The 56,583-nt window shown below is 34.5% G+C and overlaps 8 protein-coding genes and 1 pseudogene across 10 annotated transcripts in view; 7 read left to right on the top strand and 2 right to left on the bottom strand.

The window, feature by feature from the left end:
• The window catches only part of LOC149384153 (protein STRICTOSIDINE SYNTHASE-LIKE 12-like), a 2,174-nt gene extending 1,754 nt beyond the window's left edge, over nt 1-420 (top strand). Inside the window, exon 3 of the mRNA XM_089627992.1 lies at nt 1-420. This exon is cut by the window's left edge and continues 166 nt beyond it. Coding sequence (XP_089484118.1) covers nt 1-306 — 306 coding nt within the window. The 3' untranslated portion in view covers nt 307-420.
• Nucleotides 421-2,337: 1,917 nt separating this feature from the next.
• LOC149384152 (protein STRICTOSIDINE SYNTHASE-LIKE 12 pseudogene) lies at nt 2,338-5,558 on the top strand (annotated as a pseudogene). The gene is made up of 3 exons (XR_016301591.1): nt 2,338-2,570; nt 4,072-4,344; nt 4,898-5,558. The product of XR_016301591.1 is annotated as a protein STRICTOSIDINE SYNTHASE-LIKE 12 pseudogene (transcript).
• A 3,259-nt stretch (nt 5,559-8,817) lies between these two features.
• LOC149384151 (protein STRICTOSIDINE SYNTHASE-LIKE 11-like) lies at nt 8,818-13,519 on the top strand. The gene is made up of 4 exons (XM_089627991.1): nt 8,818-8,930; nt 11,234-11,392; nt 11,524-11,796; nt 13,007-13,519. The coding sequence occupies exons 1-4, from the start codon at nt 8,818-8,820 to the stop codon at nt 13,476-13,478; spliced, it is 1,017 nt and encodes a 338-aa protein (XP_089484117.1). The 3' UTR covers nt 13,479-13,519.
• A 9,385-nt stretch (nt 13,520-22,904) lies between these two features.
• Nucleotides 22,905-25,954, top strand: LOC149384150 (protein COBRA-like). 2 transcript variants are annotated; one of them, XM_089628077.1, is made up of 5 exons: nt 22,905-23,192; nt 23,564-23,634; nt 24,904-25,342; nt 25,670-25,724; nt 25,758-25,954. In XM_089628077.1, exons 1-4 carry the CDS (start codon nt 23,087-23,089, stop codon nt 25,708-25,710), a joined length of 657 nt encoding a protein of 218 aa, XP_089484203.1. In that variant the 5' UTR covers nt 22,905-23,086; the 3' UTR covers nt 25,711-25,724; nt 25,758-25,954. The 2 variants fall into 2 exon arrangements, with proteins under 2 accessions (XP_089484203.1, XP_089484202.1); XM_089628076.1 differs by having other exon boundaries at nt 22,907-23,192; nt 25,670-25,954.
• Nucleotides 25,955-27,233: 1,279 nt separating this feature from the next.
• On the top strand, nt 27,234-29,192 carry LOC149384149 (uncharacterized). Its single transcript, XM_089629627.1, has 4 exons — nt 27,234-27,626; nt 27,707-27,823; nt 27,908-28,057; nt 28,870-29,192. Exons 1-4 carry the CDS (start codon nt 27,342-27,344, stop codon nt 29,062-29,064), a joined length of 747 nt encoding a protein of 248 aa, XP_089485753.1. The 5' UTR covers nt 27,234-27,341; the 3' UTR covers nt 29,065-29,192.
• Nucleotides 29,193-31,141: 1,949 nt separating this feature from the next.
• Nucleotides 31,142-34,503, top strand: LOC149384148 (ceramide synthase 1 LOH3-like). The gene is made up of 6 exons (XM_089628496.1): nt 31,142-31,618; nt 32,260-32,489; nt 33,070-33,225; nt 33,308-33,493; nt 33,622-33,806; nt 34,280-34,503. The coding sequence occupies exons 1-6, from the start codon at nt 31,481-31,483 to the stop codon at nt 34,309-34,311; spliced, it is 927 nt and encodes a 308-aa protein (XP_089484622.1). The 5' UTR covers nt 31,142-31,480; the 3' UTR covers nt 34,312-34,503.
• A 23-nt stretch (nt 34,504-34,526) lies between these two features.
• On the bottom strand, nt 34,527-37,688 carry PK3 (serine/threonine protein kinase 3). Its single transcript, XM_089628495.1, has 6 exons — nt 37,275-37,688; nt 36,700-36,842; nt 36,053-36,196; nt 35,643-35,828; nt 35,152-35,276; nt 34,527-35,060 (listed from the first exon to the last, which is right to left on the bottom strand). Exons 1-6 carry the CDS (start codon nt 37,486-37,488, stop codon nt 34,829-34,831), a joined length of 1,044 nt encoding a protein of 347 aa, XP_089484621.1. The 5' UTR covers nt 37,489-37,688; the 3' UTR covers nt 34,527-34,828.
• A 2,177-nt stretch (nt 37,689-39,865) lies between these two features.
• On the bottom strand, nt 39,866-44,223 carry EMB1873 (porphyromonas-type peptidyl-arginine deiminase family protein). The gene is made up of 10 exons (XM_089629104.1): nt 43,977-44,223; nt 43,787-43,900; nt 43,594-43,683; nt 42,726-42,801; nt 42,579-42,634; nt 42,368-42,446; nt 41,954-42,088; nt 41,630-41,862; nt 41,127-41,288; nt 39,866-40,280 (listed from the first exon to the last, which is right to left on the bottom strand). Exons 1-10 carry the CDS (start codon nt 44,061-44,063, stop codon nt 40,191-40,193), a joined length of 1,122 nt encoding a protein of 373 aa, XP_089485230.1. The 5' UTR covers nt 44,064-44,223; the 3' UTR covers nt 39,866-40,190.
• A 2,956-nt stretch (nt 44,224-47,179) lies between these two features.
• EMB175 (Pentatricopeptide repeat (PPR) superfamily protein) lies at nt 47,180-50,105 on the top strand. The gene has a single exon (XM_089627990.1). The coding sequence runs from the start codon at nt 47,180-47,182 to the stop codon at nt 49,874-49,876; it is 2,697 nt and encodes an 898-aa protein (XP_089484116.1). The 3' UTR covers nt 49,877-50,105.
• The last annotated feature ends 6,478 nt before the right edge of the window (nt 50,106-56,583 follow it).

The raw sequence follows: 56,583 nt of genomic DNA, 5'->3' as shown, positions 1-56,583 counted from the left end.
AGACTCATAAAATATTTCCTGAGGGGTCCGAGAGCTTCCACGTCACAAGTAATTGCCACGTTTCAAGGAATACCTGACAAAATTAAGAGAACTCCTGTCGGGGATTTCTGGGTGGCCGTGACCGAAAGAAGCCCTGCTGGGATCGCTCTTCCAAAAGCAATACGGATCAACGGCAATGGAAGGATCGTTAACACTGTGGATCTGAGTAGTTTTTACAACAATACGAGTATCGGTAGCTTCCAAGGCCGTGGAATACGTTACTATATTGGATCCCTCGACGCCGATTTTTTTGGCATAATAAACTAAACTATATTTATAGATCCTATAGTCATATATACTATATGATGTTTAATGGAATACGTATAAGTATGAGAAAATAAGGTACCAATACCACTTTCTATATATAATCACCTCGTTCCTATGAACACGAAATATATATATATATATATATATATATATATATATATATATATATATTTGATATGTAATGGTTTGTGATTTATGAATATTATCACGGTTGGATCTTTTGTAGCATGGTTTAGTTTTGACAAAATAATTTTGTTAAAGTTGTTCAAGACCCGGGTCACTCAAAGTCACTTTCCACCTACTCGAATAAAATTGGAAATATCATGTTACCAATTTAAAAGATTGTGAAAGATATTCTCTGATATTTGGTTTCCGAAAATAACAGATTTGCAAGAGATTTGGTGTTAACCTAATAAAGCTCTTCTAGGGTTGATTAGGTTTATAACTTTTATGTTTGATCAATTCATCGGACCTTAGCCTTGAACCAGTCTCTATGTTTTGGAGATCTTCATCGACAATTGATTCTAGGTACTCGCTATTGATGTACTTTATTTTTGCAGAGTTTATGAGTGTGTGTTTTGCATTGGCGTGTTGTGTCAATCTTTGGGAGAAGATTGCGTGGAAAAATGAGAGAGTCTTTGATCAAAAGGGAGCTTAGATTCCTTCTCCCCGGTTTGGACGTTTTTCCTCTCATCCCGATTCCCGAGAGTGAGAAATTCGTTCATACCACTTCCCAAAGAGGAAAGAAAGAAATCCGACTTTCCTTCATGGAATCGTGGGAGCGCAAAGGCCTGAAATAGACCAAAGATCGATCATGCCAATCTCGAAGACTCTGAAGAGCTTTTGGTGCATATTGACGTTAATGGGAATTAATTATCATTTTTATTCCATTTCCATCTTTAGAATTATTTGATGAATTTAATTTCGGTTAGTTTCCTTTTACTTTGACGTGACTTTCAAATTTTGATAAATTAAAAAACTCGAACTTCGCTGGAATAAAGACTTCGTTTTTTATACATTAAAAAACTCGAATTTTGCTTGAACCATCCCTTCTTCCTCTCTTTCCTATTCCCACTCTACATCATATAGGAAGTTTAAAAAAAGCAGGAGCAAGAAATCAGAGAATAGAATACCGTTAGCTCAATCTAAGGTGACGTGCCTAACTATTGACTTTTTTTTATAACCCATCTCGATAAATCAACGAGAAGATAAAAATGTTCATAACTTATTCGTATCATAATTTATAATATAATATGTGGAACAGGCCTATAGATACTACATATAGTGTGTAGCTACCCATGCAACGTAACTAACTAACTAACTAACTAATTCTCTCTCTCTCATAATTTATAAGTATGGAACTTCAATATTGATTTAATAAGAAATTAAAATGTGTGTATGTAACGGACAAGTTCTTCTATAAATACGAGCCGGATTTGTTCTTCTATGCCTCATCACTTAAAAAGTCACAACTTTTATTACCAGATAAAATAATATGAAGATCAAGTTATCGGGTTCTTGTACTTTTTAACAACATCAATAATATAAATTACTACGAATTCATTATTTGCAGTGCTATGGGTTTGAGAATTTCTCAAAGATTAATTGGGTTAGAAGATATCCAGTGCAAGTAACTTTAATATAGAATTAAAGTTTCAAAAAACAAGACCAAGAAATTAAAGAACAGAATACCCCGTTAGCCTAATCTAAAGTGAGGTGCCTAACTATTAACTATTTTCATAACACATCTCTATAAATCAACGATAAGATATAAGACGTTCCCAATTTATAATATAATATGTAGAAGACGCCTATAAACACTATGTAGCTACCCATGCAACGTAACTAACTCTCTCTCTCTCTCTCTCTCTCTCTCTCCATTTATAAGTATGGAACTTTAATTTCGATATAATAAAAAAAATTAAAATCAGTGTATGTAGCGACAATTCCTTCTATAAATACTAGCTGGATTTGTTCTCTTATACCTCATCACTTAAAAGTCACAACTTTCATTTTACCAAGTAATATAATATGAAGACCAAGCTTATTATTTTTCTATGCTTAAGTTTTCCTTTCATCGCTCATTCTCAAATCCCAATATTAAGTTTTCAAAGGCTTGATCTACCAAGCACTGCGAAAGGTCCAGAAGACACAGCTTTTGATTCTCGCGGTAGACTCTTTACGGGAATTTCTGATGGCCGAATCGTCAGATATGACAGCCGGTCATCAAGCTTTTTAGATGCTTACATAACTTCACCAAATAGGTATTACTAATTATTATTCTATAAATTTAGAATAAACAAAGACCAAAAAAGGCTCTAAAGGTATTGCTGCTTCTTAGTTGTGATTACTTGAGCTGAAGAACTAATGGCTCTTCACTTTACCATCATATTGAGAAATGTTTATACATAATATTCGAAATAAATTTAAAATATTCATAAATTATTTTAAAAATTATTTATTATTTTTTTCTCCCGATTTTTTAGTGGGGTCACGTGCCCCAGTGACCCCACTGTGATCCGTGCATGCTTTCATTGTCTTAATTCAAAAATATAATAGACGTTTCTTTATTTGACTTTTTAGAATTTTTTTGATTATTTTTATTTGTCTTTTAGTTCCTTAATTGGATTTTATTTGACTTTTTGGACTTCATTCGCTACAAATACAGAGGTTGGAGCCCTAATTCTAATTGTTTGTAGTGGCAAGTAATTATTTTTCAGTATCCAGTCTCTCTCTCTCTCTCATGCTGTTCTTCTTTCCATGTTCTTCTTAAAATCCTCATATTAAAAAATAATTGAAATTTTGTAGCACATTTTATTTGTTTTTTTTTTGTAGCACATTTTATTTGTTTATCAATGTTTATAACGATTTATATCATAGCTATTCACTACGAAATGAAAAGACCCCCTCATAAAATTCAAACTACATAATTGAATGAGGATACACATTTTTGAATTATAATAGCTAATTTTAAAGGAGGGGACAAAAATATACATTACTTTCTATTTTGAACACAGCCGATTATTTGTTTAATTTATTTTTTCTTCCAGACGCTGTCTATATACTGGTTTCTATTTTGCAGCAATAGGGTATATTATTGGTATAGAATATATAGTTTAATTTCCATTTATACATACTTGGTTATTTATTTGAAAATCTCCAAATGTTGACGTTTAAAAAGGTGTAGTGATGTAACTCTTTTCTTACGTTTTTGAGTTGACATTTGTTCAACTTTCATTTTTGGGTACTATAAATTTTAAGTAAATAGTTATTATGTGTGATGTGATATTCTTTAAATATTTTTAGCATTCTATTTATGTCTTTGCAATCTAATGATTATTTATAATTTTTTTTTTTTTTTTGCTTTGTTAATAAAATGACGTAGATATTTACTTAAATTTTACCAAAAATTGGTTATATGGTAAAAATTGAGTTCTCGTATAACTATATGGGTAATTTAGCAAAATAGCCAATTTAAACATGGAGAATTGCTAAATAGCCAAAGTTTGGTAAATATCAGGTAAATAGCCAATTTTATATATTTACAAACGTAAATATTAAGTAAATAACCACTGTCATATTAAGACACGTCATCATTTATGACTATTTACCTAATATTTACCAAACCTTGACTATTTAGCAATATCAAACGTTTAAGTTGACTATTTTTCTAATTTTTTGTAACTATATATTATATACTTAAAGAAGCATGACTTTAAGGGGCAGTGATATAAAAATAATATATTTTATGATTATTATTTCCAGGACCAGTTTGGTATGTGATGGAACCGACGATCCAGCTACTCTAGGGCCTATTTGTGGGAGGCCAACAGGTCTAGGGTTTTATTACAGACAGAACAAGCTGTATGTTGCAGATGCTTTTAGAGGTCTTCTTGTGGTTAGAGCTCAAGACAGGCTCGCACTTCCGGTCATCTCCAACGACACTTCAGACGGAGTCAAGTTTGCTGACGGATTGGACGTTGACCAGCGAACCGGAAACGTTTACTACACAATTGCCAGTACTAGGTTCACTCTCAGGTATATATATCTATATACAGATATATTTAACATACAAATTATAATTTGGTCTTTGATTTTGTCTTCTTACCAAAGGCACTTTCAGCTCCTCTAAAAATTGTAATTTTTATTTTCAACAAAAATAAAAATACTGCACCTTTTAAACGGATACTTAATTCTAATACGTAGCGATACCAGTATTATTATTTCATCAATAAATATTTTATTGAAAATAATGATATAGATAAAATTATGTTTGAATAATTTATATTTTTCGTTGTACAGTCATGAAACAATAAGCGATCTGATAAAAATAAGATATTAAATATATGCGCCATTTTGATTGAAAATATCATAAACAAATTTATAGATTAATTAAAATAAAAAATGAAAAAATTTCACGTAGGGGTGATCACCAAAATTGGACTCTCTAGCAAGATAAATATAAAAATTTAATTATTGTTTTTATAATATTAGTCAAAAGGTTAATATTGTTTTTACGCGGTAAATAATGAGTTTCTGTCTTCAATTACAAGACTTCTAATTTTATAAAATAATTAATACTCTCTTTCAGCCAAATACTGATGGCGGTCCTGACCAATGACGCAACAGGAAAGCTAATTAAATACAACCCTAATACCAATCAAGTGACAACGCTTCTTAATAATCTCAGCGGCCCAGCCGGGGTTGCCTTGAGTTTAGACCGCTCTTATGCTCTCGTGACTGAGTTCATATCCAAAAGAATCATAAAATATTGGTTGACTGGTCCGAGGGCTTCCACGTCACAAGTGATCGCCACGCTTCAAGGAAGACCAGACAACATTAAGAGGACCGTCGTCGGAGATAATTTCTGGGTGGCCGTGACAGAGATGAGTCCCGACGGAATTAGTCTTCCGAAAGCTATACGAGTCAACGGTAATGGAAGGATATTGAATACTGTAGATCTGAGCAGACTTTATTTCAATACCACACTTACTAACTTCCAACAGCGTGGCTTGCGTTACTACATCGGATCTCTCGACGCTGAAAGTCTTGGTGTTATAAACTGATCAATATATGAGAATATAAATTATTGTATTATGTATCAATGTATTACGTATGAAAATTAGGTGATAAGGTATTGCATTGTAACGGCATGTCATCATGAGTTAAAATATGCACTCTATGGTATGGAAAACTGTTCCAGCCATCTCGTTGTAATGCGTACATATCAATCTTAATATTTTATGTGTTTATTGTTATTGCTGTGACGTACTTTTTTTCCAGCTTAAGATTGCTTCACCGAATATCTTGTATAAAGATACATCCATGTATTGAAACACTATAAAATAGATCTTGTGCCCTTAATGTTATTCTCTACACATTATTTGTTTTCAAGCATTTAGTGCGAGAGTCAAGAAAATGCTCTATATGTGTTCTTCCTTGTTCTTTACAATTTTTTGTGAGTGATCAGGTTTGTAAATTGTGATTGTGTAGTCACGTATCGTTATTACGAGCGACAAACACTTGGTGAGTGTAAGTGAATAAATATCCAGTGCAATCTACGATGAGATAAGTAAATGCGTTGAGAGTTTATTATATAATATATAGAAGATAACAACCACGTCGGCCTTTCAGCGGCGGCGTAGCCGGTGTGACGACCCGGCTTTTCGGACCGTCATACTAAACTTAATTCTTTTAATTAAGAGAAATACTTAATTCGGAATTCAAAATCAAAGTAGATGGTTGGAATACTCAACGGAAATAAAATCAGAAAAATTCAACTTTAGTTTTGCAAAACTAATTAAATTTGAAAAATATCTTAAGCATAAAAATTTCAAACCGAGTGTTTAGAAATTTGCGTAGCGGAGGTCTTTTAAATGAACGAGCGGAACTACAACACCACCCCTTAGCCATCGAACGCCGCTGATCCACCTTCTTCACTTGTTCATATGTTGATTACCTACAACACGAACGAATACACATGAAATGAGCTAACGCTCAGCGAGAATAACTATAACTCACAAAAAGATGAGAAATGCAATGCATGAATCGATTATTAATGTTTTAGTATTAATTAACGGTGACATAGACTTTCCTAATTTATTTCTAACATATTTTAGATTGGGGTGCCCCTAGAGTAGTCGTACCAATTTCAGTGTATATTTTGGAAACGAACTATGAGATTGCGACCTCCCATAGTTCACACCATCTCATAAACATATATCATATGAGAAAACTCTATTTTTGAGACCATAAGTCGGCTAGCGAGATTTCTCTTAATATCTCCTTAGTTCGAGGTGGGTACGACTCTCTTACCTATCTTATCACTTGATTATTTGCGTTGCATACAATGATGACATATGACATAATCATAAATTATAAAATGACTAAGAAAAGAAGATGTTATGAAAAACTAACAAAACTCATACAATAGCTCATGATAACAACACAAATCATAATCACAACAATTCACTCAATAATACATAAACACACATATATATAAAATGTCAAACTAACAGTCACATAACACATAATAATCAATTTCAGATCACATACTCATCGTATTTAATTTAAACGAATCCGTTTTGTAATGAGATTATTCTCATCTTATTTCGGGAACGTACGACCTTAGACTTTGGAACGATAGAAAAAATTATACGGTTCGAGACCTAGTCGAAGGAATAACAATTAGGTTCTAATAATCACTTCTGGACATTACCAAGTTTCTGGAAAATTTCAGAAACGAGACTTAAAAGCGAAAAGACGAAAATACCCTTTTCTCTCGGGTATCGGGAAAAATATTAATTTCTGAGAAAATTTCTGAAAAAAATTCCAGAACCTAGAAAATAAAATTTTGAACGTATTCTTCTTAAGTGGCATGACCAAAATCGATGTAAAAAAACGATTTAAAAGAAAAAATTTGTAAAAAAAAACGGGTTTTACAAAATTCTGGAACAGGTCTAAACACCGATCCAAAATTAAATCTTAGAAATATTTCCGCTGATTAAAAACTTATCAAATCTTTTTCATATTACAACAACACATATAAATATCTCGTATAAAATTTCATGCCAATACGTTTCGTAGATATTTAAAAAAATATCAAAAGCCACGTTGTTTGTTACAAAATAAAAATGTCTGCGCAGTGATAACAAAACATTTTTTAAAATAAACACCGTTTTTCTAAAAATTACTAAATTTTAAACACATTTCAAAACCATCTTGAATACTCTTGTATAAAATTTTCAGATCAAAATGCTATGCGTAGGTATTTTAAATACAACATTTTCCAAATTATTTTGAATCAAATCAACACGTTCGTTTCCATAATTAAAACATAATTCACGGGTACTACTGTAAACATCAAAACACAGCGAGAACATGAATCATTTCGAAAATACCTAAAGAGTGAAGAAAACTTGGCTTGATATGAAGAAAAACAATTCCTAAAGCCTTCAAATAATTTTGGTGGAAAATATATTATGGTGGCTAGGATTTTCTTTGAGTTTTGAGGGGAAGAAGAAAATGGAGAGAAAGAGAATCGGAGAGAAAAAGGCATGTAGGGGTAAGCGATTGAATTGTTTTTTTGTCTTCTTGAAACACAAAAATCTCGCGGAAGAAAATAAGCTTATAATTGGTAGGAGGTTGGGATATTACACTTTCCCAAAAATGCTTTATATACTAATTATTACCAAATATTTATTTTTATTAGCTTAGTTGGTCTCTCCACTTATTCCTTTGATTTTATCGATTCAAACAGCTCATCCAAAGACAAAAATTGCAAGCGTTACACTTGATAATCTATTAAGTTTTTACTATCATTAATATGAAGATAAATCACACAGGCTCACGTCCATGATTTGAGAAAAAGGTCATATCCATTACTATACATATATAGGTATATACTTATATAATTTTATTACAACTTATACATGTATACCATATCAGTATATGCATATATTTATCATGGCAATCAATATACCACTATTGAAAAAAAAGGCCTTTAGAAGCGACAAAAGTCACTTCTAAAGGCCAAAAAGTCGCTTATAAATGACATTTAAAAGCGACTTTTGTCGCTTCTAAATATTAGAAGAGACACTTTTAGAAGCGACATGTCGCCTCTAAAGTCGCAAAAATTTGGCGTCGGAAAAAGCTCCCGTGAAATGGCGAGAAGAGTTTAGAAGTAACATTTGAAGCGGATTGTCGCTTCTAAATTTTTTTCGCCATTTCGCGGGTAATATTTGGCGACTTTAGAATCGAATTGTCACTTCTAAAAGTGCTGTTTTTTATTTTATTTTATTTTATTTTAAATTAATTTTTAGAAACATAAAATTAAAAGTTTCATTTATACCAAAATACGTAGTAATATAACTAATTAAAAGTTTAAACAAAATAAAAACGAAATATAAGTGTCTGTACATAATAAAATATTTAAATAAGAAATAATTGTCGTTTGCCAGACGTGCCTTCCACCTGGTCCACGACTTCCTCTACTTGCTCGAGCTGATGACGATGGAGGATCCTCAGGTGATCCTCAATGTCGTGCCTCTGGGGTGCGCTCGGATGTACGCGGGGAGCTCGATGCCGGCGATCCGTAACGGCTTGCAATCTGGCTCAACCTCGACGCAATCTTTGGGTCGAACGCTCCTCTAGACAATGCGTCGTATGCACCAGCTAAGTCTCTCACTGCTTCCCGGAGCGTAGACATCTCTTCCCCCCTGGACTTGAGCTAATGAAGGTTCAGCCTCGATATCGTGAGCCTGGGCTTCTAGCAAATCCGAACGAGGGATCAATGGACATATCCAATGTCGCTTCTAATGTCTAGGTTGGACAAAACGGCGTTGTTCTGTAAAAAATTAAAAAATTTGGTGGAGAAAACAGGGAGCCAAAAATTTCAAGTGTTTAGAAGCGACTAGTCGCTTCTAAATTTAACAATGTCGTCGTTTTAATTAACATCTGAAAATTTTGGTGGAGACGACAAGAAAATTAAAATTTTGAGAGATTAGAAGCGACCTTCTAACCTCAAACAGTATGACTTTGTCTAGGCAAAATGTTTGTATATCCGTGGAATAGATTAGAAGCGACTCGTCGCTTTTAAAAGTCAAATGTCGCTTCTAAATGTCCTTTTTGTAGTAGTGTACATATATAGTAAGTATATATATATATATATATATATATATATATATATATATATATATATTATACTCATCAAGTCATTTTGTATACTTATATAGGTATATAAAATGGACGCTATTAACACATATATATAATTGTCTAAGGCATTAAAATTATATTATGACTAAGAGATTAAAAAAAATGATTGATACCTAGCATATAATCAAAGAAATCACATTTGAAACTTTATATCCAAAACTCTAATTTTTTAATTTATAGATTTGCTATTTTTTTTGGGCTTGACATCGGGGAGACAGAGATGAAAGGTAAAAAGAATTAATTTTTTTTATTATAGTCTAATTTATTATAACGCATTATCTGAGTCGCCCGTTATCAATCTTCACGATATATACTAATAAATGTAACACTAACTGTTACTTGCATAATTCGTATATTCTGAGGAAGTGCTCAGATGTTTCGAGAACTAGCAGGAATCTAGCATCGAACCTGAGTTAAATAGGCCCGAGGGATCAGAATATAAGTTAATGAAGGATCCGTTTATAATGTAAGAACGAACCCTACTGAGCAAAACTTCTGAGAGAAGAGAAGCTGATAGGTCAAAGACTAATCATACAAAGAAAACACGTATAAATAAATAAAACTTGAGTAAAACACACACTTCGACAGTTACCCCGAGCACGAGCACATAACCACCCACTACAACACGTTTTGAGGGCAGTTATCCAATAACCGTCAGAGACGTGAGACTGATCATCCCACGTACCTCAATCCCTATAAAAAGATGAAGACACTCCAGAAACGAGGGCGATTCGTTTTTTCACACGCACAAGCACTCGTCAGAAGTCTCACCTATTGTTCAACATCTTTATTTATATTCTCTTTTACTAGATTCGTCTGTAATTTAAAGATAATCTTATCTAGAAACTTGGAATTTCCGGGACTACGTGCTCAGAACCAAATACTATGCGCGAGACAATTTGTACAATTGTCTGTCAACACTAACTAAATAAAAAATAAAACAGACAAAATTGCTGCAAGATTTTCTCGACATTGGTGTTCAATTTCCAACTTCGTCCGTTAATATCATACTTTAGTTATCAAGGTCTTTTCTTTTTTGCTTTATTTTTTAAATTTAACATAAGAACTCCAACAGCATATATATGCTGCTGATAAATAAAATGTTGTCGCCGTTTTTGTTATGGTGGTGAGTTATCGGTTTCATGTACTTTTTAACAACATCAATAATATAAATTATTACGAATTCGTTATTTTCAGTGCTATGGGTTTGAGAATTTCTCAAAGATTAATGGGATTAGAAGATATCCAGTGCAAAGTAACTTTAATATAGAATTAAAGATTTAAAAAAACAAGACCAAGAAATTAAAGAACAGAATACCGTTAGCCTAATCTAAAGTGACGGGCCTAACTATTAACTATTTCCATAACACGTCTCTATATAAATCAACGATAAGATAAGACGTTCCCAATTTATAATATATAATATGTAGAGGGCGCCTATAAACACTACATATAATATGTAGCTACCCATGCAACGTAACTAACTCCATTTATAAGTATGGACCTTCAATTTTGATATAATACAAAAATTAAAATCAGTGTATGTAGCGGACAATTCCTTCTATAAATACTAGCCGGATTTGTTCTTTTATACCTCATCACTTAAAAGCCGCAACTTTCATTTTACCAAGTAATATAATATGATGACCAAGCTTATTATTTTTCTATGCTTAAGTTTTCCCTTCATCGCTCATTCTCAAATCCCAATATTCAGTTTTCAAAGGCTTGATCTACCAAGCACTGCGAAAGGTCCAGAAGACACAGCTTTTGATTCTCGCGGTAGACTCTTTACGGGAATTTCTGATGGCCGAATCGTCAGATATGACAGCCGGTCATCAAGCTTTTTAGATGCTTACATAACGTCACCAAATAGGTATTACGAATAATTATTATTCTATAAATTTCTGTATCATAACATATATCATGATCCTCCATGTACAATGAACAGTTCATTTGGGAATTGATATTGATGATCAACATAATTACTTTATATATATATTTCAGGACCAGCTTGGTATGTGACGGAAATAATGATCCAGCTAGGCTAGGGCTAATTTGTGGGAGGCCATTGGGTGTGGGGTTTTATTTGAGAGAGAACAAGTTGTATGTTGGAGATGCTTATAGAGGGCTTCTTGTGGCTGGAAATGGGGACACACTTGCAATTCCGGTAATCTCTAACGACACTTCGAATGGAATCACGTTCGGTGACGGCTTGGAAGTTGACCAACTGACCGGACACGTTTATTACACAATTGCTAGTACTAACTTCACTCTCAGGTATATACACTTATATACAGAGTTCATATTAGCAAAACATAACCGCACTTTGATCATGGTACAACAAACTATATATACGCCCCCAGTAATATAGCTGTATTAGTAATAAGCTCCCCGGCGTTACTAAATTTATAGATTAATTTTGCTTTACCACTTAATTATTTTTTTCATCAACTCGTTGAGCGTCTGATTTTTCACCAGCGAATTTTTTATTCAGGCATTTGTACGTATCAGTTGGGAAAACATTGGCCTTATTTAAATTTTAAAAAATGAAATACACGTTCCAACTTGTAAGTAATTTTGTATCCATTTTTGGACACACAAAAAAAAAAAAAAAAAACTAATTTTTTGTACAATAATTTAAAATATCATTAATTTTTTTATTGAAAAACAAAAAACAAAAATTACGAGACAATCAAGTATAATTACTAGACAAGTTTTCAGGCCATGGTGCGAGAAATGCACTCTTGAAATTAACTGCTACATGTCGAATACATTAAAACAACAAGAAAATATAATATTTATTATTATTTTTATAATACCACTATTAATAAAAATAATAATTTAACCAAATAGTCATTCAAAATTATTTGATCAGGAAAAAAGTTAAGGTTATAAGTTTTTTTGAAACATAGCAAATTTATATTGTCTATGAAATATTCCACACTTTAAAAAAAATAAACATATACGAATCTACCCTTGTAAATAAATTTATATACAAGACTATAAGTTATTTATTACATCTATTACTTGAGAATTTTCGTAAACATCGGCTATTGCCGCTAATTTTGTACAAGTGATGGACTATATGTTTTGCAACATTTTTAGTTTCAATTGCAAGACCAATAGCTAAAACTAAATGGCTGTTTTTATTAGACTTTCTGAAAAAAAAATAAAAATAAAGGGATCGAGTTTAAAAAATTAATCCAAGTTTCGAAAAATATAAACAATTCATACAGAAGATTATCTTAAAGTTAGGCATATATGAATTAATTAGATCTTCTACGTTAAAACTATATAGCAAAGTATCTAATAATTTAAAAAATTATCCAAAATTAAGAGAAGAATAATTGATCTACATTTTTAATATTTAAATAGTTGAGCTATAATTTTAATTAAGAGTATTGGGTTATTTCAAAAACTTTTTGCGTGCTTAAAAATATTTTATCAATTTATAAAGTAATTAGATATCTTTAATATTGTCTTTCAGCCAACTACAGATAGCAGTCTTGGCGAATGACGCAACAGGAAAGTTACTGAGATACAACCCTAATAGTAATCAAGTGACACAGCTTCTAAATAATCTTAACTTTCCTGGTGGTGTTGCACTGAGTTTAGACCGCTCTTATGTTCTTGTGACTGAGTTCATATCCAAAAGAGTCATAAAATATTGGCTGACCGGTCCGAGAGCTTCCACGTCACAAGTCATTGCCACGCTTCCAGGAAGGCCTAAAAACATTCAGAGGACTATTGTCGGAGATTTTTGGGTGGCCGTGAACGGAATGAGTTCTAATGGAATTAATCTTCCAAAAGCAATACGAATCACGGGTAATGGAAGGATTTTGAGGACAATAGATCTGAGTAGGTTTTACCCGAACATGACTGTCAGTAACTTTCTAGAGCGTGGCTTGCGCTACTATATTGGATCCATCGAAGCTGATTCTGTCGGTGTAATAAACTAATAAACTAAATATATATTCATATATAATATTATATGATCTAATACGTATGGTAACAAGAAAATAAGGTAGCAGTGTTACTTGCTATTAGCTCGCTCCTATCATCATATATAATGACATGTGTACTATATGATATGTATTGACATATGTCAAACAAGATATATGAAATTATATGGTCTGTTTAACAGATGTCACACACTAGCTATTACAATTATTACTAGCATATTCCGTGTTATAAATATTTACCATTGTCTGCATAACTGTGTGTTCTTTCAAGTTTGTGAGCTCATATTTGTATTTCGCATAATTTAATTTCAAAAGTATTAATTTAACTAACAGGAATTTATATGCTGAATGTATCAAATATATGCATTCATTCAAATAAAATATCTATATGTTTATTTTTTAGGTTATGTCGACTTTAGTTGGATATTTTAGAGATGAAATATATCGACGTTTCAGTAATTCATAAAAAATGGATCAAAATTGCTAACTTTCTCATATTGGCACGAGAATTAATTCTTGAATAAGATAATTGGTTCCAAATTTTTCAGTTGTTTATAAATCTATGAATAAATTATTATTTTGTGTCAATGCGCAGAAAAATTAATTGAGTGACGTTTCTAGCTAGTCGTCTGTTTATACAAGTCAAGAGCTATAAAGAATTAATCAAATAACCGAGTTGTTGTGTATTAGAGAATTATGAGGGATATTTGTTAACTCAATTATGTGAACTTGTGAGACTATATAACAAACAAAGATTTTCTACAATACTTCTAAACTATTTCTACAATTCTTCCAATATTTGTTCTGGTTTGCTTAAGAGTGTTTGTGTTCATAAAAAAAAAAAAAAAAAAAAAAAAAAAAAAAAAACCTGCATGTTTTAAACTCATCCTCAAGAAGAGGTTGAAGATTACATGAGCATGAGCTTGATCTTGAATGCTTTTGATTACATGAGTGTGGCGATTTGCTTTCCTTCTCTAAGGATCTGAGGAGAAAGATTACTGATACGTGTGATGATATTGGCTCAGTGTTAAGGAATCGTACTATTCGAGCGAGTACTAAACTCCAAACGGCAAATCAATGAACTCAATTCATTGCCCAATCCCTTACAGCATTAGTTATATTTATACCATGATTTTCAGTCACAGAAACGTACACAAGAATGATAATAAAAAATTTAACTAATTGGGCCTTTGACAAGCCATCTATGCCATTATTCAGCCCAATATCACCACACGTATGACTTACCATGCGGTTGAGAACATTAATTTTAGGTTAAAGATAGAGATCTTGTATAATTATTTCCAGGGACGGACCCACATTGACCATGGGGTGGGGGCCACCCCCCAACGTTTGAGAAAATTTCTTAAATACTTTTTTTTTAATGGATATTTTGAAATACCTTTAATTTTATAAAATTTTATAACTATCTTATTTGTTTTATAAAATTTCATATCTACTTCATTTATTTTTATAAAATTTCATATCTACCTCATTTATTTTTAAAATAATTCCATTGTGAATTTTTGCCTATATTTTTTCCACGAGTCTAATTTTTTCCTCAATATTTTTTTTCTTCTAATGATGTGTTTGTGGGGTTAAAAATTACTTTTGTTTCTTCTTTACCCATACATCTTTTTTAACTTTTTTAGTCGGCGTCCTAATTTTATAAAATCCTTGGTTAGTGGTGATCTTCTTTATTTCAGCAGTCTTCTCACTGATCTCAACCTGAAGCTGCCTGATAATCCTCCATTTTATGGCAGAAGAAACATAAGAGGATGTACCTGCACAGGAGGAATAAGGTTGAACATCTGGAGCTGCAAGCACCCCCTATGTTTTCCATGAGCAGCAATTTGATCAAAGATGTTTGACAAATGTCCACTTTTCCATTGTTCCCAATAGAGTACAAAAACTAACCCATAAATTTGCTTACTGGTCCCCTATGAAGCTTGGAAAACGAGTTCTTGATGGAAATGCCATAGAGCAATGAGAACTTGGTGGTCATTTCTGTAGAACGCAGATTTTGATCTACCCAACATGTTCTTTCTTTCCTGGTCAGCACTCGAGAAATCTTGTCAAAGTCTTACTCCCCCTGAAACTCTTCAACAGAGTCAGTGTCATAGAAGGCATTGATGGATCCAGGAGTTATAGACAGCTTATTTACTCTAATCTTAAAGGACCCATGATTTGGAATAGTAGCATCTCCAAACTTCTCAGGCATATTTTCAATCACTTCTCGAACAATCTAAAGAGAGAACTTCTTAGAAGAAGTGACAGTAGAGAAGATATTTCCTTCAACAAGGACACAATCTATGGAAGAATGTACTTCTCTTCAATTAATATCTTCTCATGAATCACCGATCTTTTGAGCACAGTAACCCGTCTTTCAACAAAAGACTGAGATGCAAATCATACACCTCTTTTATGAAAGCCATGTGCTCTAGTAGTAGCGTTCTTCTTCTTTGAAGGACTCATCCTCTTCTGAGAGAGAACATACACTTGTTCATGGTCAGAATAAGGAACATGATCAGCCTTCTTCTTCTTCTTTGAAGCAACAACTTTCTTCTTTTGAGGAGAATAATCTCTCTTTCTTATGTGGGGTTCATCATCAGTCTTTGTAGCTTTTTCATCTCTGAGAATACTTACAGGTCCATCAACATCAACATCTCTACTAGGATCTCCTTCTTCAGGAGCCTTCCTCTTGGCAGATGTCTTCTTGTTGGGCTCTCCACAACTGTGACCTCTGTTTAGAACCTCTGAATGAACAAGCTCAGTAAGGACTTCTTCATGACCATCCTCAATCTGAGCACCAACACCATCTTCAACCTGAGCCACGGGAACTAGCTCAGTTTCAATTATAAGGGTACTTCAACAGATGGTTGAACCACATTGACTGGTTCAAACTCAGGAAAAATATCTTTAGTAGAAATTTCATCTTGAACCGAGGGACCTTGAACAACATAAGACACCTGTTCAGCATTTTTTCGCTGTGTGTGATACCTTCTTGGTGGTTTTCTTCTTTGATTTCTTTTTATAGGTCTTCAATGGAGCGTCAATTGCTTCATCGGGGTTAGGAATCTCTGGAATTTCCTCGCCATGTGCTGCATGTGCCTGATCACGCATATTTTCAACAATCTTTGAACTCATTACAGGTTCAGAGACAACAATCCCAATATCAACAGAAGAAACACCATGATTATGAAAAACCTGATTCGCATCAGAAGCAAAACCTTCTTCGACAGACTGAGGGTTCTGTAAGGGTCTCTCAACCTTTTCCAAAATAGCGGCGTTGGCTAAAATGCTCAGAGAAGAAACAAGCCACTTAGAAGAGGAATCAGTCTCGACATCGACACGACCACGAATATGAACAAGCTTAGAAGCGCAGATAGCCACCATTTTTCATAAATGGAACAAGAAGCACAAGAAATCGCGGCGAGTTTCATAGGAAAAATAAGGGTTTTTGAAACTATCTTGAACAAGAGAGAGAATGTGTCGAATAAGGCAAAGAAGGCAATGAGTATCCATTACATATTAGAAGAGAGAATGCTTTTAACCAGGTTCCGCCACGTGGCGCCTCCAATCGGCGACACGTGGCGCAACCTGGTTAATCCATTCTCACTTCTTTAAATTTTTTTTTTTTTTTTTTTTTTTTTTTTTTTTTTTTGCCTTCTGCTTTCCGATTTTTTTTTTTTTTTTTTTTTTTTTTTCCTTCCAAACATCCATTAACATTATTATCATTTATAATTTTTTGATTTTTTTTTGGATTTTTTTTTATGTGTATTATAATCATAATTACTGATACTATATTATACTATATCAATAACATATATTATCATTTTTTTTCCGACCTTTGATTTTTTTTCCCGCTCTCATCAATATATTTTTTATTTCAACTTGAATCTTGGTGCCGCTGGGCAGCGACACGTGGAAGCCATTTTTTCCTTCTGATTTTGATTTTTTTTTTTTTTTACTTCCGATTTTGATTTTTTTTTTCTTTCCAATTTTGATTTTTTTCCCTTCCAAACATCAATATATTTTGTATAGTTTTTTTATGTATATTATAATTATAATTACTAATACTATATTATAGTATATCAATAACATATATTATCATTTTTTTTCCGACCCTTAATTTTTTTCCCCTCTCTCATCAATATATTTTGTATAATTTTTTTTTATGTATATTAATTTATTTCCTCCCTCTTTTTCTTTTTCTTTTTTTAACTTTTTTTTATATATTTTTTTCTTTTCTTTCCCCCGGTCTTTATTATTTTTTTCTCGACTTTTAAATTTTTTTTCCCATCTCATCAATATATTTTGTATCTTTTTTTATTTATATTTTTTTTTCTATCTCTTTCATCAATATATTTTGTATAATTTTTTTATGTATATTATAATCATAATTGCTAATATTATATTATATCGATAACATACATTATCCTTTATTTTTTCCCTCCGCCTTTAATATTTTTTCCATCTCTCATCAATATATTTTTTATATATTTTTTATTTATCCATAACATAGTAATAAGAGGCAATGCCTCTTCAACTTTCATTCTGGTTCCGTCACGTGGGAAAACATGCAGTATTTTAAAAATTTGCAGTATTTTTACAGACAGGAAAACATGCAGTATTTTAAAATTTTTTGAATCATAAAAGAGGTTTTTTCTACTTTTTTATTTTATTTTTAAAACATCATTGACAACGATTTTTCTAGATTTAATTTAATAAAATTAAAAGTCTTCAACTTATTTTATTTTCTTTATTTTTATTTCCCACTTTTTTTAAGAAAACAATAAAAATTTTGCTGACTCGCGCATCGCGCGTTTATTCAACTAGTTTTCTAAAGAAGCAGGAACAGTTTAATGAAACTTTCCTGAAACGCACACGTGTCATAAAGCAGTGTTTCAATCAAATCAAATAAAAACCCACTAACTTAGCAAAAAAAACCGTCAAATACTCCTAATAGAACCATCAACGGAGTAAATCAGAGACAATCCCCCATAAAATTCCACGTCGACCACAAGAAGATAAATCTTGTAAATACCTAGTTAACAGACTGAGCACAGAGAAAATTAATTCTCAATAATACAAAGACCCAATGAGGATTTGAGTGTTTCAAACTGCAGACTATCAAGAGGCCTGGTAAGAATATCAGCCAACTGCTTCTCTGTGGACACATGTTTCAATTCAATGATCTTTTTCTCCACCAATTCCTTGATAAAATAATGCATGATGCCAATGTGCTTAGTTCTTAAATGTAGCACCAAATTTTTCGACATACTTATAACACTCATGTTATCATAGTAAAGAGGCATAACAACTTGTTCAACCTTATACTTGAACAACATTTGTTTCATCCATAACATTTTAGAACAACTACCTCCAGCCGCTATATACTCTGCTTCAACTGTGGAGGTAGAGATGCTATTTTGTTTCTTACTAAACCATTAAACCAGGTTATTTCCCAAGAAAAGCATGCTCCCAATGTACTCTTACGATCTTCAGCACTGTCAGCTTAATCTGCATTGCAAAACCCCACTAGAATTGAGCTAGTGTCTTTGGTGTACCAGATGCCATAATCAATCGTGTTGCACACATACTTGATTATCCTCTTAACATTAACCAAATGGCTCTCCTTGAATTTTCTTGATATTTAGCACACATTTACACTGAATAAGAGATATCTTGTCTACTATCAGTTAAATACAATAGATTCCCAATCATACTTTTGTAGAGACTCTGATTAGCGAGAACGCCATTTTCATCCTTGGTGACTTTGACATAAGTGGCTGCAGGTGTTCTCTTCTGAGAAGCTTTCTCCAGTTCGAATTTCTTCACCAGATCTTGGCATATTTTCTCTGAGAGATGAAGATACACACCTTAAGCTTTCGGTTTCCGCTCTGATAACAATTGAAATTTTGTTTAGTCAGAGAGAAGAGGTCACACACAATGTATAGTCAATGTATGGGACAATTTATTCTGATTCAATAGATAGAGAATATAAAGCCAATTGTAAAACTAACTAACACAAAGAATGGTAACTCAGTTTGGTGTAACGTCACGTACTCTGGGGGAAGCTTTCCCAAAATGGAAAAGAAATTCACTATATGAAAAGTAGTAAAAAATACACGATGGTCTTATATGAACGATCCTCGTCTAAAGGTCAATTTTCCCATTACTACACGTGAGTTTCAACTCAGGCTCCCCCTGAGTCTGAGCTCCGCTCACTTCCACTCTTAAACACTATCTCAAGTTGTTGGTAATCTTCGATGTCAATGCTCGTGAACACCTGATCATGAAATCACAAAATCCAAACAATACTCTAACGCTCGATGAAACATGAATAATTTCTAGAGTCACACCACACAAATAATTTCTTAGTTCGCCGATCTTGCACGTCTAAAAACTCTAATTGTGTCAATGAATGCGTCGAGAGACCACTAAGGGAAGAACCTTTTATTTAATAGTGGTCAACACATCTGGATGTCGAATTAGAATTTCATTATCCTTCACGCGGAGAAAATATATTTATAAAGTCTTCTATGTATCATTCTGGCGAAACAAAATACTTGATCGAAATACAAATTTTATATAAAACGATTAAAATGTCTCAACATATCTTAGAGGATGTTGCAAAAATATTTTGTTGAACAAATTTACCATAAAAAAAAAGAGAAATTGCTTAATTTGCCACCAATTTTATAACATTTTCCCACTTTCCACCAAAATGCTAATTTTTCCCAAAATGTCACCATCTATGTCAACAATGTTGACATCTATGTTTGCTCTTCACTATTAGATGTTAACATTGTTGATATAGATGTCAACATTGTTGACATAGAGGTGACATTTTGAAAAAAATTAACCTTTTGGTAGAAAGTGAGAAAATGTTATGAAATTGATGGTAAATTAGGCAATTTCTAAAAAAAAAAAAAAAAAAAAAAAACCCAAAACACACGCTAACAACACTCGTTACCTTTTTTTTTCTTTCCATATTATAAGTTATAGTCGGTACAATTTATTGGTCTATTTCTTTTCTTTTCCCACACATTACTATATAGAGAAATTGCCCTATCTGCCACTCTTTTGATAACTTTTTCCCACATTCCACTAAAACCTTAATTTGTCCCAAAATGCCACCATGACAAGAGTAAAAAGTCAAGTTTGCCCTTCACCCATTTCGTCTCTACAGTAACTCTCATTTCTCAACTCACTCAAACCCATCACTTCTCACTCGAACCCCTAACATCGAGAAGAAAAATGGCGGACTCAAACTCATCACCCCCGCGTCCGACACCCCCGCGTCGGAGTACGGCGAGTTCGTCCGACACGGAAGAGGAAGAACTGGTTCCCAAAAAACCCCGTACAAAAATGGGAACTTTAAAGGTTAGTCTTTGATCCAAAATCCCTAACAGTTATTCTCTTGATTTATTTCGATTTTATTGATTTATTTTGGGTTAGTGTTGTTGATGAAATTATGGGTTAGTGTTGTTGATGAAATTTTCTTGATATTTCGGAATATTAGTCTCTGAACATGAGAATCGGTTCGTCTCTGAATATTTTTTGGTGATTTTGTCTCTGAATACTTGTTGGAATATTTGTCTCTGAACATGGGAATCGGTCTTATATTTGTCTCTGAATAGATATCAACAATGTTGACATCGACGATGTCAACATTGTAGACATTGTAGAAATCTATATCAACAGTGGACAATGATGTCTACAATGTAGACATCAGATGTCTACAATGTTGACATCTATGTCTACAATGTTGACATCAGATGTCTACAATGTTCACATAGATGTCAACAATGTTCACATAGATGTCAACAATTTATTGTTTTTATTTCTTGATTCTCATATCATTTCCTTATCTGATAATCTTTATTTTCAGGGTTGGTCGAGATTTGTTCCCGAAGAGAACATTGTAGACCATAATTTCAGTTTTTCAGGGTTGGTCGACAAGGATGAATGAGCTAAATTGATTCATAAACTCTTATTTATTTAATATCAGTTTTTGTTGAAATTATGGTACTTTAATGATTATGGTATGTAAAACTTTAACTTAATCTTAGTTTTTTGTAAAAATTATGGTACTTTAATGATTATGGTATGTAACTTTCCCATTCACTCATCGCGTATGCCTTTGCGGCACCGTAAAATTTCCACTTCACATCCTTCGAAATCCCCTTAAAAGCAGTCTTCAAATTACCGGCGAGATGAATTTAAATTTAGTTCTTCACTTAGGCATGCAATTCACATCATTACACATATATAAAACATAGTGTAAATAGACATATTAAGCAGTTTCAAGCATTCAAGTCATACAAAAACCCATACAAAAATATAAATATTACGAAGTTTAGACCAATGATGTGAGAAATTCATCGTCAGAGTCATTTCTTGTTGATCATCATCCTCCTATAATAGAGAAGTTCTTCTCTCTGTGTTTTCAGCATAAACAGCTGTGTCCCCTTGGGCACGACTTCCATAAAATCTCCTTTTTTCTTCAACTGAGTCTCTCAGTCGTCTCCGATGATTTCTTTCATAACACTTTCGAGACACATGATCGGACCCGATTCAGTTTCACTACAAAAAGTATCCAAGTACCATATGTACTCAGCCTGACTCATTTGAAACTCCGTGAGTTGTGCATCACCGAGTTCCGATCCGCTTGCCTTATTAACATCAATTGACTACAATTTTAGTAATTGTCTACAATTATAGGTATGAATGTCTACAATCATAAAAAATAATAACAAAAAATCAGCTTTGCTTGGCATCAAAATGTACCTCATTTTTAGAACATTTTCTCTTTCGGGGCTCGAAGTCGTCATAGTTTGTCACCGGAGATTCAATGGAGTGTTTTTCTGACATTTCTGCATATTTTTGACAACTTCTTTTTTTTTTTGGTCGGAATGCTCCTCCGACAATAACTGAGCTCCTCCGACGAATTTTTTGAGCCGTGGTCACGAGTTTTCTCAGCTTGGACGAGATGCGGGAGAGTGAGGGAGAGAGAGATGAGATCTGGACGAGAGAGCTTGGACGAGATGATGGAGAGAGAGAGAGAAGATCTGGACGACAGACAGAGAGATGGACTGGAAGAGAGATAGACTGAGACCTAGATGTACTGGACGAGAAAGAGAGAAGAGATTGACGAAGGAGAGAGATTGACTGAGACTCACCTATTAATCGGTCTTCATTTCGGGAGAAAATGGGTGAGTAAAGATGTCTGCCAATTTGTAAAGAAAATAGATAGTGAAGGGCAAACTTGACTTTTTACTCTTGTCATGGTGGCATTTTTGGACAAATTAAGGTTTTAGTGGAATGTGGGAAAAAATTATCAAAAGAGTGGCAGATGGGGCAATTTCTCTACTATATATTGCTAACATTTTATTAATATAAAAACAAATATACAGAAAATAAATCGGGAAAACCTAAAGGGTTGACTCACTAAGTTGCCGTGTTGGACTGTCTTTCCAAGTTTCCGCGTTTATGACTCTCTCTGTATTACTGTGATTTACATCTCATCTCAAGCTCAACTCTCAAGCAACAATAGGCACATCGAAACTCAGGGCAACTCAGAGCTGAATCTGAGTCGACAAATGGCGTTCCAGTGCTCATTGTCCACTGTATCAATTGCCTCAAAGCTCTCAAGCCTTACCATTTTGCTTGTCCTTTTCCTTTCTTGTCTCACTTTCACTCCCACAGGTTAGTCAACTTATTTTACTGTCCCCAAATGTCTCTCCTCTTTTCGTTTAAATAATTTCTACAATAAAAGATTTTCTGCAAGAATATGATTAGCTTCTTGTTCTTGATGAATTTTAGTAAAATCAATGATTTAATTTAAGTTGTTTGTTTGAGTAGGAGCTAATAAAAAAAAAAAAAAAAAAAAAAAAAAGCAGTTGGATTGCTTTATTAGTCTTCCTTAAAAGGAAATAACATTTGGACTACTTTGGAAGATCTAGCATAATGAATGATGGTTATTATGCTTCTGAATTTGTTGTCGTTTTAAAGGAGTCTAAAAGGACTGATTTTGTTATCAATTTTCACACTCTATCTAATTATTAATTGGGATATAGACGCACACGATCCAGCTGGGAATATCACAATCAAGTGGGATGTTATGGGCTGGACTCCCGATGGCTATGTTGTAAGTATTTATTTGTAATTTTTGCTTTTACTTTGAAAGTTTCCCTGTGATATTTGGTAGAGATTAATTTATGTTACTAAAATATAAAGGGGAAACAGTTTGAAACGGTCAAGTAACCATAATTGTTAAAAAAAATATAACTCAACTTGTATCTCATTTTCTCGCAGTTATATGTATATATGTAGTATTAATTTAAGCTATTTTCTAAATTATTAGATAATTGTATTAGATTTTTAACACAAGGGATCTAAATCAGTCACAAGCATGAGATTTAAATAAGTCATATATATATATTTTTTTTTTTGTTTTTTGTTTTGAGGGAGGGCTTTTATAAGTAGTCAATGATACTAAATAAGATATTTACAAATATGAGGGTTGGACAAATACAATTATCTATTTCTAGAACACACAAACACACCCCAGAAATACTCACAAGTAAAAACGGGAAGTGGTCTATGGTCAATTCAGTAGCAAAGAAATAGGTTTTTTATAGTTATACCTCGTGAAAAAACTTATTTATAAGGAAAAGGAATTAATTTTTTTTTATGTCCAAATAGGCAAATAGGTCATGGTTGTAGGAGTCAATCCATTAGTAGAGGAGAGTGGTGTTACCACTTGGCCCAAACAAGCTTGGGTTAAATAGGTCATATATCTACATCTTAAATATAGTCACGTTTCGGTCAACGTACGCATAACTTAAAATGATTCATAATTGAGTTCTCTAGATATACAATCATATAAAACTCAACTTTTGCCATAACCGATCTTTGATAAATTTTAAGTAAATAGCCACAAAACTTTATTAACAAAACCAAAAAGACATTAATAATTGTAAATAGTCGCTAATAATTGTAAATAAATCATTAGACTCTATGAGCATAAATGAAAAGGTCCATTAGATAAATAGTTACATGTACAGTTTGACATTGCTAAATAGACAACGTTACGTAGAATTAAGTAAATAGCCACTTTCATATATTTACAGACGTAAATCTAAGGTAAATAACCACTTCCATTTATTAGGCCACGTCATCTTTATGACTATTTATTCAAGATTTGCAAAACGTTAGTTATATAGCAATTTCAAACATTTTAATTGGCTATTTACCTGATTTTTTTTTAAAATGAAATGCTAAAAACGCTCAAACAATATCACATTAGTATGCTTGCTATTTACCAAAAAAAAAAAAAAAAAAAAAAATTCGAATATTTAGAAAATCTCCAAATTTTTGTGGCTTTTTTCTGAAGTTCTGTTCGGACATATCTCAGGCCGTTGTTACAATTTACAACTTCCAACGCCATCGCGACATAAAAGCGCCGGGGTGGACATTAGGGTGGACGTGGACGAGGAAGCAGGTGATATGGGCGATGGCGGGAGCCCAGACGACGGAGCAAGGAGATTGCTCGATGTTCAAAGGGAACGTCCCTCATTCGTGCAAGAAAACTCCGGAAGTCGTGGATTTGTTGCCGGGAACGCCTTACAACCAGCAGATCGCCAATTGTTGCAAAGCGGGCGTGCTCGACTCGTGGGAGTCTAGCTCTTTCCAGATCGCCGTGGGCGGTGAAGGGACGTCTCGGAGGACCGTCAAGTTGCCTAAGAACTTCACGCTCAAGGCACCCGGGCCGGGGTACTCTTGCGGGCCCGCTAAGTTTGTGAGGCCCACTTTCTTTGTCTCTCCGGACAAAAGGCGATACACCCGAGCTTTGGGTAAGTTGCAATCATTACAAAGTAGTATGAGTTGAGGGGCCGGCCCAAACTCACCCGAATTCATTAAGGACTATAGGCGAATTAATATTTTGAGGCTCTTCGATAATAGTAAAAATTTAAATATAAGAACAAATATAAAAATTTAAATATTTTTGGCATATATATAATATATACTTAAAATTTTGGGGTCCAACTCAATCGGAGGCCTTAGGCACTGGCCTTGCTCGTCTATAGTCAGGACCGACTATAGGGTATATGTATAATGTATATATTTGGAGAGTGGTTCTCATTCTTTGTTTTTCTGTGATCGGAATTTTCGTTTGGCAGCGACGTGGAAAGTCACGTGCAAGTACTCGAGGAAGCCATAGCTGGACAGAAGTTCTCGAAGCAAGCAATTATTCCAAACAAGGAGTTTATGATTCTGTGAGACTTTGTTTTATTTTATAGTTATTTTGATCTTATGAATGTTATTGTGTATGTCTGCTTTATCATTTATGTTGGAGACGCAATCAATAATCCAGTGTTGAGCTAAGGGATTTCATTATTTCCATGCAATTAAGCTCTTATGAGCAGACGTTGTTTGCATATTCAATAAAGGAAGTTCGTCATCAATATTTTTTCCTTCTTATCACAAACTTTCCCCATCATCTAGGCTTTACTGTTTAAGATCATTTCCTTCGAAATTTTCATATATTTGTTTGCATGAATAGGAGAGAGAGATTTTCCTATGTAAGCAGTTATCATTACCAAAGCCATTGATTCTCTAATTCTATTCACGTTGGCAATTGGATTCCGCTTGAATGAAGATTGATTAACATTTCTTTCTATTTTTTATATTTTGCTGTGAATCAACTGAAGGCAAAAAAAAAAAAAAAAAAAAAAAAAAAAAAAAGCTAACTTCGTATAGCGAAAGTCATCTATGATTTTCAGCTCAAAGCTCGGTCTTCTCCGTCAAGGAATTGACTAGAGCACGAAATCGAAACGAGGTCTCAGAGCAAAATCTCGGCTTTCTTTATTAAGCTCTGCTGCCAAGAAAAACTCGAGCGGATACTTTGACTTCAGCACCGTTGATGTGAACTTTCTAGGGCGTTATAGGAGCCTCGCCACCCTTTTTTTTTGGTTAATCCAGCCTAATCAAAAGTACTTACTCCTTAAACCAAGTAATTCCTTCTTTGCAGAATCGCCACCCCACCAAAAGTGTTCCCTAAGGCTTTTCATCTCGTCACAAAACGAAGAAGGCACAATGATATCCGCTCGGTCGCTGCAATTTATTCGAGCCCATATTAAGCAATTCTAATTAATTTCCTCGTCGCAGAAATTCAGCTCCAATTCACGTTGCTAATTGTCTATGAAACGAGACTCCATTGCTTCCAAGACCTCGTGCATTATATACATATAAATAGATTATGTAATTTTGGCCAATGATGCCTTTTTTTTCTCTCTTTTACTATATATCTCAATGATCTAGATTTAGATCTAGTTTTTCTATCAGCCGGTTTTATTTCTTGTCATTTATTTTAATTGCACAGATCTAAATAGCTATTTCTTTACTACAATGTGAATCTTAGTTACCAAAACTCCGAGAACACAACAATTTGTAATAGATGATATTGTTAGTGGTTTATGTTTATTTGAAAAGAATCATATAGCTTTTGATTATTGTTGTAATTATGTTTGTGTTGTCCACTTTTTTTTTTTACTAGTAAATAAACATCTGTGACTCTGATCAATATATTCTTTACAATGAAAAAAAAAAAAAAAAAATTCGACATTAACCATTAAAAACGAAAAAAATGCCTAAAGCAAAAGTGTGAACATTTTTATATACACAACTTTTGACCGGAGAGAATATTGAAAAAGGAAAGAAATCGAAACAAAAGGGGAAAAATATCAAAGGGAAGGGAAAAAGAAAAAAGAAAAAAAGAAAAAAGCAAAATAAAATAAAATCTCTCATCTCTCTCTCTCTCTCTCTCTGTATTTGCGGCGACAGTGTGTGTGTATGTGCGTTCGTTTGTGGATGACGACAGCTTTGCCGGCGAGGCTTTACATGCCGCCTCAGAGCCCCGCCGCGACGCCGACGTGGCACCACAACAACAGACTCTCTTTCAAACCGAGCCCTAATCGGAATCTCGGCTCGGCGCGGCGGTGCAAGTCCGCCGCCAACGACGCTCGTATGTACGGCTCCGACGAAGTTCCGACGCAGCTTCAGTCCCTCGTCGAAGGCTCCTCCGCCGTCTTGGTGCCGGAGCTCAGCCGCGTCCCCGCAGATGTCGATTACCTTCAGGTTCTGCTTTAACGGATTCGATTCTCGATTTCCGCCCAATAATCTCAATCCGTAATTGAATTCTTTTGTCTGTTTGGCAGGAATTGCTGGCGATTCAGCAGCAAGGACCGAGGAGCATCGGGTTCTTCGGGACGAGGAACATGGGATTCATGCACCAAGAGCTGATCGAGATTCTCAGCTACGCAATGGTCATCACTGTAAGTCCATTCTTTCTTCACTCTCTAGACTCGGCTCCGTTGAAAGAAATCGCAATGTTTTTTTTTGTAATTCTTGTTCTTCAGAAGAATCACATATACACTTCTGGAGCGTCGGGGACGAACGCGGCGGTGATTAGGGGCGCTCTGAGAGCGGAGACGCCGGACCTTCTGACGGTGATTCTGCCACAGAGCTTGAAGAAACAATCCCCGGAGAGCCAGGAATTGCTCTTGAAGGTAACATTCTCTGAAAGCCTAATAGGATGGAAAGAGCTTCATGTTTTCGTTGTGTTCGTTTGGATTTTAGGTGGGAAATAATCTAGGAATAATCATTCTAAATAGTCGTTTCTAAGCTAATTGAATATGAAAATAGCCAAAGTTTCAAATACTCAGCAGAATAGAGACTATTTCGTTATTAAGAAAAAATTGACACTGTGATTAAGGTTTCTGGCTATTTATTGTAAGCAATTTATCACTTTGAAAAAAAATTATTGAAATCCCAGTACTTGCACATTTTAGTTATTTAACTGATTTCAGACAACCCTTGTCTTTTTTTTTTTTTTTTTTTTTTTTTTTTTTTTTTGTAAATCCATTAATTTCAATTGGTTGTTTAGCTAAAATACCCAATTGTTTTTTTAACTAAATGTGAAATTTCATTTTCCATGGAAAATACGGTTGAAAATGAAATCCATCTGAATTTCTCTACATATCTCTATTTCCCTCTATTTTCCATGAATTTCAAGCACGACATAGATTCTAATTATCCCTCCTATTTTTTCTTCTTTTTTCGAATTCTCAGTTTTCTCTCGCATTTCAAAAGGCCCTAAAGGGCAACGAAAAATAACGCGGAAGAGTTAAAATGTGAAAACCAGAAATATCTATTGTGAAGTCGAGTAATTTGAATTGAATAGTAGATATTTTCTCATTCTTAGCATGCTTCCTTGGATATATTAAGGAAAAAAAAACTAAAAATAGGAAAAGGGAATGTAGAGAAAGAAATCCACCATTTTTATTATATTTTTCTTGAAACAAAACAAATTGATCCTCAGGTGAAGAATGTGAAAGAGATGCCTCATAACGACGATCTACCTCTGATAGAAGCGAGCAGATTGTGCAATATGGACATCATTTCACACGTTCAACAAGTCATTTGCTTTGCCTTTCACGACAGTAAGCTTCTCATGGAGACTTGCCAAGAGGCCAAAAATCTCCGCAAGATTGTTACTCTTTTCTACCTAGATTGAGATTGATTGATTGACGTGCTCATTCTTTCTGTAAAAAAAAAAAAAAAAAAAAATTGCAATCAACTCTGTAACAAATATATTATACAATGCCAAGGTAAGAAAGAAGAATTTCGTCCATTCAAGTTCAACCAACTGTGCGTGACAGTCAGTTTTATTGCTTAATGTGCTATGGGCGATCATTATTTTGGGTTCTATATTTTGCGAAGAAGTTATACGTGTATGTATTCATGTAAATGTAAACACCTATATATACACTTGTAGTGGAGTATTTAGAGTTTGTAGGCAAGGAAGCGAAATGGCAGATCATGCTGTTAATGTTCACAGCAATCGGGGACAGTCTGTTGGTTCTTCTCTAAAGCTTCTGGATCAGGTAGCTCGATTTTTCGATACCGTTATACAGTGTGGAGCGACTCACTCATTTATTCATGCCGAGTATTATTTCGGCGACTGACTCTTATCTCGCCGAATGAGGTTCATTTCCCGGATATCCTCAAACATTATTTTGTATTCCTCTTTCTCTATCTAGTTTTGTTGTCTCGGGACATTATTTCCAATTTCAGGCGTATTCTCGCATCACAACATGCCTCGAAGGATATCACTGCCACCAAATCAACACGAAGATCTTCTTTGTCGACTTGCGTTTGGCATAATCTGAGAGCACGATCCATATCTTAGTAGTAAGGTCAATGATTTAATATTGTTGATTGGTTTTTAAGACTTTTTTTTTTCCAGAATTGCAGGGGGTGGATAGGATTGAAGCTGTATTCGAGCTGGAAGAATTTGGTAATTGGAGATGCTGTTAAAAGAAAAGAACAACAAACTGATTCCAAAGAATTAGTAACTAACAAAAATCACCCCATATATATAATATTTAAATATTAGGTACAAAAATTATAAAGTAAAACATATGGTATTCAAATAGTAATTAAAACATGTTACATATATTAAATTAATTGATTTTGTGTATTATTTTCTATCATATATTGAATTAACTTTCATGCTGCAGGTTGAGCTTGTTTTGGATTAAAAAATCTTACCCAATATTATAAATCTATAGTGTTTATTAGATAGTGAAACTTCGTATTTACAATTTCTGTATTCATTCACTCCATAATGGAATAAATATATGAGTTGAATTAGAGTCTAGCACTCCGTTATGAAATGAGCAGGGCCGGTCCAAACTCACCAGGGGCTCTTGGCGATTTAATATTTTGGAGCTCTATAATACTAATAAAAATTTAAATTTTTAGGGTAAAAAATATAATTTTTTAGAAAATAGGTCAAAAGTGTAAATTTTTAGGGAAAAAAATATAAATTTTCTTAAAAATAGGCAAAAAATGTAAAATAATTTTTTTGTGGCCCAACCCAATTGGGGGCCCAAGGCACAAATCTTGCCCGCCTTAGGTCAGGGCCGGCCTGGAAATGAGTAAGAGATGCTCTAAATATAAAAATTTAAGACTACAAAAATTTAGTTAAAGGTTGATCAAACCTACTCGTACCTGTATTGTCGTGCACTTAAAACTTGTGGACATGAGTTAAGATGACCTTAACAATTCCTTCTTCTTTTTGATATTTTTTGCTTTCATATCCAATTCGAACCCACATGCACGTCATTTTAAGTGTTTATAACCGAGCTAGTCTCTCTTCTGCCAACATGACCTCAACACGAATGTTGGCTTCGATGCTAGTATACCTTCCATTTAAGTATCAAAATTGCTACTAATGACATTTCTCCAACTCAAATAGGAGACCTTCAAGCCCTCGCACCAGTCCACTTAAATCATAATAATTGTGGAACTTCAAGGTTCTTAACTACTTGGTCTGTGGGATTTGTTCTTTTATAAGTTTGAATTTTGAAGTATTTTGTATGATCTTGATGGGAAGTCATCTCCAAATTGAGTGTTCATAAATACATATTTATCCAAGTTAATTTATCTCCAAATTCAGTGTCATTAAATAGCTTTAAATGAATAAATATATATTAACTGCATTTTCAAACCACCCTCTACCTAGTTTGGAAAAAAAAAAAAAAAAAAAAAAAACAAAGAACAACCCAATTATGAACCAAATCTTTAGTATCTCATTACCTACCCTGCTCTCTGACAAATGAAGATCAGAATTCGAATAATAAAACCTAAAAATAGACACAAAATCCTCTTCAATTAAAGACATTCACAGTTCCCAGAAAGAAAGAAAAAAAAAGTGATGTCATAATCATCTAGTTGTGTTATTTTTTTTATTTTATTTTTTTGGTAAAAAGTCAAACGCACCATCACATGTTATTCAACAGCACATGTTTACGAAAAGCCATCATTCATTCCGAAGTTTATTCATCTATTTTTATCAACAACAAACTCTGCTCTTTTTCTTTTCTTTCTTTCTTTTTATTTTTTTTTCCTAGGAAACGAAGTAACAAATGGGTCTCTCAGAAACTTTGGGTGCGATGAATTTGGAGAGCGAGTCATACCCTGCGACACAAGACTTCTTGGTCCTTCCTCTCTTCGCTCTCTTTTTCCCTTCTCTCAGGCTTTTTCTCGACAGACACGTCTTTGAGGTTTTTCGCTCCTCTTTTTCTTTTTCTTTTTCTTTATTTTGGCTATTCATTTCTCTTAATATTTAATGCTATTCATGGGTTTATGAGACACTAGAGCTTTGGGCGTTGATAATTAGTTTTATTATGACACGCTTTTGCTGAGAATATTTAATTCTCCGTTGTGATATATCACTTGGCAGCTATTTATTATCATTGGTTTGACTTGAGATTTTTCATGCTGTAATCTGTACTCTGGTCAGAAAGAAAATAATTAGTTAATACATTTGATCAAGAATACTCTGTACTCTGGTTAGAGATTTGAGAATCGAAAGAGCCAAGTTCATTGATTTATTCTGTATTATCGAAATTGCGTTCAGTAATATACTTTTCATCACAATACGGTGTTAGGACTTAGGATTTTAGGGGTATCAGAATAATTAGTGAATAATTTAGGGGTTGATATAGAATATTTATAAAATATATTAGCCTATTAATGAGGGAGATTATAAGAGGGAAAGGCATGAAAATAGTCTGAAAGTATTTTGTAAGGAAAAAAATTCCAGTTTGGAGAGCACGGACCTCTCGAATGTCCGATATCCTTTCCTTTCGTTTATATTCAAATTAATACAAATCTCTCGGTATCATTCTACTCGTTGGTGCAGCGAATAGCTCGGCGCCTCATATTCGGTCAAGGCCATTCTGAGCTGAACTTTGAAAGCCGCGAGAATAGGAAGAGAGTCAATAAATTCAAGGAGTCGGCGTGGAAATGCCTGTATTTCTTCACGGCGGAGATTTTAGCTCTTTACGTGAGCTATGACGAGCCGTGGTTTACCAACACAAAGTACTTCTGGGAAGGTCCCGGCAATCAGATATGGCCCGAACAGAAAATGAAGTTAGTTTCCTCCAAAATCATCATCATTCGCCGTTTACCATCTTAATAGTATGAGCTCATTTTGATTGTGTCAACAACAAGAACTTTACTCGTAGGAATATCCCATATCGAAAAAGCAAGACTTATAAAGCCATGAGAGCTATGATAGGCCCTCGATTTTAAACGGAGGTGCGGGGGTAAAAGGGTCCTTTAAGTATCTTTATTTATGTCAGGGATTATTATGGTATTTCTTTAATTTTTCTGGGATTTAATTACACGATTGGCAATAAGCCATGTGGGCTATAAGTAGCCGTCGGCCATTAGTGCTAGATTAAGTTTTGATTAGCCGTTCCTGTGACTTTCATTAATTATGTGAAACCTTGATAGCAATTTTCGTTCCAGGTCATATCAAGTTACTAATAGGAACTTAGATATTTGGGGTTGAATAAGATGGATTAGCACGAGAGATTAATGGGAAGAAGAGATTCTTTAGGGAGAGAACAGACCTCTCGAATGTCTGATATCTCTCGGTTCGCATCAGTTACTCATTTCATTGTCAGTTGGTTTTGATTATATATGTTCATCACGGTGTCTTTGGCAGATTGAAATTGAAGGCGCTGTATATGTACTCTGGCGGATTCTACATTTACTCGTCTTTCGCTCTCGTATTTTGGGAAACGAGGCGCTCCGATTTTTGCGTTTCGATGTCTCATCACATAGCGACGGTCATTCTAATTTCCCTTTCTTACACATTCAGGTACAATTAAAAAAAAAAATGTTTTCGCTACTTCCGTGTCTGGAAAGTCCCTTGTTTTTTTTTTATAAGAAACCTACTTCAGGTTTTCCCGCGCAGGTTCGATCATTTTAGCCCTCCATGAAGGGAGCGATGTGATCTTGGAGATCGCGAAGATGTCAAAGTACTGCGGCTATGAAGCGATTGCGAGCTTCATGTTTGTCGCCTTCGTTCTGTCGTGGACCGTTCTTCGACTCATTTATTTTCCTTTCTGGATACTTTGGAGCACAAGGTTAGTGTTTTTTTTTTTTTTTTCTGTATTGTCTTGGTGTGCAGAGAAGAGGAAATTCCTATTTTTTTTGTTTTTTTTCGTTTTTTTTTGTTTTCGGGTGGGTTTTCGATTCTTTAATTTGGTGGCAGCTATGAAGTTGTGTTGATTCTGGACAAGGAGAAGCATATGGTAACAAGTTCCATATATTACTATCTCTTCAACACTCTGCTATTCACTCTCCTCATTTGTCATTTCTATTGGTGGTTGTTGATGATTCGGATGCTCATTAAGCAAATTCAAGCGAGAGGCCAAATCAGTGACGACGTACGATCAGGTAAATTATTATTATTAATTTTTACCGTTTTATCTATTCATTGCCTTCAACTAAATTTTTTGACCTAAAGGGTCATCAAATATTGATTTTGTAGTATATTATCTAGAACCTAAGAAACTTAAAAACATATTTTTCAATTTAGTAACTTGTTAGCTTTATAAAAAAAAAAACTAGGTGAATTATATTCTAATCTTATAAACTAATAAAAGTTAAAACCGTTTTGCATGATTATGTTTGTGGTTGTGTTTTTATGAAACTTATTGAAATTATAAATGAAATATTTAAGTTTAGGAATTTGATTTCATTAGAAAGATCTAGGATTATTATGAAATAAAAGACTTGAATGTTATTAAGTCAATAGTTTGTTGACCATTTTACTCCTAAAATTAGTTTATTGACCAAAATGTCACACGCATAAATAAACTATATATGCGACTAACGTAATAAGATACTCTTGTATGATTTTCATGCAGATTCTGAAGGTGAAGAAGAGCATGAAGATTGAGCGCAGAGACAATAGAAACACGATATTACGATGATAGATTACATTTTTACACACCTTTTAGAATTTGTTCCCCATACTTTAGTTAGTCCAATTGACTAGCTTTTTTCACTCCTTGAGAGCTTCCAATATGATCAAAATATTGAACTTTGAAATAACCCTACTTTTTGCAAGAGTACAATTTCCAGAGCAAAACATCTTCAAATTTCACAACGCACTTGTTTAAGAATCAAAGATAATCAAATAAATAAGAATATATGGCATCACAATTATTCTGCTTTTTTTTACTGCCCGATCCAATCGAACGAACCTATAAAAGCCAATGAAAGGATGGCACAAGAACAGAAATAAAATCGTAAAAAAGGCAAAAAAATTACATCAATCATACTCGATTTCACAATAACTAATCCAATTTTTCCTATTTCATATATTGAGTACACGAATGTTGGATCGTAGGAAAGACATTAAACGGGTGAGCTTTTCAACGCGTATTTCACATTGTGTGTGCCATTATTTTATCTCATTGAGAGAACTTTGAGATCAACTTATCGACGTGAATGATGATATCATCGATGCGGGGCCGGACCGCGGCCTGAGGCTGAAGCATCCACGTCACGAATTGGCGAAGAGGCTCCGGGTATGGAGGGTTGGCGGGCCCGCCAGGCCATTTCACTTGGGCATTCACAACCGCCAATTGCAAGCTTCCTCCGGACTCTCCGAGTGCATACTCGAACGGAGATACTCCTCCGTGCCTGAACATACGTTGCAAATCATTAAATTTTAAAAGGATGTGTATTAAAAAAAAAAAAAAAAAAAAAAAAAAACTGAGGATTGGAATCTCACATTATTGCAAATAAAGTGCATCCTAACGACCAAATATCGGTTCTCTCGTCAATGTCTGCTTGACTGGGACAGTCCCACAACTCCGGAGCTCGAAAAGGTGCTGAACAATGCTCAGATGCCCATTCCTGTACAATCAGCAGCAATAGATAAACATTCGCACTGTTATGCATGTAATGATATACTTATTCTGGCACCTTAAAATCGTATCAACGGATAGTAAATCAAAGCTCAGTACAGGTTTTAGAGCAATGGGGGAGTGGCATTCAAACTTGTTTTGACTACCAGTCGAACCCAAACTGTGGGTCTGACCCCTTGACATAAGCATCGTGGGTACTTTATTTAACCAAGTTTTTTACGCACCTAAGTCTTTAAACATATGCTTTTATCTAATACACCAAAATCAAGGTAGATGGTAGAATCAACCACATAAACAGTTGTTATGTCACACACAAAAAAAGAAAAAAAAAAAAAAAAAAAAATGAAAGACGAACCTGCAACTTGAGGGCCTCTGAACGAGAACGGATCTGCTTCCTTGCCGGTCCAGCGCTGCCGAAATCCATCAGAATGGCCAGTGGCGGTTGCCCTTTTCTATGAGTTATAAGGACATTACCAGGCTTCACATCATTGTGAGCATATGGTGGATCTAAGCTGTGCATGTGCTTCAGTCCTGCGCAAAGCTGTCATATTGATTCGTGGGTTAATATTTTTTTGGCGCATAGAGGCTCGGATCAGAATTACGCAGAACTGAACTCATTTCTCAGATCAATACAGAAGAGTATACCTGGGACAAGCATAATCTACACAGCACTAACAGATACATTTGGTAATCACATATACAATGAGAACTTCATACAGAAATACCAAATATTATGTTGAAGGGGAAATGTCAAACTTTGTGTACCTGGCGGAAGATATGGAGAACGTCCAAGTTGGAGAAGTGCTCTTTTTTAGCTTTCATAGCGTTTGCATTATCCAATAATGTTCCATCCAAATGGACTGGGAATAGTAAGTACGCCTCGTGCTTCCAAGATCCCTCTTGTGTAGCCTTCAAATGGAAGAAAAATATAGCAGATATACACAAGTAAAAATTTGCACAATTAAAATATTTAAAAGAACTTGTACTAATTAAATTATCGTATCTGGTCATATGAGAAGATGTGCTTAAATGCAGAAAAGAATTCAGGTTGTGCTAGATAGCTAACGAACAAAAACTAGAAAACTGAAACTTAAAAGGTCAATCTTCTACTTTTTAACATCTCCCATGAGTCCCTTAAACATGACTCACAACCAGAAAAATACCATAATACCCTACGAGAGAGAAGCAATGCATATTTGGTTTTGTTTCTTCCTACTTTATTTGCAGAATTAAAAAAAAAAAACTCAATATCACAAGTAAACCAGTGGTTCAAGAAAAAAAAATACCAGACAGTAAAATTCAATACCTAAATAAAATGTCGAGAAATTTAACAAAAAAAACAGTTAGTGTGCGCTAAGAAATCGAGAGTCTATCAAATTTCCAAGCTAGATATGAGGAGGATTATTGAAAACCTTGACAGCAATAATGGCGTGATCAAGCAGTGGAAGCAAGTTAGGATGACTGAAGAGCGATGAGACACGGATCTCCTCTCTAACCAATTCCAACTGTTCAGTGGTCTGAATGAGAACCTTCTTCATAGCATAAGTCCCATCATCTATGAATCCAACAAGATACGTACATGATTATTCAATATGATTCGCAGCCGAAAAAAGAATAAAATTTTAAAAATAACATTGAAATTAACAAATAATTTCCTCATCCTCAATATGAATTCAAGACACTACATTATGAATTAACAATTCGCATAAGATCACATCTTTGAAATTGCTGTCAAGGAAATCAGCGACTAAGAGCTAAAATAAAAATTCATCATCGAGTAAACAGTGCAGATCACTCATCACAAGTTAAATAAATATATAAAAAAAAAAAAAAAAATCTAAGATCTTCAAAATGAACAATATCACAGAGAACGCAAAGCGCGATCAATAAGAAAGCGATCTAGATCAAGCAATTGAAAGAGCACGAAAAAGAAATGAAGCCACAGATTCAGATTGTAGCTAGGAATCGGGAATGAAGAGAGGCGAACCAGAGAGATGAGAGGTGTCCTTGACTTTCTTGGCCAAGCCACCGGAATTGGCAGAGGAATTGTCGGCGACGATTTCTTTGACCAAAAAGACGTAAGCGAAACCGCCCTCGCCGAGCTGCCTCACGATCTTGAACCTGTTCTCGTTGATCCACACGTCCCCACCGCCATTAACGGCGTCGTACAGAGCGTTCAATCCCGAGAATGAACACCCCATCTTCTCCGATTTCTCTCTATGTATATATCTATCTGTGTATGTATGGATTTATATAATATGTGTGTGTCGGAAAGAGCGTAGTGAGAAACGAACGAAATTAAGGTCAATTTCTCTCTTTGGTGGTATTTTGGGATGTTTGTTTGTTTTTTAAGACTTCGTTTTGTTTTTCCCAATTACTGATTCATTTCGGGGTTTTTTTTTTTTTTTTTTTTTTTTAGAGAGGGTGAAAATGAAAATGAAAGAATCTGCGTGTGATTGTTTCGATTTTTGGGATCTATAAAAAATAAAATGAAATGTCAACTAGACACATGGATGTGCATTGCTTCGTATTTTTTGCATGCATCCCACAACTTGATTGATTTTGAGCACGGAATTTATTAAGAAAATAAAATCTATGCAAACCACTTTAGAGAATTAATCATTAGAAATTATAGATTAGATACATCATATATGTTTAATTATGAGAAAATGACATATATATCATGTGTTTAAATGAAATGTCGAATTCAATTTTTTGTTTTAAAAAATGTTGAGTTTGTACTCTATGTTTAATTAAACTGATGAAATTACACTCTAAAATAGATCATTATACTACAAATATTTCATATGTTGACTTTTCATTAATGTTTACTATGACATTTACATGTGAACCTTATTTTATCTTTATTCATTTGCTTCTTATAGACATATATGTAATTTATTATAATAATAAATAAATAAAAAATCGATCTCTGAAATATGAATATTGTAGAGAACACAGACAGAGAAAATTATAAAAATCGATATTAAAAAATTATCAAAATCACTGATTCGAGCGTGAAATTCAGAAATCAAAATCGCAGTTTGAGAAGTATGAATTTTATTAGCCTATTTTGATTTAATTCGATTTTAAAATTGGGAATTGGGGGTTATTTTTAAAAAATTAAAAAAAAAAATTATGGGACTATAAAGCATGGATGAAAGAGGGTAAAATGATATTTACGTATAAATATCATAGTCAACATTAATGAACAGTCAATAAAAAGATGATTTGTAGCACAATTATTTATTTATGATATAATTTCGTCATTTTATTTAAACGTAAGTCACAAACTCGATATTTTAAAAAATTATAAACTCGACATTTTTATATATGTCATTTGCTCTTTAATTATTCATTTTAATTTCAGAAGTTATGATTTTCTAATTTACCGGTGTAGTAAAATAGCGTAATCATTTTAATTCCACGTGTTACTGCATTACGTTTTAGTATTTTTCATTTTTTTTTTACATTTATTACATATATAGTGTATTTGTCTATGGAACTATTTATTTAATGTGAGATGTAATGCTCAGATATAATAGTAGTTATGAAAGATAATTTCGGGGTTTTTTTTTAGATCTCTAACTATTTATTACTTTTAAATGAACTTTAAGTAGTAAACAATTTCATTAAATTTTTAATTTAATAGCTATTTAACTTTTTTTTCACTGTACTAAAATTTAAGTAATAAAGTCAAAGAAAGCATTTAAGTGGTCATTTAATGTGGACCTAAAGTTGTAACAATTTGCCATCAGCCAAAGCATCGCCACGTGAATAAAGGCAGCAGCGTGAGAAGACTTCGATTTTATTGTAAAATAAGACCTATTATTTCTTATGTTGTTGCATTTGCCTACGTTTTATTAAAAAAAAAAAAAAAATGTGATTTTCATACCGTCGAATATGAAACATGATGTAGATGATAATTTTATGTTCATATCTTTAATCGTGTTTGCATAAATAATTATTAGAATTAAATTCGACTATTTATTAATCATATTTGAAGATTAGATTCAAATCTGACCGTTTATTTTTTTACAGACTTATAATCGTTTAAATTAAATCATTTAATAGTCATGTTGAATGAGTTATTTAATCGTGTTTAGACATTCCGACTCAATTAATTGCGATTAAATTATCAAAAACATAATAGTCATAAGAAAAAGAAAATCTTGACAAAATAAAATCATCACAAACATAGTAGTCATAGAAAAATATCACTCCAAAATACAATCATATTTCACAAAAACAAATAAAAAAGACATATGAATAGTTTATAGTCAATATGAATAATTGAACCTTCAGATTCTACATCCTCGTCATGTAACTTAAATTTCAAAACGTATTTTATGAAACCATCGGCTTCTCCATTTCATCCTACATAAATTTTATAATTTGTTAAATATATCAACACAAAAATAAATTCAATACTAATAAAACTAAAATGATAAAAAAAAATTTAAAAAAAATACACAATTACCATAAAACCAATCACGAGTGCAAACTAATGTCTCGACTGTGCTAGGTATAAATCGGCTACGATATGCATCCAAAACTCTACCGCCGGTACTAAACGAAGATTCCGAAGTGATAGTTGAAACGGGAACGGCTAATACATCACGAGTCATTGCCGCAACGATGGGATTCTGACATTCATTAACTTCCGATAAGCGAGGATGTCTAAATCGATGTTCCCATTCATTTTTTGGCTCTTCTAAATAAACTTTAAATTGAGTTTCTGGTTGAGAACATGTAAATTCTGAGGGAGACATGTCATCAAACTCTTACATTAAATAATTAAAATAAATCAATACAAGTTTTTATATATAACTAAGTATAAGATTTATAAATAAAATAAAAATTATATGATGATTGAACCATCAATTCTTGTGTGGTGTGGGAATTAGAGTGGAAAAGCCGGTTGTTGCTGGGTAATGCAGTGTATATTCCCGCCAGCTAACACAATCTCTCTTGCCCCTTCAATACCCACAACCTGAAAAACCACAATCAAACCATTGACACACACATTTTTTTAAGTGTCACAAACAATCTCATTTCATTGACCTCATGATTTTATGTTTTCATTAAGAGACCACTCTATATTAACAAAAATACATAAATCGATATTATTATTGATGATTGAATTGGTGATCATCAAATGATTAAGCTTACAAAGTGGTAATGGACCCTCAATGACCTATATATGATATTAAAAAGACAATAAAATTATATGAAAAATCTCACGGACTACGCCACTTGAAACGTTGGATTTGCGATCTAGTCAACGTTTCAAGCATGTTTAAAATCTAGCCACGTTTAGTGATGTGGCGTCATTAATCATATAGCATTTTACATCATTGAAATTAAGGGCGTTATAGTTAAATAGCAAATTGAAATTAATGAATTTACAAAATAGTCAAGGTTTGTCGACTAGTGAAATTGCTAAAACGTGCTAGGAACCAAATTTCAATAACTTTTTTTGACCATGTGACTACATTTTTTTAAAGTGGTAAACTACTTATATAAATCGTCAAAAATTTTAATGGCGTTGTAATTTTGGCTATTTTATTGAAATTTTGGCTATTTTGCTAGTCAATTAATTTCGAATGACTATTTTGAACAATTTATCTAAAAGTTAAATGACCGGAATTTGGGTCTTCTGCTATTTGAGCTTGAAGTACTTGTCTTTTCTAGCTTAGATTCTGCAATCTTGCTACTTTTCTGTGAATGAGTTTGTTATTATAAAAGCACATCTTGTCAAGGACCAAAACGTTGTTTGTACAAAGATTGACCTCGTAATTTAAGCTATTTGAAATGAAATTTAAATTCATTGGCTTACTTGGTGATTGGGAAAGGCTTGAGATAGGACGCGCATAGCTTCGTCGTCCCACTTCTTATCCCCAAATTGTGGGGCAACGATTCCTCCGTTAGCAATGTAGAAATTCACATACGACGCAGCAAGTCTCACGCCCTCGAGTCTTGGTTTAGCTTCATTTTCCATCTATTATAGATTAAAAGTTTATAAATCCTATTCAACTACTGATTTATCCAAAAGTAGACTGATATTTCTTCTCTGGGAAGTTTACATTATTGCCTTAAAGTAACACACAATAAATGACTTTTTATCATCACTTTTTCATGTTGACATTTTTTTATCACTCATTTTAAAGTAATTGCACAACCAAGATTCCGAAAAAGAGAGATGAAATTAATTAAAAAAAAAAAGTTGTTTATAGTCATAATGATGTGTGTTTCTCATCCTTCTTCGGTCTTGTGATTCGCATGAACATATAAGTTACACCCATAGATTATTCAGCAGAAGAGATTTAGTTTTAGCACTACCTCTTTAACTCCATTAGACTCTTGCTGGGTCATGTACATCGGTCCCGGTACATGGATCTTTATGATGTCGAGTTTCCTGCCACAAGCATCGGTAGAATCACGAAGAACCGAAAAGGCCTCAATAGATCTCTCGTACTGAGGATCAGATTCATCGTCGGTCCACGAAAGCATGACAACTCCGGGTCTCACAAAGCAGCAAAGATTGTCAATATGGCCATTCGTGTCATCATCACCTGATACAAACACCAAACTCGTTAAACATCTTTAATCAGCGTCCCAAAAGATCACAAAATAATAAATAAACTTCTCAAAGTGATTATGTACCATACAGCCCTCGAGGTAACCAAATAACTTTTTTGACTCCGAGGTATGACTTTAGTACGTCCTCTATTTGCTCCTTTGTCAAATCCGGATTCCTGTTCTTATTCAACAGACACTCTTCCGTGGTAAGGCAAGTTCCTGGAGAGAGGCAATAATGTAACTATTTGTACTCGAAGAAAAAAAAAGAAAAAGAAAAAAAGCATTCATTGGATACAAGTGTGTACCGACCACGGGTTGAAAAAGACATATCATTCAGCAACTTTTATCAGAGAAAGCTCAGTAGAAAAGTTTCTGGGGCAACTTTTTATTCCATATAATAATTGCATAATTACTAAGAAATTTGAATGTGAGAAGAATCAATTATTGTAGTCTTTAACTTTTCCATGGGAGAAAAGAATAAATAAAATACATATTCACCTTCTCCATCGACATGTATGCTTCCACCTTCTAGAATCACAGACTGTGGAAATCTCGGAACCTTCTCAATTTCGAGAATCTAATATGGCAAACAACGAAAGTTAGTTTAATGAATCAACAGCTTCTTGGTAAATAAGATAACACATAAATAAGAACTTCACTATTTCATAAAGAAAAAAGCGAAATATAAGTGATTTGTAAGTAAATGGACCTTCCGTGCAACAAGAAGGTCGAGGCTCCAATCTTGATAACACCCTTCTTCACAACCTGGAAATAAGTTCAGATCATTTCCTTTTTTTGAAAATACCAAAAGAGCTTGATATTAACATTTTTTTTAATAAATAAACCAGGATCTTACCACCCCAACTATTGAAATTCCAATCAATGCCCGCGATTTTGTATTCCGAGCTAGAATCGCTTCTTCTTAATACAAACTAAAAAAAGGCGAATCGTTCGTTTTTAATACAAGAAAAACCATTGGTTTTCAAAGCAATCACGAGAACAGGGTGATAAGAACCTTCAATATTCATTAATTCATAGACACAAAATCAGAAGATAATAGAGTATTCCAGAGACCTATAACACTCCCAAAAATAAATTCCTTCATTTCCCTCTCTATAAACTCATATATTTCCTTCCTTTCTCACACTCATATATTCCCTCTCTACACAAGAAATTGATGGAACCACATGGAAATATCCCCACAAATAATCAATCGGGTAAGTTAGTCAGCCAACTAAAGAAAAAGAAAAAAAAAACTTGTATTGATCAATTATGTTTTTTTTTTTTTTTTTTTTTTTTTTTTTTTTTTTTTATGTTTACAAAAAGAAAAGGAAAAAAAAAACGTCATTGACCTAGAGTACATGACAAGCACTCAAGTCTTTGGAAAACCCTCCTCCGATCACCACCTATCGTTGTGGCGGAAAATTTCCTCCTCTAAAAAATCTGGTGTTCCTTTCGCACCAAGTACAGTCACACAGTTCTCCATAGATATCATGTCAGAAGAGACCTACTCTTTATCAAGTATTCAAAAGGGAATCGCTTAATAGTTCTCAGATCACACTATCCGAGATTTTCTTGATCGTTTTCCCAGCTGCATCACTCAGAACTATTCTAAAACCAATCCGTAACTAACAACTTATTATTACAATGACCCCAAATACATCATATCATATCACAGACAGAGCTTCAAGAAAAAGAAGAAAGAAAGAAAGAAAAAAGCTTACAGTAGGACCGGAATCACGAAACCAGGAATCATTCATACTCATCTCAACAACCCTGATGTGTTTCGGTAGCTGACCCCGAGCATTGTTCCACTGAATAAACAGCAAATGAAAAACACAAGAGTCATGATTTCCCAATTTTCCATACCTAAAAAAAAAGTACCGTATTTTTTTTTTTTAATTCAATATGACGAACCTGATTAGGGCTTGCACAGACCGTGACGGGCTCAAACTTGGAAATCGCCGAAGCTACCTTGACGAACACGTCTTGAGCGGGCACGCCGTGTTCTCTCCAGTTATCTGGGCGCTCCTGTAAATCGAAAGAATTCCTGATTAGATCACAAAAAAGGGAAAAAAAATGAAGAAAAAAAGGGAAAAGAACTGACCGGCCAACCAATCCAACACTGCGAATGGGGTTCCCACTCTGCGGGCATGCGGAATCCATGGGAAGCTGGACTGCCTTCAATATCCATATTTGGACTATATCTATAGGCTCTCTCTCTCTATCTCTCTCTCTCTCTCTAAAGCTGTGTAGCGATGAAACAGCTTTTGGTTTGCTAACGCGAGGTTTGCGAATGGGAATCAGCGAGTGGGCTCCCAAGGAGAAAAAGGGCGGAATACACTATTATTGGTATACGGATAGTCATAATAATTTTAATAATGCTATCAATTTAAACCGATTTAAAGTTATTGAGAAAATATCACGAGTACCCTTCGCGTTTAATCGAAATACGAGATTTATCCCTTTTATTTCTAGAAATATCAGACATATCCATTTAGTTTAATATAAATGATATATACATCCCCTAAAAAATGTTAAATTACAAATATCATCCTTTTTCGTTTATTTTTTACAAAAAAATAATTTAAACTCCCCAAAATACCCTTAATGAAATAATTTTTTATTTTCTATTCTATATACAAAAAAATTAAATTAAAAAATTTCTTTATAAAAAGTTAATGATTTTTTTTATAAAGAGAGATTTTGATTTTTTTTTAAATAAAACAGTAAATAAATATTTATTCTATTAAGGGTATTTTTGGGAGTTCAAATTTTTTTTTTTTGTAAAAAATAAACGAAAAGGGTGATATTTGTAATATAACATTTTTTTAGGGGAGATATATGTCATTTATATTAAACTGAAGGGATATATCTGATATTTCTAGAAATAGAAAGGATAAATCTCGCATTTTGATTAAACACGAGGGATACTACCGATATTTTCCCTTGATATATTGAATAACGACGGGTATATCGACAATTTTCATACTAAATATGTATAAAGTAAAAGTTTATATATACATATGTATCATAATATTACTTCCACATTTTTTTTAATTCTTAATAGTAAATATAAAAAATGAACTCCATTTATTTCTTATGTAATTTTTTTTTTATTAATTCAATGTTATTTTTGCAAACTAAAGAACTTAAATTCAGGACTTTCATGTAAACACACATATTTCTCTATTTTTTTTTTTCATGGATCTTTATTTCTATCAAATCCACAAAATTGTTTGCATATTTGACATAGGTCCATTTTTGTTTGTTTTTGGACGTTAGGGCCTCTCGTCCCATTCCCTTTTTATTGTGTGAACCGTAGCCGCGAAATAAAATACTAAGTTAATATGATCTATAAAAATGCAAGTCTACAACATAGTTTCAATGATTTTTGAGTATTCCGAGACGCCGGATAGTCACGAATACGCAATTGAGCAGCGACTTTTGGCGCGAGAAGAAGAAATATCGGTACGTGATGCATTACTAAGTAAAAAGAATATCGATCTTTATCGGTAATTAGGGTGTTGTGGTTATTTCTATATCGAGCCTCCCTAATTTCCAATGTACCGACGGTATACCGAGGTATACTGTCAGTATTTTAAACCGCCCGACGGACATGATTGGATATAAAATTAGAAGGAATATTCGCTTCATAATCTAGTCAGCTTAAATGTCTCAATATTTTTTTAAACAGTAAAACTGACCTTTATTATTAAATTTGTGAGGATAAACCATGACAACGAAAGCAATACGATGAGTTTCTAACATCCACGGTACATTAGAATTGTAATTTAAGGACTTCTTTGCAAGAGTATCTGCCGACACATTGCCCTTCCAAGAGACATGGTTGCATCGGATTCTCCCCAGTCAAGCGCGTCCCTATATATTCCTAAAAAAATCCGATTCGTGCGGATTCCTCCTCCAACTAAAAAAAAGAGATCTTGGCGTAATTACCACATGTGAAATTGAGCATCATTTTTAGCCCACTTATTTCTCGAGAAGAAGTGGGAAGCTGTCTTCTAGAAATTTTTTAATATAAAAATCATCGAATTAATTAATTTCCATGATCGCACGCATGCAATCCATCTCCAACAAGTCATCTTTGACGGCAAGAGATCAAGCAAAGAGCAAGACTTTTTGCAAAGCAAGACATTCAGCCATAAACGGGTCGTGGAGGACGAAGGCCGCAACAACACTACCATGCAGGCAGTTGCGGACCACAACTCCTAGACCCAGTGTTGGAGCCACATTGGGGGGGAAGGAGTGTCACACCCCGACGAGTCATTTCTAAAGTCATTTTCCTTGGTCATGTTTTCAGCAGTTTCGGGATCATGGTTAATCCTGCAAAAGTAGAAGCTATAAAGCAATTGAATTAGCTGAATACGATTACTGGGGTAAGGAGCTTTTTAGGTCTTGCAAGCTACTATAGAAAATTTGTGGAATGATTTTCTAAGCTAATCATGTCCTTAACCTAATTGAATCGTAAGAGGCATAAGTTAATTTTGTCATAAACTTGTGAGAAAAGCTTTTTAGAATTGAAGAAAAGACTAACAATGCCAATACTTTTCATTCCTCGAGGAGTAGACGAATTTGCAACTTATTATGATGCATCTAAACAAGGTCTAGGTGAGATCCTTATGCAACATGAGCAGGTTGTTATCTATGCCTCGCGCCTGCTGAAGGACTACCAGAAGAGGTCACCAACCCATGATCTAGAACTCGTCGTTGTTGTGTTTGCACTAAATATTGGTGACACTACTTATACGGAGGTCACCAACGTACATATGCGTTTATAATAAATAAAATAAAAAAAAAAAAAAAAATCATGAGATGGTAATTTGAATAACACTTTTTTGATGATGTTAAAATTATCTTATTTTAAAGTAATTTTCATAATTTTTTTTATCATTAACTTATACCAAACAAGATAATCTTTGAGATTTTCAGGAATATGATTAACATTACTCTCAATCCCCAATCAAACATACCCTAAATTTCATAACAATCTTTTGGGCTATTTGAGTATCCATCTTCCATTAAACATGTATTAAAAATTGATTTGGGTACGTGAAGTTTTTTTTTTTTTTTGAAGGCAGCAGTGGGGGGTGGTCCCTGTGGATTTGGGTACGTGAAGTTAATGACATGTTACTCTTTTTTTTTTTTTTTTTTTAATAGAACATGTTACTCTTTTTAAAAAATAATAAAATTATATGTACATATTTATTTAGGAATAAAGATTAATCTTTGGAGCATGAATAATAATATGAGACTCTAATAATATACGCAGGAAAAAAATAATAAAAAATTATGGCTAATGTTATCTCACCGCAATTTTCTTCGGCAACTTCGCTACCGTTATCTCATCCGCCTTCTTCTTCATCTTCTTCTTCCTCAAGTCTCTCAGTCTTTCATTTCAAGCTCAGACCTCGTCGAAACCCTAACCATGTCTTCTTCTCCGCCTCTCAAGCCCAGTGCGTCGCTTCCCCCAAACCCTTTAGCCTCAATCAAGAACCGCTTTTCACCTCCGAGTTCTTCCACGACTATTCTTCGCTCACGCGCTTCGTGGATTACGACGTCGTCGATTTGTTCGAAGCGCTCAGAGTCTCGGTCCGTCTCGGCTATGTCGAGCTTGCCGAGGCCGTACACGCTTCGGTTGCGAAGCTCGGTGGTGATGGTGCTCTGTTCGGAAATGCTCTTATCTCGGCCTATCTAAAGCTAGGGTTTGTCTGCGAAGCTCATAAGATATTTTTGGGACTTTCTCGGCCTGATTTGACAGCTTTTACGGCTATGATATCGGGATTTTCGAAGTCGAGCCGCGAGGACGAAGCTATCAAGCTTTTCATGGAGATGAGAAGGCTTGGGATTGAGCCTAACGAGTACGGTTTCGTGGCTATCTTAACGGCTTGTATTCGGGTACTGGAGGTTCGTTTAGGGCTTCAAGTTCATGCCTTGGCGATCAAGACTGGATATTTGGGCTGCGTGTTTGTGGCTAATTCGTTGATGAGCTTGTACGTGAAAAGTAGACGTTTTGAATTCGCGGGCAAGCTGTTCGATGAAATGCCTCAGAGAGACTACCTCACTTCGTGGAATTCTGTTCTGTCGAGCGCAGTGAAGGAGGGATTGTATGGTAAAGCGTTTGAGCTGTTTCGTGCGATGCGGGAAATCGATGAAATCACGGTTTCGACTCTGTTGAGTGCTTGTGGTCGCAGGGGTGGTTCGGATAGAGGTAAAGAAGTTCATGCTCTTGCAATAAAGAGTGGATTAGTAGGGGATTTAAAAGTTGGTAATGCGCTAATACGATTCTACAGTACGTGTGGTAGGGTTGAAGATGTCACGGCTTTGTTCGAGCAAATGCCCGTTAGAGATGTTATAACATGGACGGAAATGATCATAGCTTATATGGGGTTCGGTTTGACGGATTCGGCTTTGGAAATATTCGAGAAAATGCCCAAGAGGAACTCTTATTCGTATAATTCAATCTTGGCGGGGTTTTGTAAGAACGGCCAAGGTTTCAGGGCGTTGGTGTTCTTCATAGCCATGATTAGCAAGTCTTTGGAGTTGACAGACCACACTTTGACAAGCGTTGTGAATGCCTGTGGCTTGCTCGGGGAGGCTAAAGTTGCTCACCAAATTCACGGGTTCGTAGTCAAATCCGGTTGCGGCTCAAATGCTTTTGTGGAATCGGCGTTGCTTGATATGTACGCAAGGTGTGGTAAGATGTACAACGTGAATATGATGTTCCAAAGATGGCCGATTCATCGCAGCAAGTCCATGATCTTGACCTCGATGATTTGTGGGTACGCCCGAGTTGGCAAGCTAAAAGCGGCGATTTCTCTCTTCCACGGTAGCCAATCGGACGGGACGATGGTTTTGGACGAAGTCGCCGCAACTTCGATTCTCGCTGTCTGTGGAAGCACCGCGTTCCTCGAGATGGGAAAGCAAATCCACGGCCTCACAGTCAAACTCGGGTTTTCGACGGATTTACAGCTAGGGAACGCGATTCTCAGCATGTACGCAAAGTGTTGGACGGTCGACGATGCGATCAAGGCGTTCGATTTGATGCCGAATCGAGACGTGGTGTCGTGGAACGGTCTCATCACCGCCCATCTTCTCCACCGAAAAGGCGACGACGCCTTGCTCGTGTGGTCGAAGATGCAAAAGATGCGCTTGAAACCAGACGAGCTCACATTGTCTCTGGTCATTTCGGCTTATAGGCACACGGCCTCCGATTTAGTCCACGATTGTCGTAAACTGTTTCGCTCGTTGAATACCCGTTACGGTGTTGATCCGAGCCCGGACCAAATCGCAGCTTTCGTCGGAGTTTTGGGCTTCTGGGGTTTCATGGAAGAAGCCGAGGAAGTGATCAACGGCTTGCCGTCCGAGCCCGACATGTCAGCGTGGCGAGCATTGCTCGACAGTTGCAGAATTCGCCGAAATACGAGAGTCGGTAAAAGGGTCGAGAAGCGAATCCTCGCTATGGAAGCTCGAGATGTGTCGAGCCAAGTGCTCGTTTCGAATCTGTACTCTGCTTCCGGAAGATGGCATTTCTCGGAAAGTATCAGACAGGGCATGAGAGAGAAGGGTCTCAGAAAACGACCCGGGCAGAGCTGGATCGTCCACGGGAACGAAATCCATTCGTTCTACGCAAGAGACAAATCCCACCACCAATCCAAGGACATACACAGCGGGCTCGAGATTCTGATCCGGGAGTGCCGAAAAGTCGGTTACGTCCCCGACCCGAGCTTTGTTCTTCACGACGCGGGGGAGCATCAGAAGGAGGATTTCCTGTTCCATCACTCAGCGAAGCTCGCCACAGCTTATGGAGTTCTAATGGCTGGCCCGGGAAGACCTGTCCGGGTCGTGAAGAACATCACGGTCTGCGGTGATTGCCACGCCTTTTTGAAATGCGTTTCCATTGTCACACGTAGAGACATATATCTTAGGGATAGCTCTGGTTTTCACTGCTTCTCTAGAGGCCATTGCTCATGCAAAGATTACTGGTGATAAATAAAAAAAAAAAAAAAACTCGTTTAGTTTGGTTCGCAGTGTTGTAGATTCAGAGCAGAAATGTATATTAGACTACGAACTGTTCTACGTGTACAGATCGTTACCTTTAAAATACATTTTTTTGTTCAAGTCACATCCTTCTTAATCAAATATAGTCCTAGCGTATGAATATATTGGAGTTTTGGAAGCATGAGAGAGTCAACTGAGAACAAAAACAGCATATTATGGGGCATTCTTTATCTTCTTTTTGAATGGAAGTATATGTGTGTATAATTTTTCGAATAGTTATTCGTTATATATATAAAATTGGAAAATAGCGTGTGAAAAGTAATTCTCTTTTTTAATGCAGTTAACTTTAATTTTAAAAGAAGCTAAGCCAGCCAGCTGAAAGTAGGCCTAGCTGAAAGCACACTCAAAAGTTTTGAAGGAAAATTCTCATGGTACATACAATCTAATAAGAGCCAATTACACGCAAAATAATCCATGTTCGTAGACCATTTCAGAAACGTTATTGATATATTATAGGACTCGCACTTCGTAATAAACAAGTCAAATCGTGAAAGGATCATCTAAGAAGTTACTAATCCGGATGATTATAGTTTTATGATATAGATCGCCTTTATTTTGATCATTATGTATCTCAATTAAATGATGAACATCAAACAATAACGAGTGAACAATCAACACATAAACTGTTTTTTTTTTTCTAGAGATTAAGTGTGGGATCGAATAAACTTTAGTGACAAAATTATTTTTCTAAACCACTAAGCACCTTGGATTATTTTGGACAGTAATATAATAAAGACACAAGAAGTGTTTGTAGAAATATGAGGCAGGACCAATCACCTTAGTCTATCTCCTATTCATTAACCTGAAATCGGATTCATGCAAGGTCTTACTTGATCCTAAAATTTTGGATCTTCATATAAATACCTCTTGGGTGTGCCACCACTACCTTTGTTATTCAAAATCGCAATCTTAATCCACGTGATAATTAAAGATGTACTCAATATCATAGTGACACCGTGCGGCCTAACTCGTGGGGCCGTGACCACCGTGCTCCGCGACAACCCCCTCTATGCCGCTAGGGCACCACCACCATACTCAAAGAGATATGAAACTGTGGTCTCTCTCTCTCTCTCTCTGCGCCCTCACTCTCTCCTCATCGCCTAGTCCGACCATCCTTTTGATCTCTATGTCGCATTGCCACCCGATCCTTACATGTGACCTCATCCGCCTTCATAACCCATCTGCCACCCTCACAACCCCTCTACCACCTTCTCATATGGACCTATGTTGCCTCACATCCCACGGAAACTCGAACTCTGCACCACTGATGCAAAGCTAGCAATGCCCACCCATAGGCTGATGGAATCATGCTTGGTATTGGACACGAACAATATCACTCTGATACTAAGTGATGGAAAAAATACGATTGGTATCTGACACGAACGATCAGTCTAATACTCTTTTTTGGGAAAACTTAGTTCTTTTATTCCCATATTGGTAGTTGAGATATTTTCTTTAAGTCATTATATCAAGTTCGCAGTCCGTAAAATTACTCCAAACCCTCATATCAGGATATTGGAGATCTTTATGTTTATTTAGGATATCCTTCTAGTAGATTTTCATTAAATCTAAACCATTAGATCATAACTACTAATTTCACTTTTACTCTCATCCATCCATTAGAAATATCTAAGGATTTATTTGTTCCTATATTTTCTCCTAGAGTATACGAACAAATAAAGAATAAATCTAGGACATTAAAGCCTCTCAATTTACCGCCCATCCCTATGTCCGATTCAGCTTGGGATTTTGATTTTCTATCTTGCTAAATCTAGTTAAAATTCACAGATAATCTTAGAAAAAGGACACTGAAAGAATGATCATTCAGCTAAGATCATTGTGTACTGATTTTACTATTGACTAGTGAAGTTTTTATCCACCGGGAGTATCATTCCTCTATACATAAGCATTATTGATTGAACCATGGGTTACCAATCTTGTCTCTTTACTTTCCTCATTTACCTTGGTGCATCAAATTGGTATAAATAATCTTGTCACATAACTTGTCTATTGACATCACAAAACAATAGATGCATAATTTCAATAGATAATAAAATCAAATAAAAAAACAAATAATTGGCTGCGTAGCCATCTTAAACACTAGCAATTTTTTTAGCCAACTTCTCGTTAATTTCCTGTAAATAGCCATATTGCTTACGTGGCAGCTTATTAATTAAATTAGGTTTACACTTTTGCCCTTATTTAATTCGCAGATTTTTTTAATTAGGCAGTTTTTTTTTTTCAAATTTCGAATCAAATAATGAAACCGAATAGGGAAGTTTTCAAATTTGAAATTTCCTGCAGATTTTGAAAGTTAATAGCCCATTTATTGTAACGTATTTGGAAGTTTTCAATGTTGACTTTAGGTAATTAGTATCTATTTTCGTGGCAATTCATTATGGATAAAATCTGTAAATATATTCTTCATTTATTGATATTATTTTGTCTTCCATATATTCATAATTTCCAGAATTTTCGTGCCCAAAATATTTCCATAATTTTTTTCAGTTTATTTACACGAATATACTGTAAATATATTTTGTATTTACAGTGAATATACTGTAAATATGCTTTGTATTTACAATGAATATACTGTAAATATGCTTTGTATTTACACGAATAGACTGTAAATATGTTTTCTATTTACACGAACACACTATTAATGTGAGGAACAACCAAAAAAAAAAAAAACTGTTCTTCGCGGAGTCCATGATTCCGATCGGGACCTTTGGACGCAGATCGCGGAGAGGAGGACGAAGTGAGAGGTGCCGGAGTCTTTCCCGGCGGCGAGGCTGTTCTTCGTGGCAGATCGCGGAGAGGAGGACGAAGTGAGAGGCGCCGGAGTTTTTCCCGGCGACGAGGCTATTTTTCGTGGCAGATCTGCCTCTCAGCGTGGAACGTCGAGAAGAGGACGAAGAACGAGAATATGAATGTATGAATGTTAAAACAAAAACGAAAATGTTGAGCATGCAAGGAAATAATCCATGCATACCTGTTTTTTTGGGTATTTCGCCGTCGGTGTTGATTTCTGTCTTAGATCTTCAAACGCGCGATAGATCCTCCGGTTAATGTCGAATCGCTACTTAGGGTTTCTGCAGTTTTTTTTCCCTTTTGGATTGTGTTTCGTTCGGTTACTTGTGATGGTTTTAATTTGGTTTAAATGAATATCCCACGAAATCCGCGCGAGTAGTTAATGCCGAAATCTGATTTATTTTTTTAATTAAATGAATATATTTCTTGGGCGGGAAACTGCTGGACATATGCGTCATTTCCGTCTGCTGTAAATAAATGACACTGGTTATTTACAGCATATTAACGAAAGGTGGGCTAAAAAGAATTGCTTATTTTCGGGAGGTCATTTAACTTAATTACCCTAAAAAAACTATGATTTAGAAGTGACAATCCTCTTCCAAATCTATTCGTGCTATATACCATGAATAAATTTAGACTTGGATCTAGTAGCGGAAGGCCGCTTATAAATCTGTTCTCACTATACCTCGGGAGATCATTCAGAAGCGACAAGTAGCTTGTACACAAGTCATTAGAATCTAAGTTATAAGCGACAAAGTGTCGCTTCTAATCTTTAGAAGCGACAAGTTGCTTTTAGTGAAATTATTAGAAATGGAGTACTTATTTCGCTTCTAAATGACTTTGAAAGTGACTTTTGTTATTTTAGAAGCGACTTTATCTGTTGTAGTGCTCATGTCTGGACCCATTTGCAGAGCCGTGTGCTCAAACCTTACGTTTGGGGTCATTTGCGTAGTTGAGGATCAAAACGCACTTCACATGCATGCCTGTTTGCATCGCCACCAACTCAGACATGTTGTCTAGGCCCATTCACGGAGTCGAGGTTTGGACTTTGTGTCCGTTTGTTGAACCTAGGACCCGGACCTCAGATATGGGGCTCGTTTGCCTGCCAAGATTAGGATCTCCTATCTAGTTCTGTTTGAGGATTGAGGGTCCGAACTTTGTGTATGTATCTCATGTTGAGACCTGCTTTTCGATGTCTTCATCGGTTTTTATGTTCGGTTATCATTTTTTAGCAAATGAAAATGTAAGTGTTTTGGTCAACTAATGCTATAACTTCTTTTATGAAATATATATTAATTCATCTTAATTTCTTAAATTGCTAAGATTTAGAATAGCCATAAACGTAATTTTTTTTTAAGGCGTACATATATTAAGTTAGATATCACTCAAATCCGTCATTTTACATCACAAGTATAAAATTTGTTGCCTATCCATGACTGCAATATTAGGCTAGTACTATCATATAGTTTTAATTTCTGCGCGTCTAGCTAAAAAAAAAAAAAAAAATCGCCTGATAAAAATAAAATTTAATAAATTTCCGACCTAACTGGGTACTCTCTCTCTCATATATATAAAAGCAAAATGTATCGATCGTACTATACATCTAGCCATTTTTGTACTATATGATAACTTGCATTACTCTTTGGTCGTACCAATTTCTAGATTATTTTCGTGGTCTAGTTTTCATGTGCTTCAATATAAATTCATGTCGTTGTACGACTGACGTGATGATCTTAATTAATATAGACATAATGTTCTATGCCGACACCTATAATTGTGATTACTGTACAATACTTCTTTACACGGTATCGATGCCAAAACATATTAGCGTCTGTTTCATTTACATGTGTCTCTATGGCTTTCAAAACTGTGTATACATAGAATCCAACCCCAAAGGATATAAAAGCCTAGAGAAGAGTTATAACCTTGCTGAGCGTGACAGCTTAAGAACCGTCATATTGGGGTATGTTTTCAGACATTTATTAACGATATCTCATCCAAACTGGTGAAGCCAGCTTGCAAATTTCCCTCCCTCTATCTCTCTCAATATATATATATATATATATATATATATAATATTATTTTTTAAAACCAAAAATTTGCAACCGCATGTATACAACTTGTAAAGTACAGGGGCGTTATCATAATGAAAGACAGATGATTAATTATTGTATAAAGAAATTTTCAAATAATGGATAAATTAGCTACTTATGCAAATCCTGATAATTCTCGTGATATTTATTTATTTTATTAATTAGCTACTTATGCGAATCCTAATAAATTTGTCCATTTCTAGCTTGTTAAAAGGTTCTATAGTGTAATCTCCAATTTTCAGCCTTGATCAGTTGTCCTAACTTAACTAGTACACGTACGTTTACTTGATTATATATCTCTTTATAGTTTTTATAAACCTTATATAACTTTCTTAATTTTTTTTTCTTAGTTTTATTAATAACCGAGTATCATAAAAAAAAACGGGAAAGGGGTTAGATTTCACTAGTTGATCTTATCCACCTTCTTCATTAGTTGTGAACAAACTTATTAATTAACCGGCCCACAATGTATATAATATAAATATATATCTATATGCGTGTGCGTGTGTGTAGATAGATAGATAGAGAGAGAGAGAGAGAGAGAGAGAGAGAGAGAGAGAGAGAGAGAGAGAGAGAGAGAGAGACTTTTTTCAATGAGAAATAAATAATGTAAAGCAATAAAGGTTACAAATAGATCTTCCTTGTTTTATTTTACCACCCAAATTATTAGTGTTCCCATGTGAACCATGAAGCACATTTTAAATGCAACTAGCTTTTTGTTTTGTTCGTAGCAATATATATAAATCTATAACTAGCTAGCGCCTATGTAGCTAAATAATTATAAACAAAACAAAACAAAAAATAACCATTTACTTAATCAACCCCGGCCCTCACGTGGGCGAGACATGACGACCAAATCAGGATCGCGATCGACCCAAAAACGACAAACAACAAAGAATTAGACAATGGGTCTCACATTGTCTGCCGATATACGTTTATTGAATAGTTCAAGAGAAAGTGGGGTTTTATAAGCTTTAGACAATTAGGGCAAACTATATGAACTATCCATGTTTAGACTTCAACTTTAGAAGTTATTGGTTTTGTATATTTTGTTGCTAGTCATTCATGGCGAAACCAAAATTCAAACTCATTTGATAAAAATATAAATTTTAAAAAAATTCAAGGGAGTATTTTTTTTTTTTTAAGAAAAGGTAATGATAAATATAAAATTTTAAAAAGATTCAGGGATGTGGAAGAATTTTTATTTTGGAGGGGACAAATATGAAAATCATATAATAATTTTGAGCTATACATCAAATAAAAATAATAAAAAATTACGTGTAAAAATGCAAATTTCAAAAGTTTACGGGAGACATATGCTCCTTTTGATTATACTTTTATTATATCCGGGGCTTGTTTAAATGACCAAACAAAATTACATATATAATTCTTCTAAAAAAAATTACATATATAATTAAGGAAAATGTATATGTTTCGATAGGTTAATTTCTATAAGAAAATAGGTATTAAAACTAGATTGTTGAGAATCCATGATTTTATTAGAGTTTAATTTGTTTGTCATAGTTTTGGATGACAAGGCGTTCAAATTTCACGTGCTTGGTAGATAAGCATTTAACATGCATTATATGCGTCCTAAAGAAAACTTTGCTAATGATTTAGTGTCCTTAGAAGGTAAGAGAAGTAGATGTAAATAATAAATAATAAAAAGGGTCTTTTCCAAAGTTAATGTGCAGGGAAGTAAATTCTGGGGAGGTTATTAGTCTGCTCACT

Source organism: Urtica dioica, chromosome 10 (genome assembly GCF_054948205.1).
Source record: "Urtica dioica subsp. dioica isolate 48M chromosome 10, U.dioica_male_clone48M_v1_H2, whole genome shotgun sequence".
Lineage (NCBI taxonomy): Eukaryota > Viridiplantae > Streptophyta > Magnoliopsida > Rosales > Urticaceae > Urtica > Urtica dioica.
This window is presented reverse-complemented; position numbering and strand designations above follow the sequence as displayed.

What these genes read in the sequence shown, in the direction of transcription:
- LOC149384150 (XM_089628077.1), top strand. Translation starts at nt 23,087, where the DNA reads ATGGCGTTCCAGTGCTCATTGTCCACTGTATCAATTGCCTCAAAGCTC. An exon ending in TCTCACTTTCACTCCCACAG is followed by an intron (nt 23,193 to 23,563) that starts GTTAGTCAACTT and finishes ATTGGGATATAG; the next exon opens with ACGCACACGATCCAGCTGGG. An exon ending in GGACTCCCGATGGCTATGTT is followed by an intron (nt 23,635 to 24,903) that starts GTAAGTATTTAT and finishes GACATATCTCAG; the next exon opens with GCCGTTGTTACAATTTACAA.
- LOC149384148 (XM_089628496.1), top strand. Translation starts at nt 31,481, where the DNA reads ATGGGTCTCTCAGAAACTTTGGGTGCGATGAATTTGGAGAGCGAGTCA. An exon ending in TCCCTTTCTTACACATTCAG is followed by an intron (nt 33,226 to 33,307) that starts GTACAATTAAAA and finishes AACCTACTTCAG; the next exon opens with GTTTTCCCGCGCAGGTTCGA. An exon ending in TGGATACTTTGGAGCACAAG is followed by an intron (nt 33,494 to 33,621) that starts GTTAGTGTTTTT and finishes ATTTGGTGGCAG; the next exon opens with CTATGAAGTTGTGTTGATTC.
- EMB1873 (XM_089629104.1), bottom strand. Translation starts at nt 44,063, where the DNA reads ATGGATATTGAAGGCAGTCCAGCTTCCCATGGATTCCGCATGCCCGCA. An exon ending in TCTGTGCAAGCCCTAATCAG is followed by an intron (nt 43,684 to 43,786) that starts GTTCGTCATATT and finishes CTGTTTATTCAG; the next exon opens with TGGAACAATGCTCGGGGTCA. An exon ending in AGTCTAATGGAGTTAAAGAG is followed by an intron (nt 41,289 to 41,629) that starts GTAGTGCTAAAA and finishes AATCTATAATAG; the next exon opens with ATGGAAAATGAAGCTAAACC.
- LOC149384151 (XM_089627991.1), top strand. Translation starts at nt 8,818, where the DNA reads ATGGAGGATCCTCAGGTGATCCTCAATGTCGTGCCTCTGGGGTGCGCT. An exon ending in CAATCTGGCTCAACCTCGAC is followed by an intron (nt 8,931 to 11,233) that starts GCAATCTTTGGG and finishes CCCAATATTCAG; the next exon opens with TTTTCAAAGGCTTGATCTAC. An exon ending in AGTACTAACTTCACTCTCAG is followed by an intron (nt 11,797 to 13,006) that starts GTATATACACTT and finishes ATTGTCTTTCAG; the next exon opens with CCAACTACAGATAGCAGTCT.
- PK3 (XM_089628495.1), bottom strand. Translation starts at nt 37,488, where the DNA reads ATGGGGTGTTCATTCTCGGGATTGAACGCTCTGTACGACGCCGTTAAT. An exon ending in CAGAGGCCCTCAAGTTGCAG is followed by an intron (nt 35,277 to 35,642) that starts GTTCGTCTTTCA and finishes CTGATTGTACAG; the next exon opens with GAATGGGCATCTGAGCATTG. An exon ending in TGCACTTTATTTGCAATAAT is followed by an intron (nt 35,061 to 35,151) that starts GTGAGATTCCAA and finishes ACGTATGTTCAG; the next exon opens with GCACGGAGGAGTATCTCCGT.
- LOC149384149 (XM_089629627.1), top strand. Translation starts at nt 27,342, where the DNA reads ATGTGCGTTCGTTTGTGGATGACGACAGCTTTGCCGGCGAGGCTTTAC. An exon ending in CAGATGTCGATTACCTTCAG is followed by an intron (nt 27,627 to 27,706) that starts GTTCTGCTTTAA and finishes TCTGTTTGGCAG; the next exon opens with GAATTGCTGGCGATTCAGCA. An exon ending in GCTACGCAATGGTCATCACT is followed by an intron (nt 27,824 to 27,907) that starts GTAAGTCCATTC and finishes CTTGTTCTTCAG; the next exon opens with AAGAATCACATATACACTTC.
- EMB175 (XM_089627990.1), top strand. Translation starts at nt 47,180, where the DNA reads ATGGCTAATGTTATCTCACCGCAATTTTCTTCGGCAACTTCGCTACCG.